At 36.7% G+C, this 53123-nt stretch overlaps 3 protein-coding genes across 3 annotated transcripts; 1 reads left to right on the top strand and 2 right to left on the bottom strand.

Annotated features, from left to right (window-relative positions):
- Positions 1–25226: 25226 nt before the first annotated feature.
- grk7b (G protein-coupled receptor kinase 7b) lies at positions 25227–31726 on the bottom strand (the record flags this gene model as incomplete). The annotated part of the gene is made up of 4 exons (XM_079373818.1): positions 25227–25676; positions 26752–27023; positions 29862–30299; positions 31127–31726. The coding sequence occupies 4 exons, from the start codon at positions 31724–31726 to the stop codon at positions 25346–25348; spliced, it is 1641 nt and encodes a 546-aa protein (XP_079229944.1). The 3' UTR covers positions 25227–25345.
- A 1445-nt stretch (positions 31727–33171) lies between these two features.
- Positions 33172–38477, bottom strand: rnf7 (ring finger protein 7). The gene is made up of 3 exons (XM_079373817.1): positions 38288–38477; positions 36084–36131; positions 33172–35558 (listed from the first exon to the last, which is right to left on the bottom strand). Exons 1-3 carry the CDS (start codon positions 38460–38462, stop codon positions 35440–35442), a joined length of 342 nt encoding a protein of 113 aa, XP_079229943.1. The 5' UTR covers positions 38463–38477; the 3' UTR covers positions 33172–35439.
- Positions 38478–40522: 2045 nt separating this feature from the next.
- Positions 40523–52526, top strand: LOC306842518 (short transient receptor potential channel 6-like; the record flags this gene model as incomplete). The annotated part of the gene is made up of 12 exons (XM_079373442.1): positions 40523–40617; positions 42457–43213; positions 44712–44897; positions 45094–45258; positions 45448–45664; positions 46520–46747; positions 47799–48063; positions 48710–48905; positions 50691–50894; positions 51147–51203; positions 51400–51475; positions 51789–52526. The coding sequence occupies 12 exons, from the start codon at positions 40523–40525 to the stop codon at positions 51923–51925; spliced, it is 2583 nt and encodes an 860-aa protein (XP_079229568.1). The 3' UTR covers positions 51926–52526.
- Between the last annotated feature and the right edge of the window lie 597 nt (positions 52527–53123).

The following is a 53123-nucleotide window of genomic DNA, read 5'->3' as shown; positions in this document are numbered from 1 at the left end:
GTTTACATAATTCATTGATTCTGTTGATCTCCTGCAATGAAATTTTAAAATAAAATATTTGTAGAATTATTTTTGTATATATTTTACTACTAACAGTAATAATATAACTGTATACTATATATAATGTATTAGGTGTATTGTGACATTTTGTATTTTTTTAATTCAATCAAGATAAATGGTTGTAAAAATAAAAAGGAAAATAAAAATGATTGCCATTTTAATACCTTGTAGGCCAAGAAACTGTATTATCAAATATGTAGTTTTATTGTAATTTAAACAGGGGGTTTTGCAGTGATTTCATAGAAGAACCTTTTTTCCACTCTTAAAAATAAAGGTTCCAAAAGTGGGTTTTTGCAGTGATGCCATGGAAGAACAATTTTTGGTTCCCAAAGAAACTTTCAGTGAACAGTTCTTAAAATAGCCATTTTTTTCTTACCTTGACCAGCTCTTCTGGAATTTGCCTCTGCCTCTGATGTCTCTATAGTGAAAACATGAGATATAATTTATTTTGGGTAATTCTAATGGGAAGTCTTTCTTCTCAGTAATGTATTATTTGTTCCGGAGCAAATAGTTTTGGCTGAAGGCAGAATCTAAAATTACATTTAATGCTGTATATCAGAGCGCTGCCATTGTACTTTTGACTGAATTGCCTAGCAACTTGATGATGGCTGTTGTTGTAGTTTATTGAATTTTATTATTCAATAAATAATATTTTATATAGCAGTATTTAGTATGAGAAAGGGTATGTGTGTTTGTGATGATTTTAGTTACAATATTCCGCCATTAGATGGCAACAAGAGACTGATTTTATGAGTGAGTCAGCAGTAAATCCTTTATATTGGAAGAGACTGAAACAGGGTTGTAAACAAGGAAGCTATTTTTACTTTCAACAACACTGACACAGTCAACAAATGCACTGAGTAGTGCTGTCATCAGAAACAGATGAAAGGATAGCACCACAAAGAAATCGCTTTCCTCAGTGCACGTTCAAACTAATGATTTATTGTGAATATGAGACTGATCTGAAGAATGAATGCTGTATCAGATGCAGGTAATCACACTCACTCAGTCAATGTAATAATAGTCCACTCCATCTATATATCTATCTATCTATCTATCTATCTATATATTTTTTCGATTTACATGTCTTTTTAATTTGTCAAAAGACAATTGTGTGACAATAGAAAGACACTAACTGCTATGTGACAGAAAAAAATAAAATTTGACAATACAACAAGCCCATAAAAGTAAAGAAAAATATGTATTAATTAATTCTAAGACATCACTTTATTATTATTTTATTGCCATCGTATATGCATCATTTGTTAGCAAAGAAAATGAGTTTGTTCCTGAGAGGAAACACTGTGTGATAGAGGGTTATAGTACTGGAAGATAAGAGAGGTCCTGTCCATCATCTGTCCATCAATGAACAACTTCAGACAGGTTCTAAGATTTAGAGAGAGCAAAGAAAATCAATGTACAAACATATCCACAAAACAATGCTTTGCTCATTGATAGCATTCAGCGTTATACATGAAGTTCTGATGAGCATCTTTTACCCATAAAGCCCTTCACTTTGAAAGAGAATGTGATCAGTCAGCAGACAGCAGCAGAGGGAGAGCAGACTTCAGGCCAGACATGTTTGACAAGCACCGCCAGGACAGAGGATGATACAGTTTATCTGCAGAGATTAGATTACGGAGACGCGAGAGAAAACAGGACAGAGGAGTGAAAAGATAGAGTAAAATTAAAGGAGGTAATGGAGGCATATCATATCAGTTAAACCAGGGGTCTCCAAACTCAGTTCTGAAGAGCCAGTGCTCTGCAGAATATAGCTCTAACTTGCCTCAACACACCTGCCTGGAAGTTTCTAGCATGCCTGGTAAGACCTTCATTATCTGGATCAGGTGTGTTTAATTAGGGTTGGAGCTAAAGTCTGCAGGACACCACCGGCCCTCCTGGACTGAGTTTGGAGACTCCAGTGTTAAATTATATATGTATATATAAATATGACAGCTTAAAGCGCTTTACAAATCAAAACACAACAGAAACAGAAAAACACAAGAAACAATATAGCTACATATCAAACATTACAAACAAACATGGTTTTGGAATGCATAGTCCAGAGTGAGAAATATACACTTATCTGACCAAGCAGCAGGAACAGTATTATATGTATTCTATGAAAATTAATATAGTTTAAATTTAAGTTAAATGCAGTTAGTTAACAAACAGTACCTTTTTTGACCTGATGAGCATTTCCATAATTCCATTATTCCATCTATAATTTTTGAAATATAGTTAAAGTATACTGACAAATGTACTGAAAAGCATTTATGGTAAACTAAAATATACTTGAATGCAATTTCTCTCTTAGTTCCTAATAAATATTATGTAGTAAACACACAAGATAGACTTTATTATATTTTATAATTAAAAAAAATTATAATTTATTTTATATAATTTAAATGTTTCAGTAAATTTATCTGATTATGCTTGAACTCAAAACCTAATGATTCTTTAAATAAACAATCAGTTTGTGGTAACACTTAGTTACACATTACATGTACTTATAATAATGATAATAATAATATTAATAATAATGGTAAATCATGCAAAACTGCAAGCAACTTGCCCTAAAACTAACCCTAACCCTAATATTAACCCTAAAATTTGAAGCGGTGTCAACTAATTATTATTTAGTAACTAGTTCCACAGAAATGTTATGTTCAGTGAATTTCTGACTTCAAAGTGTTGCCTGAATTGTTATTTTTTAGTTGTCTCAACCTTTACTGAAGTTTTATAGTGCACGTGTTTTTATTATTTTAGTCAACATAAGCATTGCTAATTGCTAACTGGATTTGAAAATAACCATTCAATGTTTTTCAAATATATTTGTGTAGACTTAATATAATATGTCCTCTTAACTAAGACTAAACAATAAAATGATCTCAACTTAAATATTTTTGCCCTTCCAACATTTTGTTAATTTGATTTTTTATAGTGAGTAGATGCAGTTAATTAATATTACTCAGTAGTATTTTAACACTGTAACAACATCACTATTTTTGTTTTGTTTTTTTGACTATGTGTAATAAACAAAATATTTCAAGACGTAATGCAAACCACTATGATGTGGTTAATATGGCAATGTTTTGTAAGGACAATTAATGTTCTAATAATAAGAAAGTTCATATATATTATATTGGTCGCCAGAATTTCATGGCGATACTGTGCTAATAAATACTTAAGCCTAAGAATGAACAACCCGATCTCATGAAAGTGCATATAAATAGTACACCAAATAAAAAACAAAACTCGTGGTATTGATACGCAAAATCTGACTTTGGCATGTATATGCTACGCAATGGGTAGGATTAGGGTTGTGGGGTAGATGCGTATCATATGTATGCGAAAACTGCGTATCATATGCACGCGCCAACAAATTTAGTATCATATGCACGCTAAACACGTGCGTATAATATGCACGCCAAAGTAAATTTTTGCGTATCAATACCATGAGTTTTGGTTTTTATTTGGCATACTATTTATACGCATTTTCATGAGACCAGGCTCAAAGAACGTCTAATTTCCAGATTTTTCCATATAGGAAGAATGAGATTAAGTTGTTTCTAATTTAGGTAGAATAATACAGCTACCAAGCTTTGAGTCTGGACAGAGCAATAACATGTCAATTCTACGTCCAAAGACGAAATGTGACACAACCCACCTCCCCGAGGGGCGAGGATGCAGCGATCGGCCCTGTCAACAGACCAATCAGGGATCAGATGGTAGCTTTACATCACAAATCATGCCAATGAAACGCCATGTCAGAAATAATTGCGTTCAACAAAAATAAACAGAATAAATAAAGGATGAAGGAAAGGTTGGCTCACAGCGCTAATTGACATCTTGTGTGCTTTATCGTGAGTGCGGACACCTCAGACCCGGTCCATAATACCTCAGTTCATTACATGAGGTGTGAGAACACAAAGCAGGCATTCACTGCAGGCCAACAGACACAGACTCGCAGGAGTTCGGAGGGGGGATATGAAACACAGGAGCCGTCGACTGTTTCTCTTGTAATTGTCCCAAAGGCTGCTGCAAGTTTTCACCCCATCATAGACCCCTTCTCTGTCCCTCTGCACAACCATCCAGCCTGTCCTGCCAAACCATTGGAAAAAGAAACCCATGCATCAAAAGACTAGCCGCTGTGGGCAGGGGTGCAGGGCATTCAGTGCTACACCAAATGCAGCCTTTTGTGCATTGTTATAGAAGACAATGAAGGGGATATTTATCTAAATAATAATCTGAGTGGGGAAAACCCCTACTTAACAATAAGAAATCCCTCGCACTGAAAGCGTATACTTTGTTTTGACAAGCGTAGCCATTGCTGGTGCCACAAGAGAATAAACGCACTGCTAAATGGATAATATAATTGAAATATATAAAAATAAACTATTTCTAATAATAAACCAAAACATACATTTTTACAAACCATACTAAATGAATTGAAAATGAAAACATTGTAGGGTACATTTATTTTTAGAGAGCAAAGAATTTGCTAGAAGTTTAGTTTGTGTAGTTATTCTTTAAAAAATACCCTTGTGAAAAAGAAATACATAAATATCATTTGAAAGAATATAGGCTACATAAGTGCGAACTAAATGTAATGTTTTTGGACACTTAACAGACACTTAAATGATATTCACAGTAACTTGAAAAAATAAATAAATAAATAAATAAATAAAAGTTTAATTTATATAGTGCTTTTCCAGAGCTCAAAGCACTTACAAATCAAAACATGGACACAACAGAAACAGAAAAATACAAGAAACAATGCAGTATAGACATCAAACATCAAAGACAATCACTGAAATCAAATGCATAGTCCGGAGTGAGAAATATGCCATATCTGACCAAAAGTCTACGCAGCAGGAATGGTATTATATGTATTCTATGAAAAGGTATTATAGTTTAAATTTATATTAAATCCAGTTAGTTAACAGTACTTTTTTTGACCCAGTTAAGTTTATGTGCATTTGTTCCATAATTACGTCTATAGTCTTTGAAATACAGTTAATGTGTACTGACAAGCATTTATGGTAAACTAAAATATTCAATTTCCATTGAAACTTGTATTTAAATATAATTGTAATTGCACATAATTGATGTAATGATGAACTTAGAATGTGTAACATTTAAATATATAAATATTTAGTGTAATATCAGTTAAAACTACAGTTAACAGTTAAACTACAGTTAAAATTTTGAAACTTTTAGAAATAAGTGGTTTAGTATGTTATTCCACACATCAACATTTTGTTAAGTGTACTTAAGTGTGTTTAGAAACATGAAAGTGTACTCCCTAAAATGGGCTTTTATTTTATTAATATAAATGTAATATGGACCACAAAACCAGTCATAAGGGTCAATAGAGATTTATACATCATCTGAAAGCTGAATAAATAAGCTTTCCATTAATATATGGTTTGTTAGGATTGGACAATATTCGGCCGAGATACAACTATACAATTAAGAAAAATTAATAATTTTGATCCACAATGTATTTTTGGCTATTGCTATAAATATACCCCAGCGACTGGAGACTGATTTTGTGCTCCAGGGTCACATATAATATTTGTACATTTCATTTAGTATCATATTATCTGTACGTATAGTATATATCACCATTAGAAATGTGTAATTATTATTACAAATATTTAAATGCACTTTACAAAAAAAGCATTCAGATCAAAAAAGTCTGCTAAAGTGTTTTTTTTCTTTCACAAGAGTAGGTTGGCAGCTCACTATAGGTTTTTTTAACCTATCTATTATGCTTTGACATAAACCATGGACTAACCAGGTCATCTTATAAGGAGGATTATCAGTAAAATAAATAAAACACACACAATAACATAGTCCTGAGTCACATACTACTGTATATACAGTATAAAGGCTATGACACATAAAGCGCTCACGTTTCCATTGCCTCTGGACTAGCATTCCATCAAATAAGAGAATGAAATATGGAAAGAGAGAATACCCACATCCCCCTCATCCTAAACCTCAAATCCATTAAATGAAACATGTTTCAAAAGTCTCTTTTATTCAGCTCAGAGCTCAGGCTTGACTTCCACCGTGAATATCTGCTGTGCTATGTAGTGAAATCTGTAAGTAATTATGTAGAAGAACAGGTCATTTGTAAGCTTCTCACGAGTGGAGGAGTTCAAGCATTCAAAACTAGACCGATTCAGACCTGCTCTCCTCATTCATAATCACACTCAACTGAACGCAAACAGAGCGAGGGATACAAGGCCCTCATCCTCTGCTCAGGAAATAGATTGAAGAGATAAAAGGACTGATAAGGTGTGTCTGCGAGCGAGAGTTTGTTTTGCCGGAACCAACGCAGACTTCCTAGAGCAAGGAAGAAGAGTTAAAAAGGAGACAATAAGAAAATGCTGTGGCTTAAAATGAGAAAGAAAGAGAGAGTGAGATAAAGAACGGAGACGATGGTTTGGAGAAGGGACGGAAGTGCAGAAACTGACAGAAACTGAATAACATATCATCCTGTTACCCTCAGATGTTTTTAGAGCTGTGATCCAAAGTTCAATAGCAAGGTCAACATCACCACCTCCATCAGCTTTAAAAGAACCAGTGTTATATAATAACAAATATTCAATAGATTGTGGCTCTATTTGCACGTTTCTCAGTTCGTTTGTTTGGTTGAACTTGCCTCGAATCTCTGAGCTTGAATTCGGCTTGGGTCTCTTCCTAATTCCTGGCCTCCCTTATCAAAGAGTAGTATACTTCAAGTTTATTTTATTAAATATACTTAAGTAAAGTTCAAGTATATTTTAAGTATACTTTATGTAGTAAGTATACAAATATCAGTGTACTAGTAGTATAAGTGTACTAGCCTATTTCAATACTCCTTGGGACTAAATTGGCCCACTTTCTAGTATATAAATGTATAAGTATAACAGTAGTAAACTTTGAGTACACAACTAGTTTAGATCAAAGTTTTTAACTTGTACTGCAACTATACTAAAAGTGAACTTATAGGTATACTGTTAGTTTACTAATTAAATACTTGTAGTGGCATTTTTAGCACACTTTGAAGTATAGTCTCAGTAAACTACTAGTTTAGTAGTTTTATACGGCAAGTATACTCATAAGTTTTCTTTAAGTGAACTTTACATCATACTTTAAGTATACTACTATGTCCCTATTTAGGTATTAGGTATTATTTGTATATATTTTGTTATATGAATATCTCAACATACAAAACATCAAAAGAAAGAACAGGCTTGTTAAAACCTTTTTATTCTAGCTTCATGCATTCTTTTTTTAAACACTTGAATGTGGGTAAGTTTCGTAAATCAAATAAATAAATAAACAACATTTTGAACAAAAAGCTGAAAAAAGACTATGAATTGGATTCACAATGATAATCAAAACATAGATGGAGTCCATCAACACCCCAAAGCTTGACAGTCATTAGTATTGCATCCCTTGTCAGTGTCGGGCGCTTGCTTGGTCATTTGTTGTGATTAACAGGAAAGTGTGTTCAGCTGAATTAGATTAGTATTTTGTTAGATGGGTATAAAAAGCGTAGGTTACTGTGGCAGCCTTCGCGTGAAGGCCTCCTTGTGTGAAGACCGAAGAGTGTAAAGACCGTGCGACTCTCTACCGTGCAACTCTCTACCGTGCGACTCTACCGTGCGACTCTCTACCGCGCGACTCTACCGTGCGACTCTCTACCGCGCGACTCTACTGTGCGACTCTCTACCGTGCGACTCTACCGTGCGACTCTAACGGCCAGGGACACCGGCTAAAGGATATAAGTATTGCTTTTTATTTTTCCTCTTTCCTACTACTTGTTTCACATCTGTTTCAGTTTTTTATAACCATTTCTTACTATGTGTAAGTAAGTTGTTGTCGTTTTTTAGCATGCGTGTTTGGCTCAGTGTTATTTGTAGGATTACTGATAAACTAATGTAGTTTGATTTGTATTATGTCTGTATATATATATTTTTTTATTAAGTTTTAGTTTTATTTAATTTGACATTTTAGTACTTCAACATACTCCATGGAAATGAAATAATATATAAATGGGTGTTTGGCTTAGTGTTAAGTTAAAATTATACTCATACCTTATTATATTATATCGTTATACTCATACCTTTTGTTGTTTTAATATTTTGAATTGTTTTTAGCTTTATTTTTTGTTTTCATTTAAATATTTAGCTTTGAAATGTTGTATGCATTTGTCATTTTTATTTAATATCTTTATTTTCTTAATGTGTGTATATATAGTATTTATAGGCCCGGTTTCACAGACAGGTCTTAAACTAAGCCAGGATTAGGCCCTAGTTCAATTAGGACATTTAAGTAATTTTTATAAACGTACTTAGAAAAAAACATTACTGGTGTGCATCTTGAGGCAAAACAAAGGCACTGATATATTTTAAGATCAGTCAGAGCAAGTTTCTTTCAGTTGAAACAGCTCAGACTTAGATTTTAGTCTAGGACTAGGCTTAAGCATTGTCTGTGAAACCGGGGGCTGGTGTTTTAACTTATAGTTTTAGTTACTTTTTCTTATTTGTAAGTCGCTTTGGATAAAAGCGTCTGCTAAATGACTTAAAGTAAAGTCATTGGATTGGATTGGATTCAATTTATTGTCATTGCACATGTAGGTACAAGGCAACGAAATGCAATAGAGAAGAAGAAATACAGCATAACATGAGGAAAGAGAGGAGAAAAAAAAGTGTCCTCGCACTGCGTTCTTGGAAGAGAACGCAGCGCGAGAACAGACAAAAAACCTCAGCATAAAGCACAGTCAACACAGGAACATAACTTGCATAGTAATCCTAGTTCAGACGAAACAGCCATCCGGCCAGCCGCCATTACAGCGCAAACCCACGGACCCGTTAACGCCTGACAGGATGAAGCGACGAAGGCGTGGGATGGGGTTAGGGAGGTGTATGAGTGTGTGTATGTGTAAGTTCGTGTGAGTTCGTATGCCTTGAAATCCGTTTCGCCAGCACTCCAAACCAGTCGACTCAGTTCGCAGGTTGTGATGCGACATAGCAATTGCCATGGAAACGTCCTTGGACAGAGCACAAGCGCCCGACAATAACAAGGTGTTTTTGGGAGGAGGGAATGGAAGAAAGAGCGTCTCCCTGCAGTATTCACCGGAGAGTTGATACCAGAGCGGCCTTGCCAAGCCGTTCTGTTGTGGGAAGCCGGAAAGAGATAAGATTGTTTTGTCTTAGTGCGAACAGCTGTCTTCCAGTTTCACAGCTAATTCTCATTGTCCATTCTGATCTCCATGTCCGTCGATTTTTCTATCCAAAGCCGAGAGCTTAGCCGTGATTGAATCCATATTGCGGTTAATCGCCTCAGTCTCCGAGGCGACCGCTCTGCCTACAGCCTCAATCATGACGGGCAGCCGTGAGAGGTTTTGGACAGCCAGTCCCGTCTCTTTAATTTTCTGATAATTTAGGGCAACGCCTAATCCAAATAGCAGAAACCCAGTTATCATTGTTCCGAATAAGAAGATGTCTTCAATGTCCTCCACGGAGAGAGCCGCCAGACACACGATCCGCCATCTCTCCCATGCGTCCATCGTGTAGCCAGCAGCAAACGTCCCAGCGGGACATTCCGGTTCTCCAGATCCCGCTTTCCTAGTCGAGAAGATGGTGTCAATTGCATTTAGAGACCAGTTGATCAGATCCATAATTTCGGTTTTGCAAATAGTGCAGCGAGAGTCTCTTAAGAGGACAGGACAATACAAGAGAGCAAGCAGGGAAGTTCAGGAGGGAGGGAGGGAAGAAAAATGCGACCGCCTTCGAACAGAGCCAAACATCTCTTCATTGGTTGACATTTTATTCTATAATGTTATACAGTTTTGATGCCGTTTTAACCATAGATATACTAGATGCCTCATTAGCGACTGTTTCTATGGGCCGCTATACGTAAGGCGTCCACCATATTGCAGCGGTGAACTTGACGTCATTCACCATAGTAATCACTGAATATTCGAAAGATGCCACAATCCTGCACAGAACGGCTCAACGGCTCTCTGGAAACCAACAGTATGGTGAATGATGTCAAAAATACTGTCCCAAGATGGCGGCCGCATCTACGTGCCTGGAGCGGTTGAATAGGGCGTCTATATATGTCTATGGTTTTAACACGTGGAAGCATCTGTTGTTTTGGTTTCTTCTTCACTTGTGTTTTTTGGAAATTCTGTGCAGAAGATGTGTACCAGCGTCCTCTACCATATAACAATGAAAACACAGATTCTCAGAGCACAAGTATAGCTCAAATATATTAAAAAGTATAAGTCAAGTATACTTAAATGTCATTTTAAGTATATTTCTGAGAAGTACATAAAGCCCATTTCTGAGAAGTACATAAAAGGTAGATTAAAAGTATACTTTCCTATTTTTTAGTTTAAAAGTATACTAATAGCACACATGAATAAAAAAGAGAATTAAATGAAAATGTATTGTAGTTTAAGCGTATATCAGCTTTAGAGTTGACCCACTCAAGTAGGACTTTTCCTTAAAGTAAAACGTTAATGTAAAACATTTAATCTGACATTAATGTTTTTTAACATTTAACATGTTTTTATAAAGTATACTTAAGCAGCTGTTTATTTCATTAATATTATATTATCTGCAAGTTCACCTTTTTAAAAGTAAACTTTTAAAAGTAAACAACAAAATTCAATACAATTAGCTCACTACTTTTTCACCTTCTTTCTCTCCCCCCATACTTTCCATGTTAATAAAAACAGCAAAAAGTTTAAATTAATTAATAATGTAAGGTAGTACACGTATATTAAACATTGTTTAGTTGCATTTGAACAGTGAGCAGTGGTAAATACCTGGTTGGAAATGGTGTGCTGATAAGCCTAGAACTTTCAAAAGGTAGGACAAACATCTTAGCATGATAGCATCGTCTCTGAGGGGCGACTTCAACATTCAAACATGTCTGTCTGTACGCATTTCTGCTTTTCTCTCAGAGGTCTTATCATACTTTGACTTTACTGAACGATGCCAATCAGACCTCAGGAAACAAGATATTTAATGTGTGAAGGAAGTAGTATAACCCATACATTACGACTATAGGAAACTGCATTCACAGATTGCGAAAATAAGATGCCCTTATTTTGCCAGTTTAGTGTAAGTCTACAACATGTAAACATAAATAACTCAGTTTCATTACTTTTGGCTGACTATATCGCTATTTTTTTAGAACCTTGAATAGAAACTGAATTACACGGGTGAGTCACATTTCCATATCAAACATGGAAATTTCCTTTAAGGCCAGAAAACTATGTGATAGCAGACATTCACGATAGTCCATGTTTTTAGTGGTAACCATATATCACAAGGCCTTGACTTGTGGAAGTGGTTTGGTGTTCAGTGACAAGCTGATGACCGCAAAATTACGGATTCCTGAACCCAACGTCTAATTACCAAAGCACCATACACAGGCTTATTTTGGCTTGTCGTAGTCATAAATTAATCCGTGTTTATATCAGCATGTGCTGCACGTATATCAACGCTGCGCACTCAGTCAGACTGTGTGTGTCTTGTAGCAATGGAATAGCAGCATGAAGAAGAACAAAAATAAGGCATGCAGGTGCTCAGCACTGATTTCATTAGCCTAACAACCAACTAACTCATAGAATGTTGAAAAGCAGTCGTTCTACAAGTTTTATTTCTTTGGCTGACAGCTATACTTTATGTACTATAAATCTCCACTATTTCAAACTGGTTTTCTGTGTAAATGCTCAAATGGGATAAATTTGCTGTGTGGCTGCTGAGTGCTGAGTTATCAATCTGTTTCTTGCTCCAGAGTTTTACGGCTCTGTCACTCCCCCTGGGTCTTTGGGCCTGTTGCCTGAAGCATGTGATGTACAGCCCCAGTCTCATCCACTTCCTAAACCCTGGGATTCCTTGGCTATGTTTCGGATAGCATAATTCAGTGCTACTCCTATAACGTCTACAGTAAATATGCAACTTTTATGTTTGCATAAAGCTACTACATTGTTTACTCCATTCATTATCAGGGTTAGAATTAAAGATTGCAGTAGTTATTGCACAATAATGTCTTTTGAGTTAGGCTTTTTATTATCTTTCACTTAAAAAAAAAAATACAAAGACACAAAGACATAAATTCATGCTATAATATCATCACCTTTTTAGTGCAACTTTCAAATTTTGGTCCAATTTAGAACAATTTCACCACTTGTCATGCACTTTCAATACTAAACGTTTTTAATTTTTAAAAACCCAGCTTGCATTTAATATGAATTTAAACTAATAAATTTTTATTTAAGTACACTTAACGTGCAGTTAAAAGCCCAAAGACATTGCATTCAGTTTACACCTAAGTAAATTATTTTAAAGTAGGGATATCTTTCCTTAGTTGTTGCTAATTTCCAAAAGAGGAAAAGATAAAAAAAGATAAGTTAAATAGAAAAAGAGATTGAGACAGAAAGAAGCCATGCACAAATTGTCATCAGCATCACAACAGCCTGTTACTCAAGATAGTTAAAACAAAATATCAGTTCCTATACTAATGTCAAGTCCAAGTGCAATGTTTTTCATGTCATATAAAGATACAGATCTTGAAATAGATTTCAACTTTGATTTGATCTCCTTTTATGTGCTTCAAACTCCCCTGTGAGTCACAACCCAGTTGCAAATACACAGCACTTAATGGTTTGACCTTATCCTTACAAAAATGGCAACTCTTTTAGCTGTATAGTTTTATCAAATGAAGTGAAGGTGAAACAGGTAAAGCTTGTTTCGGGTTAAAAGCAGAAGTACTGTTAAAGCTCATTTCACCTGGACTTGTAGTGTTTTGGCAGGCCCACATGTCTCTGTGCTGGGGGCTGATGTCAGAAGATTAAAGGGGAAATTATTCAGTAGGTCTGTGGTTTGAAATGCATCTTTGACTCTGAGTTTTTGGTATCTCAAACGAAACACTGCCGTGAGCTGGCCTGAAATAGCATGTCCTGCATGTGAATGTCTTATTCCCTCTGTTGCACTAAAGTGAAATAAGGACACTCAAAAATCAATCTAAGATTGAACCATATTAGATCACTTAAACCTGATCACTGCAGAGAAAGATAAACTTGTTAATGTTTCAGAATTTCCTTGTTATACTCTGACATTGCCTTGATTAATATTTAAAGGAAGGTACTGTAGGCACAAATTCTGGTTTTGAAAGGAAACCTTTCATTAAGATGCTTTTGTATTTTAGTAGTATCTAGTGCCTGGTTTTAAATTTGACATATTTTGATTTACATATTTACTTTTTATATTTTGAAGAGCATATTGGCAATCAGTTTATTTGGACACTGGAAGACAAATGATTAACAATTTAAGACACCATCTGTATTTGTCTTCCTGAACTAAAAGTGAGTGTACAATATGTGACAAAGGCGGCTCTTTGCCAAAGTCATCTCTGGGGCCCTCAAGATCCCATCATGATTACTTAGAGCATGCTGAGACATGTGTTATTTAGGGGTGAAAGGTGACATATCATGAAAATCTGACTTTTCCAGGTTTTAAGTGCTATAATCAGGTCCCTGGTGCATCTACCAACTAAGGAAACTTGAAAAAGATTAACCCAGTAACTTCGGTAAGCCTTTTTCTGCACGTGTCTGAAAAAACGAGCGCGTCTGATTTCGCTCCCCTAGTGACGTTGCAAAGGGATCTCATTATAATATTACCGCCCCTTATTCTGTAAGTTTCCACCCACTGCGCCGTCATTTCACAAGCGACAGCGGTGTACCAGTTCTAATGCCATGGCGAAAGTTTGAGCAAAGCATGCTAACTGTTTTGCCTTTGGCTGCGCAGACGAGCACAGAACACTATTCAGAGTCCCAGCCTCAGAGGAGACAAGAGAGCAGTGGATTTATTGATTTATTTAATGTAACCTATATTGCTGCTGCCACACCGATCTAAAATAAACATGCGATTTCTTTCGCAGCTGTTTGCCTTCACAGATATTACGGACTGTTTTTGTAACTCGTTTGTTTTTAATGTAAACTTGTGTGTGAATGAGAACTTAGTTTAGTACTCACATGCTGGATGTGTACTCTGAAAACTGTTTATCAGAAGTTTAAACTGTTTAAAACGCATGATTTCAGCGTGATAAACATGATAACCAGAACCAAAACAGATGTTTTTTAGCAGCTGTAATGGTGCAGCTCTATTCTGGAAAAGTGGGTTTATTTGCATTTAAAGAGACAGGCTCCCACTCAAAATAAGCATTTTCAATATGGTATAATAAATGATCTGTGGGGTATTTTGAGCTGAAACTTGACCACAAAAGAAACATAATGCATTACTTTCCATAAAAAGTAACCAAGTAATGCAATTAGTTAATTTTTTAGGAAGTAACACATGTAATGCATAAGTAACCTTTCCAACACAGTACTAAAATAAGTGAAAGAATGAATTAATGATTAAACATTTAAATCTAAAAATTCTGTCAGAGTAAGGGGTAGGGTGAAAATATAATTTAATTAAAAAACAATTGAAGTCAATGGAAAGTCCCCACCATGATTTGGTCTGGAAAAATGGAAACGTGGACACAGAGGAATTGTGTTCAGCACAATAAGGATCATCACTGACCATGAGGAGATAAATACACTACTGTCAGACAGACCCAGACCAACATCCGTGTACAGTGTGTGTGTGAGCTCTTGTGAGAGCAAAAATGCTCTGGAATGCATTGGCATTTTTTCATGCTCTTTCATTTCAGTGTCCCTCGTTTCATTTGATTCTGTTATTTTGTTTCAGTTTAGGTAAACAGTAGCACAAATGTCCTTATCTTCAAAAACATTCTGTAACATGTGAACAGCTAAGTTACAATGGGTCTCATTTTATGTGAATGCTAAGGGTCAAGTAGGGGCCAACAAAGCAGACAGAAAGCGAGTGCAATGAAAGTGTGAAGCCAGTGATGACCACATGTCAGAGAAACCTAAAAATATGACTAACATATTAACTTACAGCAGCTCTAAACATAGGTCTCATCACCGAGGCATTTTCAATAGGCACATGGGAGTCGGCAATACCGACTCAATACCAGACAAGCAAACCATATGATGATCTCACATACAGAGAAAAACTCTACATATACAAATATACCAAATATAAGCTATGAATCTATGTGGATTCAGTGTTCCCGAATATACTGATTTCTAAGCAGGCTAAAGCATCTAACTTGCTTTGAACCACACTATAGGCAGTACTGTATAAAGATGTAAAAAAAAGACGCATGACTTGTTGAGAATGTGTGCTATTACTTTTCTAAGCAATCAGACAAATAGCAAAACAGTCAAGCATTTTAACAAAATCCCATATACTTGCAATGAAGGACCCAAGACTTATATCAACCTAGACCAAAATATGCTAATATCAGCAGAAGGATGGGCTCCTTTGACTTGCAAGAACCAGAAGCAGCTCACTTGCCTGGCATGGAAAAGCACCAAAGCACCACTTCATCGCTTCATTTTTTCTTCAGAAAAATCATGTTATTTTTTGCATTTCTGTTGGGCACCACTAATGGTTCACACTTGACCTTTAACCTCAGATTGCTCCAGGGTGCACTATATGCAAAGCACTACGAAGAAACAGCAAGAAAACTTTCAATGTGTAATTTTGAGGTAGAAAAACTGAAACAATAAACACTCCAATAATCTCCAAAATTTTGGTAACACTTTAGTTTAGGAACCAATTCTCACTATTAACTAGCTGCTTATTAGCATGCATATTTATAGCATATTGGTTGCTTAGTACTTATGTAGCATGTATTAATGCCTTATTCTGCATGACCATATTTTATATCCCATACCTAAACTTACGAACTACCTTACTAATTATTAATAAGCAGCAAATTAGGAATTCACTGAGGCAAAAGTCTTAGCTAATATTTAATCAATGGTGGAATTAGTCCTCAAACTGGAGTGTGAGCATTTTTTGAAAAATAATTTTTTTACAGTGAAGGAATTTTCTATTGATTTTTCACAGGAGTTTTACCATTTTTTTCCAATTAAGCATTACATTGTGTTGTGTTTTTGTGTTAAAGGAAATATCCATAAACCAAACTAATAATGTCCTGTCAGAAAATAACTTGTCCATTTTTCTTCTGATTTATTTCTTACAGTGCATGCAAGTTTGGATTAAACTGTCAGGTAAATTACAAATACTGTTAATAATATATAGTGCTTACTTGACTTGTTGGTTGAATGTGGGAGAGGGGAGGAAAACGATATGTGAGACCGTCTGAGGAGATGTATTACAGTGTGTTAAATCTAATAATGACACAATAAATGGACAATAAATTTAAGTCAGACAGAGAGACAGATGACAGTAGTGATACTAATGGTTTTGGGACGTTTCCAGATCACCACTGTGCCAGCTCACCGAATGACATCACTGAGAGGGAATGCTTTAGATCTGAAGAACAATCTCACTTGGATTCATGATGAATTTTCTATACTTCTGTATTAACAGAGTATCTCTTTCTTTACTTTTCCTATTACTATTGTCAAATCCAGTTTAATTACCGTGTCCATTTTTCTCTTTCCATCTTTCTCTCTTTTCACTCCCTCGCTTCCTAGGTCTCATGCAAAGATGTCTGGGCCAAACCTCTGGACCACATAAGCGGGAAATTGCAGTTTGCTTTAAGTAAATTTGCACATGTAATGATATCTCTATGTTAGGTCTATACAGCGTGCAGCAGAGTGTAATTATTGTTTGAGGTTTGCAGAATATATTCCCATTAGAGTGATCACTTAAAACCTCGGGGCCCAGGACAACATTTTTATGAGGTAAGTTATACCATAGAGCACATCAGCGAACAGCTCTTATTCATTCAGTAGTCCATACAAATGAGGAATAACCCTTATGAAAAAGCAGCACTTTAAGTACACTTAAGTGGCCTGTTTATTTAATGAATATTATATTATCTGCAAGTACATTTTTTTTAAAATATGATGTTAAGTGCATGTTCATTACAATTAGTGCATTTCTTTTTCATGAGAAAACAAAGCGATTTATCTTATTCCAAGGCATCTGTTAAAATGTTCAGTCGAAGGACTTTTTGCAGAGGTTTGCAGACATGCTCATAAAATGTATTTCATTTGTATATTAGCTGAGAACCTGGCAATAGGCAATTGTATATACAAAAATGTTGTATAGCAAAAACAGGCATGAGAAGACAAAAAAATAGACAACAGGCAGAAATAGAAAGACAATATTATCCAGGTTTAAAATTACAGTTCCAAGATTTCACTGCTGGTTATAGATTAAACCAAAGTTTACTCAACCATCCTGGACTATTTTTAACTGTTTATGTGGTGAGACTGTTTATATCAATGAAAGCATCTATCTTCTAAATGTATCTGTCCTTATAAAACTCATCAAATGATGCTTAATCCTCAACCGTCTTAAAGTAAACAGGAATAAATAAAAGTCTTGTTGACTTTGGTTTCCTTCAGTTGTAAGATGACAATGGCGGTCAGTGGTTGTGGTGGCCAGAGGGTCTATGGATAGAGCTGAATTCAATAAGCTACATTTATTTCTTTATTACAATACCGGTGCATGACAAATGTGCGCATTAGGAGAGAAGGGGAGAACGAGAGAGAAACATGCCAGTGTTTGAGGTTTGTGTTTCCTTTGGCCTCCTTTATGGAATTCACTTATTTGTGGAAATGTTAAGAATTCAAGTAATGGGCTCTACTAAACACAGTCGAAGACAGAAAAATAAATGCAAAGCTCAGCAGTATGAGGAACCATGACAACCAGACATGTGATTCTCTTCTCCTCTCTTCTCTTCAAATACAATATAACTGAAATATCTTTTCATCAGCCTTGTTTGTCATTGACGTGTAAAGTCATAATCAGTGGTTCACTATTTCCCCAAATGCCCCCCTCATCTCTTGGCCCGCTCACTTGAACACACACAAGTGAAGAAAGTCTAGTTATCAGCTGAAGATTGGTGAGCAGGACATTTTACACTCTTCCTCCCTGTGAAGCAGAGCCAGATCACGTCTCAAACATGACTTCCAAATTGCCTTCACTGTCACTTTGATCTCACACACCAACTGCCCGCACAAGCGCTAGAAGTGTGCATGTGTTTATGGTTTTTGCACGTTTGAAAGTGTGTGCTGAGACAGTAAATACTTTGTGTCTATACAAATAGTGTGTTTGAGAGGGTGTGGGTTTTTCCGAAGAGGATGGCGGCTTTCTTTGAGTGACTTGATCAACAATTTCCATTAAGGACTAAGAGACCGTCTTTGTAAGAGTATCTGAGTTTCACACTGACAGACCAGCCTGGGAAAAACATGTTCAGAGGTCTTCCATGGAGTTCCAGCTGTCACTGCGGTAGCCACAGATGTCTCCCTGGATATATGTAGTCTATAGCAGCAATCATGGAGCATCTTGGATTTCCCTCTACACATTAGTGTGGATCTCAGCACTCTTGTCTTCTAGAACACTTCATAGGGCACGACATTCTGACCTCATTAACGCTAATCAGAAACTAATCTCTCAGTGCATGCCAGCATTAAAAAGTTAACCAATGTGTATATGAGCTCTCATTACTGGTGCACTGTAAATGAAAAATAAACTGCTTTAATGTAGCACCAGTCAAACATTTGGAAATACCTCACATGATAAAAGCTTAAGTGGCTGAAATAAATTTTGTTGACAAAATTGTCCTTATTTCTTAACATTAACGGTTAATTTTACTAATGAAAATGTATTAGTGCATGCATAAATTAACATTACGTATAACCTACAATAAATGTTTAAAAGTTTTCTTCATATTATTTTGAAGTTAATGTATCAGGTATCATGAACTAACAATGAACAATGATTTACTAATCTAGCTTAATATTAACTTATAAATACATTTATTGTTGATTAATATTTCTTTAATACATGTTAATTTAACTTTTCTTTTTTGGACCAAGATTAGAGTGAGAAGAGCTACAATCCACAGAATAAACATATAATAAAATATAATATAATTAGTGCTGTCAAACGATTAATAGCATCCAAAATAAACGTTTTTGTTTACATAATATATGAGTGTGGACTGTGTTATTTATTATGTATATATAAATACAAACACAAGCATGTATACATTTAAGAAAAATGTTTATATATTAACTATAATAATATAAATATATAAATGTATATAAAGTACATATTTTCTAAATTTATACTGTGTGTATTTATATATAAATAATAAACACTACACATACATATTTAAACAAAAACTTTATTTTAGATGCGATTAATCACGATTAATCGTTTGACAGCACTAAATATAATATAATATATACATTTTGATTTGTTTAAAATTAGTTTTGATCTTAATACTGTTGTTTTAAAATGTGTAAAATAACAATTATTAATTTTGTAAGGGGTGTTTGCCTATATAAACTCACCTAATGCTAGGGAGTTTTGTGTGTTTTCCAGTGCTTTGCCATGCGGTTGCTAGGGTGCTTTGTGTGGTTGCTAGAATGTTTGCTTACTGGTCCAAGTCAAAGGAGTCCACCCACAAGTATATTATTATTAATATTCTGGCCTCTTGATATATCTTTGCCCCCTTTTGGCTTCTAGAGGAGTTTTAAGACGAGTCACATGTGGATGTTTAATACTTGGTTTAGGGTCTTGGAAAACACCTCAAATAATAGTAACACTGTTGCTTACCTTAGTCCTACATTAAATCATTCTAAAATGTAAGTGTCTAAACCTGTGTTCCTGCTTATGCATATGTACAAGCACACTGAAAATGACATTAAGCCCTCTGAAATGTTATAGGGCCGACCGCAGTCTGTTAAAGTGTGAAGCAGGAGGCCGAAGTGGAGGGTTTCATGAGAGTATCGTGTTAGCAGCCATATGTCAGCTTGTTAAATGAGATTAGAGAGCATTGGCTGTGCCGCTGAGGTGACATCTGAACCTAATAATTTCAATGTAAAAGAAGATACCATAAGAGGAGGCCTACAGATGGCGGTTTGGATAAAACAGCTTAATTTCCACCACTAAACACTTAAGAACTGCAAATTAGTCCAACACAAGCAAAAATCTCCAAGTATGCCTATTGTATTCAAAAGCAAGATCGCTTGCTATAAATGCCCAGTATTAGACCTGACAAGAACATTTGTAAGAGGTGCTGACACCACAATAAAGTCCTCCGGACAAATGTCAATAAGCTCTGAAGAGAGTGTCCACAATTATATAAAGCATTCTCATGTATTTGCCAGTTTTATAACAATAAAGCAGGAATTGTGTGCGCTCAGAACAAACAAAAGAAAGGTTCTCAGGTGCGTAGAACAAAAAGAAGAAAGTCTTTTGTCTAATAGGTAGCTGAATTTGTCCGCACACTGCAACAAAACAGACCAAAAAAGGTCTACCAAAAATCCAACTACTTATTTTTCATATGCAAAAGTGCAAAGTGTATTAAAAACAGACCAGAGAGCAAACATTTCAGCCCATGCTTTCGTCAATGCTCATGAGGCAAAAAAGCAACACCACACTTATATTGACACAATTGCAAATTGTTGACAGCTGATCTTAATCAATGAGGGATAATTGTCATGCCAGCAATTTCCCTTCACAAAAAACAAGATGCATTTAATCCATTTAACTCAAAAATCCAAAAAGCCTCTCTTTGTAACATTTTTCCATCACGGTTACCACCTCTCCTATGCAAAAGAACCCTCTCAATGCCCAGGAATTTGAAATCAGAAAAAGACTGTTTTACAGACTCAAAATGATGAAAAACCGGAGAAGTATGATCCTGTCTCCTGATAGCGCTCATATGTTCAACAATTCTAGTGCGCAATGCACATTTAGTTTTTCCAACATACAGTAAAGGGCAAGAACACAAAATAATATATGTCACATGTTGTTTTGCATGTGATCAATTGTTTAATTTTATAAGTTTTACCCGTTTGTGGAAATTGTTGGCATGACAATTATCCCTCATTGATTAAGATCAGCTGTCAACCATTTGCAATTGTGCAATAGTGTGGTGTTGCTTTTTTGCCTCATAAGCACTGAAGAAAGCATAGGCTGGAATGTCTGCTCTCTGGTCTGTTTTTAATACACTTTGCACTTTTGCATATGAAAAATAAATAATTAGATTTTTTTGGTAGACCTTTTTTGGTCTGTTTTTTGCAGTGTGTGGACAAATTCAGCTATTGGACCAGTTTTATAACAAGACATTCAAATTCTAGATGGCATATTGGTATGCAAAAAAATAGTTAAACAGATGGTTAAAAGAAGCAATTTGGAGTTCAAGCTTTTGTTCAAGTGCTTATATTAGTTATTTAATTAAAAAATGTGTGTTATTTGAGCTGTGAAGCTCAACTGTCCTCCAGCTGCTGTCTTGTCTGCAATGTAGAAATAGGATAAGCATCTGCCCATGACCGTCTCTTCGCGTGATAGAAGAAAAAAAAAAAACGAGGGGAGGATTGGATGGTAATAGCACCATATATTACATGCCAAATTAACTGTAATTTTAATTGAGGGATGAGATTAAATTATTTGGCAATCAACAGCATGTCACAGATGTGGTCCACAAAGCTTTACTTCTGTTGAACTCACAATAGGGTGACCAGTCATGCCTGTTTTTCAGGGAAAGTCCCAATTATATGGGAATATGGGGAAAGGAGTTGTCTCCAGAAATGTACCAGTTCAAAACAGTGCACAAATACACTGCAAATAGGCCCAACCAACATAACGTGGTTACCAGAGCAATTGTCTAGTCAGTATTTTCACCAACAGAGGGACCTGCGAGTTGCGTGCTGGACAACAATAGAACACTATTATTATTATTATTATCAGTTATCAAAGACACTATTATCAGTTTCAAGGTAGTCACATTCTACATGATAAATGTAAGTAATATTGTTTGTATGTTTAAGAAAATGCGGGATTGTTTTGCACACAGTTTTAAACGTTCCCGAAAGTTACCCCGTCGCAACACAGTAATTCCCACACTTTATTAATAACAGAGATAATTTTATTATTGGGAGATATCAAGGGTCCATGACTCTACCATTAGAAAAACCGTAACGGTTAACTTGGATCACACAGCCTAGACGTCACTGAATTTCTGTCAATCACTGTTTGCGGACACCATAGGAATGAATTCGATAGTTCTTTCTGGGAAGAAAAAAACTTCTAAAATCAGCTAAAGACCAGCTAAACCAGACAACCATCTCTTAGGCTGGCTTTAAAAAAAAAAATCCCAGAAACATGACCTCTGGTCTCCTTTTTTGCCATTAAGTGGCTTTGTTTATACGGGCTACCATTTACACTTGCAACAATAACATTCACAGAAAGCACATACTTAAAATGAGCCTAAAATGCTAAATAATAAGGCCAATTAGGGTTAGTACCAATACATTTCCTAAAGCACAAATGTAAAATAACATACGTTAAAAAGAATTTAAAAACAAAGCCATACAAAACTGTCTGTTTTTCATTTATAGTTAATAACAAGTGATTTTTCCGTGATATTTTGACCACTTAAATAGAAAATATCCCCAGTTTCCATTTCAGAAATCTCCTCACTTTAAGCCAAATCATCCTTTAAAATAGTCTAAACTCGGCCCAGACACATTCAGGCAAAAACATTCCAATAACAGAACAGTCTGTGGGATGATGAAGAGCAAAGCAGCATAAAAATATTCACTTTTAATAACGTCAACCTTTGCACATAATACAAACAGACGGGGCTTGTTTTCCTAATGAAACCACTGGCTATTTTAGTCACTGCTCGCTAGATGTGGACAAAACACTGGAGCATGTGGCGCAGGGTGCAGCGCAGCGGGGCTGAGACCGGCTGAGCCGCACCCAGAGATTTCCACCCGCCCCAGGAGAGCTTGTTTATCACACAGCTGAGGTGTCATCCTGGACCGTGAAGGAGAAGGGCCAATATCTGCAGCCTGTCCAAAACCACAAGCCTCTCTTTCCCATGTCGTGCTTTGACCCCGTCCTTCATCATATTTCATTAATAATCCCCCCATGACAAGAACAGAATTTGAGATAATCTAGTTATGAGCACAGCTAAAATATTTAGGAGCTCACAAAAAAATGGTACTCCTTTGAAAAGTGTCACATTCTTCAGCATGGCTGGGTTTATCAGTGCCCTTATACATAAGTCGTCTTCCCGCTTAAAAAAAGCAGTATCTCATTGTGAGCAGTGACCTCTGCTGGTCATATATAGTAGTCAACAGATTTTGTAACTTGAGGAGAGTTTGGAAGTTGCTTCTTTTTAACAAGTGTGTCAGCCATGCAAGCCAGTGGTAACACATTCTAATGAGTTCTGATGTTGTTTGAATGGCTGGTTTATTATTAGAGGGACGTTATTACAACTAACACAACATTTAACGGGATAGTTCACACAAAACCTCTAGTAGCCATTGACAAATTCTGATGAACACAAAAGAAGGTATTTTGAGGAATGTTGGTAACCAAACAGATGCTGGTAGCCACTGACTTCCATAGTATGGGAGTCAATGACTACCAGCAACTGTTTTTTTCTTTCCACCAGAAGAAAAAAAATCATACAGTTTTGGAACAAGATGAGGATGAGTAAATGATGGCAGGATTTTTATTTTTGACTAACTGTGTTTTTAACTAACACAGTGTCACGCAGTGTGGGAACATTCACAAATACACAATCTTCCAATTCAGGGTAACACAGGCCAGGCAGGAACAAATGTAGCACATAGACGACTAGGAAAAGAATGACATTCAAGACCGGACACCAGACACTAGGAAACACAGGGCTTAAGTAGTAAGGACTAAACGAGGACAAATAATTAAGCACAGGTGGGACTAATGGAACTAAATGGGGACAGGAACAGGAAGGACCAAATATGGGCAAGTAACACAGGAGAAACTGGGTCACATGGGACACAAAGGGAACAAAACACAACAACACAGTTCATGAACGTGACATTACCCCCCCCCCCCCTTACAGGAAGGCGCGTCCCGCGCCGTAACAATTCTGCCGGGAAGTGGGGGTGGGCGCCCTGGAGCACTGAGCTTGGGGCGCCGTGGCGGGACAGGGAGTCCAGGGGGCCATGGCCGAACAGGGAGCTTAGGGTGCCATGGCGGGTCAGCCTCTATGCCCTTGGCCTCAGCCCACGTGCCGGCCCCTATGGCCAGACCCCTTTAGCCCCCAAAAAAATTCCTTGGTAGAAATTAGGGGTGTACCGGCCTGGATGGGTTCTGGGACGGATTCAGAGGCAAGGATGAGGGCTGAGAACAGTCTTTTTCTCCTCATTCTCCTCGTTTGGTTAGGGGTTAATAAGGCGGCCGGCGGGCTTGAGTTTGCAGCGGACGACGGGCTTGACTGGGGGCAATAGTATTTGGCCCCGATTCAGAACAGAGAGTTGAGTGGCGTCGTCAGGTGCCGTCGTCTTGGCCAGCCCTCAGAACTCCCGGGCGTACTCCATGAATGCATGAATGATCTCTGGAACAGGAAGGACCAAATATGGGCGAGAAACTGGGTCACAGGGAACACAAAGGGAACAAAACACAACAACACAGTTTATAAACGTGACACACAGGCATTAAAGACCTTAATATTTATTATTAATGTCTAATAAAAATATTAAATTTTATATTTATTGTTTTCAGCGTATTTAGAATTTCACTTTGGCCATTTCTGCATATAAGGGGGGGGCGGGGCAAATAACAGAGCGTACAGATAAATATCAACATGATATTTTGATATTATTATTATTATATACTGTATATATTACTATTTTGATATTAATATTATTATTTTTATTATCTGTGTCTTGTCTTGTCACTGTCATTCTGTCGCACTGTGGAGATTCTGTCATCAAAACAAATTCCTTGTATGCGCAAACATACCTGGCAATAAAGCTAATTCTGATTCTGATGATTACTTCATAATAAATTATATTATCAATATAACAATTACAGGGAAATGTAACTGAAAAATTTACATTATTTTAAAAAATATTAATGTCTTTTAAAATCTGATAAGACTGAGGAAACAGCTCATGAATGTGCAGATGCGTCAACAGAACAAAATTTTAATTTTCCATATAAATGCTCATTAAAAGCACTTGGTATTAAAAGAAATGAATACTAAAATAATATTATTTATTATTATTATAGCAATAAACTATCAAAGTTAAAAAATGTGATTATACGGGAAAATCTCCTTAAAAAAAAAAAAAGGACAAATACATAAATAAATAATAATAAAAAAAAACTAATGTTTTGTTATGCAAGATGTTCTTGTTCGATCACAGAAGAGTGCAAGATTTGGATTTTTGCTCATCATCATCATCTAGTCCCACTTTCTTCCTGTTTGGGTCGTTAAGCTCATCAAAGAGGCCGCTGTCAATCATCTCCTGTTGCCATGGAATTGGCACGGCTCCTGTGCTGAATCCTTTAAAAAACTTCTTATCATTGGCATCAAATTTAACGCCTTTAACCTCAGAGAAGTCCCGAATGTCGCCCGTGTCTTTAGCGTACACAACGTTGGGTTTGGGCACCCATGGAGGTGCAATAAGCCCCGCCTCTAGTCGAGGGATGTTGATGGATTTGAAGAACTCATGTTTTCGAGGGTCATCTCTGAGGGTAAAAAACAGATATGAATAAATATATGGTTACTGCATGACATTTACTCACAATTAAAGGAATAATTCAGCCATATTACTATCACATCACACCAAAACTGTATGCTGCATACTGTTTAAAAAAAAAAACGTTTGCCGATGTTTCCATTAAATTATGCAAAATTTGTTTCCAAATTTTAGATGTTCTAAGAATTTTTTGTGCTTTCTTCTTTTTTCCTTCTCTTGGAACTTTTGAAGGACAACAGCATTATGATAAATAGACCAAAATCATTACATCCTGGCACTCTTTGCCTTTGTCACACCTTTCAAATCAAATGCACCAGTTTTGCAGTTGGGCATCGATAATATCAAACATCATTGGTTTTTGCAGGTCTTGTGACTAAAGGTCTTGACATCAAACCTAATGGACCTTCAGCACAGTACTGGACTTGAGAGCTAAAGACTATCAGTGAACACTAACTTACATTTTTTATTTAGTATATTAAATATTTATGATTTTATGCTGTTTTTGGCCATTCTTGACAAATTTGACAGAAGCTGCACAAAGAGGTCTTTAAAAAAATTCTCATTATGTGTACCATGGAAAAAATAACAGCACATAGGTTTGGATCAACATAGGGGTGAATAATGACAGAATGTTCACTTTTGGGTGAAACGGTTACTTTAATAGGATTGAAATCAAATTTTAATGGGTTGAAATGGTTTCAGCAACTGACTTTGAGAACAGTATTATATGTTAATATGTAATTTAAACCTATGAGCAATGAAGCTGGTATTGAATCTGTTGGTGTCTTCACCCACAGAATGAAAAACCCAAAGATATTATGTTTTAACATTCATGCTTTGCTCTATCCAAACCCAGTGCTGAGGCTCCAACTGAGTGCTCTCAGTGAGAAACGGTCTGTTTCTTCAATTTGCTGCCACACTGGCTTGATTTTGCTGACAGAGTAAAGCTTCTGTTCCTATGTTGGCATACAGAGGGCAGAGTTGGACTGACCACGTCCTAATAATGACCTGGAGTGGAAACAGTGTGTCCTCTTGCCATGAAACACAAAAACGCTGCCACTTACTTGCAGCCAAGGCGGTCTTCAATGTTCTTTTTCAGAAAAAGACAGATGATGTCCATTGAGGGAACGTCAAAATTTTTGTGTTCAAATTTGCACTCGTCTTCTAGAGTTCTCCTTACTATCTCTTCTTTAGTAACCTTCTCTTTGTGACCTCTAAAAGGCAGACGGCCGGCCACCATCTCATAGATGCTACAGCCCAAGGCCCACCAGTCTACTGACGTACGATATGGTTCCTGCTTCAGGATCTCTGGCGCCATGTACCCTTTGGTGCCAGCCTACGATGGAAAAGACAACAAGAGGGGTTATGAGAAAATCATTCAGCCTTCTTGAAGCCACCTGAAAAAGCATTTCAAATCATATTTAAAGACATCTATCATGGTACAAACTCTTTGAACTTTTCATCATCCTCCCTAAAATCCTATTTTAGAAGAGACAAAAACAATCCTTCGCCATTTCACCAGTATGTGTCTCCAGGGACTCAAGTCAAACCATTTGAGGCACACTGCTCTTTTGAAGAAGGGCATGCTGTTCCAAACTAGATCAATGCCAGCTTTGCGTATTACTGTGATTAGCATTAGCGAGGGCTTATTTAAGGTCTTGGGGTACCCCTGGATGTCTGAAATATTAGTCAAAAATGAAAAAGTCATTTTTTTCTTAATAGAGCTCAATTTTTTCTCATTTTACCACTTGGAAAAATTAGTTAAAGGGACAGTTCACCCCAAAATGAAAATTAATCCATGACTGACTCACCCTCAAGCCTTTCTAGGTGTATATGACTGTCTTCTTTTTCAGACAAATACAATCTGAGTTATTTAAAAAAAAAAAAATGTTCTGGCTCTTCCAAGCTTTATAATGGCAGTAAATGGGGTTTAAGATTTCAAGGCCAAAAACCTGCATCCATCCATCATAAAAAGTGCTCCACATGGCTCTGGGGGGTTAATAAAGGCCTTCTGAAGTGAAGTGTGTTTGTGTAAGAAAAATATCCTTATTAGAAACTTTATAAATTGTAATATCTAGCTTCTGCTAACTGTTCACAAGAGAATGGCATTACAGCGGATGATGTAGGTAGCGTAAGCTCCGGTAAGAATATACTAGTCTTGTGACAACCAAGTTTTGTTTAAAGCAAAGAAAAAACAGGTTTCTCTTGGTTTATATCGAAATCCTCTGACATGAATGGTGTTTTGTTTTGCTCTCTCCTTTGAGCTTCTGCGTTCAATACTAGCGAGTTCATCCCCGTATTCGCCTACATTCTATGTTATCTGCTGGAACACCACTCTCTAGTGAACACTCGTACGACAGTAAGAGAAAGCTAGAGATTATGGTTTATAAAGTTTTAAATATGGGTATTTTTCTTACTTAACATCAGTTCACTTCCAAAGACTTTTATTAACCCCCAGGAGCCGTGTGGAGCACTTTTTATGATGTATGGACGCAGTTTTTTGGCCTTCAAAATCTTAAACCCCATTCACTGCCATTATTAAGCAGGGAAGAGCCAGGACATTTTTAAATATAACTCTGATTGTATTTGTCTGAAAGAAATAAGTCATATACACCTAGGATGGCTTGAGGGCGAGTAAATCTTGGGGTAATGTTAATTTTTGGGTGAATTATCCCTTTAATTGTTGGAAGTCATTCTAAGGTATTATCCATGACATGACAGTGCAGATACAGTTCAAATGATACTGAACATAGTCATTATAATTTGGTAGATTTAAATAGTATCTAATACAATTAATTGTTAAAATAAAACACAGTTTGTGCATGTTTTATAGAGAGTTGCTCCAGCGAGTTGTATCTGTGGCAATGCATTTTGCAGTACCACTATGATATCTGGCAACTGAAAGCCGGAAGCTATAACACACTCTCATACCATTATTTTTTACTATTGAATTGCAATTTTTCGCAATTGTATTGCAGTCTATCATGCATGTGTTCAGGAGGGCCTTTACACCTGGTCTTTTCGTGACCAGATAACGTGATGTGGAGTATGTGATTTCGGACACAGTCTTCACATTTTCAAACTGTTCCTAATTAAAAACCTGATTCAACTCATCAGCTCATTAGTAGAGACTTAACAGATGGATCAAATAAAGGAAACCTTCAAAATGTTTACTGCTGCTATAACTGAGGCCAGATGTTAGTAGCTGTGCAGGTAAACCTCACTTCCTTGACCTCAAGATCTCTTCAGTCCTTGTTAGAGTGCCCGCCTCGCATGCCAATTGATGCTGGTTCAAATTCTGCTCGGAGCCATGTGAGTAAAACCAGATACACTTGACTACCTCCAGGAACAGGGTTGGGAAACATTGCTTTAGGCCAGGGGTAGCTGACCCAGCTCCTGGAGAGCTACAATCCTGAAGTTCTCAGCTCCAATCCAAACAAACACACCTGAACCAGCTAGTCATTGTCTCAAGGGTTACTTGAAAATGACCGGCAGTTGTGTTAAAGCAGGGTTGGAACTGATGTCTATGGCTGCATCTTCTACTTCTCTACTATACAGTAGGTGAAAAACAGTACGTGACAAAAGAAGAATTTTCTGAATTTTGCCCACAGAGTAGGCAAAATGTACCCGGATGACCTACTACCTCCGGCATATGATGGACACTTTACTATCCCATGTGGCCATGAGGCCTTATGAATGGCAGTGACGTGACAACTGAAGCTGGTAGGTCATGTAACAATGACAACATAGTGAATGTAGTACATTCAGATACATACACATATTCATACTATATAGAATGCACTCTTTTTGAGGTTGAGAAATAATTATCTAATCATAAAAGTATGATTTTGGGTGCAGCCCCAGTAAAGAAGGCTATCTAGGAACAGGGTTAGCTATACCTGATTTAAGATTATCAGTAAGTGTCAAAAACTTGCAGGGTATTAGTAAGTAGCATTTAATTGTAAGGCTTTGCCCACACAATTATTATTGAGGGTAAGAGTGGAACTTTTTGGGACTCGGGTGTTCAGCAGCTGCCTTGTCTAGTGTCCACATACTGGATATCTATTGGGTTCAGATCTCAAAGTTTTTAATCTACCAGCCCAGATTGTTACCTACTAGTCTACACCATAATCACCAACATCATAAAAAGCTTGTCTTATGTTACTGTTCTTACCTTTTGAGTGATGGTTTTCCCGTTTGGAAGCTCCACAGCTAGACCCAAGTCTGACAACCTGCACTGGCCTTGACTGTCCAGTAGGACGTTCTCTGGCTTCATGTCCCGGTACACAATATCCATGGCATGTAGGTGCAGGATACCAGTGATGATTTGAGCTGTGTAGTGAATTATGCGCTCCATCTCAAAGCCAATCTCCCCAGTGTGGTAGATGTGGTACTTCAGATCCCCTCCATTCATCAGAGTCATGACCAGACACAGGTGGGTCGTCGTGTCAAATGCGTAGGCCAGGTTCACCAGAAACAGGCTGTTCACCTTCTCCAAGATTGTTTTCTCCAGCAGAGCCATCTTTTCACCTCCTTTTTTCTTCAGACGTTTCTTGTCTAGCTTCTTGCAGGCATACATCTGGCCCGTGTGTTTGACCTGAACAGCACACACCTAGAGAGAAATTTAAATAACATTCAGAAGAGGAACTCTTTATGCTGTTTTGAAATGGAAAGATGGGCTAGATTTGGGGAGAATTCTACATTTTGTAGAATTCCATTGATTATGTGCACTAAATATTATGTCCAAGGTGGTGCCCAGATGGTGCATTAGAGGGGATTTTATTCCATTTGGCATTTGTATTCCACTGCTCATCAAAGGATTTCCAACTCAGTTGAAACATTGCATATTGTGTTTAGTTTTGTCTTAAAGGTGAAGTGTAGAATTTCTGCCTATATAGCATCTGAAAAATAGTGACCCTATCTTCCTTGAAAAACAGATAGTCTTGCCCCAAACTCACACCACAGGTTGAGCTAGAACCTGCCATGTTGTTCCACTGAAACTAACAGAGCAATGTTTGATAGTGCCACTGTTGGTAAAATCAACTTGTGAATGGCTTACTCATTACACTGGGATAAGAGGATTTTGCAATATGCATAACAGGACAACAAAACGACACTATGTATTTTCTAAATGCACATTCTTGGTCATATTCTGTACAACACATCAGTACATGTTAGTCCACAGAAAAAGTGAAAAAGAACGTAGTTTGCCTTACCAAAAGGATTACAGAAAGCAAGTAACAAAACCAAAATGAACCTATTGAAGACATGAATGTAAGTAACTATAGTTAAACTGACCAATAATTCAGAGACCACTCCAATTATACAATGCTCCGCAGCTAAGACAACCGACAACAACTAAAACAACTTCTATTCTTTTTTCAAATAAGGTTCCTCTGTACATTTGTTTGTGACTGGGTAGGAGGTGCAACTACTCACCTCTCCAAATCCTCCTTTCCCCAAAGTTCTGAACTCATAGAAATATTTATCAGAGATTGGCTGCTTCTCGAATTGCTTCCACTGCACAAATCTATCAAAGAAAGGGCTGGTCTGATACTCAATGAAAGGTTTTCCTCTTAGAAACTCCTGTGTGGCGTCTTTAACCTGTCCCATCATCACCTCCTCAAAGTCCTTCTCAGAGACAACTTTACACTTTTCTGCCATGTCCTCGGTCAGAAAAGCCATGAAACTCTTGGAGTCAGCTTTGCAGAATTTGTTAATGATATTCTGCCTGGCTTTGTCTTTAGCACCGGCCTCTGCCAAATTCCAGTCATTCAGCTCATCCAGAAACTCTGCAGCGGCTAGGTATTCTTGACTGGAGGCTAAAAGGAACCGTCGGAAGCATGTTTTCCCAATGGGCTGCTTCTCACAGATGTCCTCAAAGTCCTTGGGAATATTTACACGCACCTCTGTACAATTCTCAAGTTGGGGAAGAATTAGGCTACGCCTTCGTTTCCTCATCTCTTTGTCGTCTAGACTCTGTGCTTTCAGGTAGGCTGTGTTGGCCACCAGGTTGTCCAGTCCACCCATGTCGCACATGGCTGTGGCGAGGTGAAGGATCAACTATGTGACACTGCAGGTAGCAATGAGTAAGATATAAGGAGATACAGGCAATGCAGAGTCGAGCTCTGATATGCTGACGAGTCAAAATGAATGAGGCTTCAGAGCCTCAAGTCGGAGTCTTCCCTGTTTCACTCACGTAATTGCTCAGTAAGAATTAAAAACCTCAAAAAGGATTTTCTCTTAAGTAAGTGTCTTTGTATGCTAATTCGTGGATACTGCTGAAGGAAAGGAACTTATGCCGTACCTTACTTAAGAGGCTTTGGCCTATGATTAGCCACAATGTTGAGGGATAAACAATGCAATTAACATGCTCAGTCCTCGACTATCAACTTCAGTTCAAGGAAATAAACCGAACTAGATTCGACTAGGTTTATGAAGAAAATGTGAGTGGTGCTTGCTTGTGAAAACTGTGCCTCTTTAATGCTCAAGGGTGTTGCTATTCAGTGTTTTAGCATATAGGCTTCTTACTAGCCCAAGTAAAAAGGGACATTCTGGTCTCTAGATATAGCTCAAACCTTCCCTCAGTGTTAGTGCCAGTTCACCATGTCAAATCACTTGGAGAAATAATAGCACTAATTTAAAGTTGACTTCTTTTAGCGGTCTTTTCAAATTCCAAATCCCAAGTTTGAGCCATAGTAGCTAGGCTTGCCTTAACGACTAATTACAATTAAATACTTGATGTTATAAGCTGATAGGTCATGGTTGTTTTCATTTCTTTGAGAGTCTGAAGACTTTAGGAGCTTGCGGGAGTAGGTTTAAAGCTCATTATACAAGCACATGGAATGAGAATAAAGTGAGAATAAGCCTTCATTAGGTGTAAACATTATAGCAAAATCTGTCCTCTTGGCTGCATTCAACCCAGCTTTGCGCAACAGACAGCCATGTTTCAGAGGAGGCTGTCAGGCAGACATTGCATTCCTATAATGATACAGCATTAGCATTTATTAAGATGGCAAGATTTGAGACATTGTTTCTCTATTTTTTTATTCTTATAAAATACTTAGAAAATTTAGTAATATCAATTCAAATGCTGGAAAAACGTTTTGTAGAGCAACATGTGCATGCACATAAAGTCTTTACAACACTAATATTTTTATTTAATTTTCTAAATGTGTGAGATCAGATAATAGTCAACAAGTGTCCAAAAAACATAAACTCCTTCAATACATCCCAGGAGGCACCTCATTGATTTGCCAACCAGTATGTGAAAATGGTCATGTGCAGCAATAAAGATTCTATTCTTTTCTGTTTTAGAAAGCAAATATTCTTAACTTGCAGATAAACACCAAGAAATGCATTATTGGTCGCCCTATAGATTCGATACAGGATATATTAAAATTATATTGGGAAAGCCTTGATTATATCCATCAGGAACTGAGTGGGTGAGAATGCTGCCAGATGTGAATATGAGCACCCTAAAACAATGTTTAAGAAGCTTTATTCTTGGTTAACACTGGACAGCCTTAAGTATTTTCACAAGTTATTACATTACACATTGTTTGTAGAATAGCAGGACATTTGCTTCACTGTTTAATGCCTTTTCAACTACAAAAACAATTTAGTTCCTCATATTTAGCCTTGATTACACTCTTTAGCAAAACCTTAACCCCAGAATGCACCGGGGAAGCCATCAATACAAACATTTTAGTTTACATTGCCATTGGCTAAAAAAGCCTGCGTCAAATTCCAACTAAATCTTTGTCTTGGAAATAGTTCTTATGGGTTCCGGACTAATCACAAGCACTTAAATCCTGAGCTGATTGTTTCACTGGAATTAGAAAAGGATGGAGCAATACACAGCGTACTGGCGGAGCACTTAGGGAATGCTTTTTCACAGACATCTGTTGCAAAGACTTTAGAAAAGTCATGGAAATTTCTATATATTAAGTTTTTTTTTTTTCTCCCCAGTTTATTTCTTCGAATAGATTCTGCACTTTGTAAGTACTTATGTAAAATGTGCCCATACGCCAGCTTAATAATTACTCCCATTTAATGATGACAGAAGCTTAATTTGAGTAAACTAATCCTTCATTTCTGTGCTTTGAGGGCTTTTTAGAGACATTTGTACACTAAAAAGAATTAAAAACCTAAAAAATCTATCTGTCTGTCTGTAGTTTTTAAGGCTTTATTTTTTTATGCAATCTACCTGAATAAATCATGTAAAATCTCCGACATTAATTAATCTATGACACAATGAATTTAATATAATTAGTGAAATGTGCTCATTTAAGTTGATTCCTGTTTGTATTTGACTTGGAGTTATTTTATACATTTAAAAGACTGTATACAGCCAAACAGCTCAAATAGGAAAATACTTGAGAAATACTGGAAAATATTGCACTAGCAAAGCTACTGCTCATTGAACAAGGCTTAATGCGTATCCATAACCATAAGCGCTACTCTCCTGCACAATGGTAACTTCAACGTAACAGAAACCCTTTCAAATGTCAAACATAACTGAACATTAGACATTAATAGATGTTTTCCTTCATGCATAAACATAAAATAGCATTAATTTCAAAATGTACGCCCCATATCCAGCCATATGCAAAGCATGCTGGGAACTAACAGTTATCTCTAAAATAAAACTGCAAAATTGAGCTAATTCTCTTAAGTAGGTAGCCTTCTTTCCTTAATTTTTCAATCAGTTCCTCAATTTTAGCCTCAAAACTGCTTAAGTTCCCTTTAAAAAAATGAGAAAACGCATATCTTGGTTTTATTAGTATACTAAAAAGTCCTCAATATGTTCTATACATTTAGAACCAACAGCTACAACATGCCACAGTTGTAATCTAAATCTATAGTGAAAAATCTATTCCCTTAACAGATTATCTAATATAAATTCTACACAATAAATAAGCCTTCAATAAAACATGATAAATTCTAGTAAAGGTGGTCATGAGTAGTTTAAAAAGAATTTAATGTTTGTGCTGGTTCAAGACTGTTTCCTCTTTTCGTCAGTCTTTGTTTATTTGCCTTTTTTAGATACTGTTCGACTTTCTCTATAGCATTTTAAAGTGGCTGTTTCTCTAATTTGACCATCAGCTTTGAGACAGGAATAGCTTGCGCAAAATCTTATCAGACTTTGAGCGCGCTGCGGATATTGTGCTGCGGATAACTGCTCCGTTTGGTTCCTACGTGAAGTCAGCGCTTATAAAAGCGTAATTATATTAAAATAATAGCCTGATTCAAGGTTTCCATTAACCATGGTATAAATATTGGGGGGTTGTACTTGCTAGTTTTGCTTATCGGGGGGGCGGTATATGCCCCCTATCCCCCCCAAAAACTACACCAATGCCTGAAATTATTTCAAAATAATCAATCATTCAGTTATCAGAGACAAACACCTATAAAACATTGGGATTTGATTTTATTCCTAACACACATAAAACACATTCACAGCACAACTTCAGTTATAGTCACACATGATGCCACAAACACCCAAGTGAATCTGTCGTATCCTGCAGCTCTTCTGGCTGGTTCTTCTTAATGCTGTATGAGGTGACAGAATGGTAAAGCTAACCAGTGTCACCTGGATTTCTGCCAACATCCTTGGTTTCACTTTGACAGTCACACACAGGTTTTCCTACACATTCAATGGCTGGAGATGCTCTGATAATCAGTCTGATCTCCCTAAGCAGAGTAGTGCCAAAGCGGACGGAGGAAATGTGAGTCCAAAGCTTGACTCCTCACTTGCCAATCCTCTGTACCACCCAGTCCTGTTGGCATAGCGGGCATCTATTGTTCTGCTTCACCCAGAGGGACATGCAGCAGTTGTGGAAGGAGTGGTTGCACTCTCCCCATACCACTGAGAGAAAGACAGAATAAGAGACAGCAATGTTTCAGACCCAGAAAAACAAAACTGAGACATTCCACAAATTATCTTTTGTGTTCCGCAGAAGAAAAACAGACAGTCATACTGGTTTTGAAACAACATGAGGGCAAATTTTCATTTCTGGGTGAACTACCCCTTTAAGTGTGACACTATTCCTTGATTTAACCTACCAGTGTGGAGGCAGGGTTTATTTTGTGACGCAAATGAATACCTATGGATCGTGCACTTGGTCAAGGTACTTAACCCCAGGTTGGTTTAGTTGGATTGCCCCTAATAGGTGTACTGTAAATTGCTTTGGATAAAAGAAACTGATAAGTGACTCTAGTATATAATTTATTATACTGTATATTAAAAATGGGAGAAATAAGAGATAAAATGTGAAAAATATTAGTGCAAACTGTAACGGGAATGAACAGTGCAGCCATCTGCTTCTAGGGGATTAATGTAATTGATTAATTAGGGGATAAATGTAATTGATTAATTAGGCAGTTGACTTACCGACACAGTCCTCTTGTTTGTTTTCAGCCTGACATCTCAAGCATGCATCTGAAATACATATTCAATATTCATTTAAAACAAAGACAGTTCTTATTTCTGTTCATTTAGGGCCAAAATTAGTTGAACAGACAGATTAGTAGACAGACTTGCTAAAGTCATATGCAGTTACAGTCCATCTGTGTGTATAATTGTTTTTTGATTATGTTGGAATGCATGTGATGAACCAGTAAAGTATGGCTGTCTCACAGCCTAGTCGACTGCCTACCTAAACATAATTTTAGTATTTATTGTTTAAATTATCATAAAGACAAGTGCATCTCCTATCTCTTTGAATGGGGAAACATCAAATTCTCCAAAACTGTTCACCAGGCTTATTTGAAATCACCAATAAAATCTGACAACAACTGTCTCATAAGTGTAGTTTCTTATGCTCAAAGTGTTAAAAAAAGCATAGTTTTCAGGCTAGACCAGTCAATGAACATAAGCAGTCCTAAGCTGCATCTCCGAACGTTGACCGTTTCAATCGCAACCGGAGCTTCCAACAGCAGCTGCAGTGGCATGATGACTAGCGATTGGCTGTTTTATTCAGTAGGCCGGACTACTCAATTCCACCATACTGCGCATTGCACTTTCGTTCCCATTAATAAGTAATAGGAGTGCACTGTCTCTGAACATCTAAAGCAGGGTTGTCCAAACTAGGTCCTGGAGGGCTGTTGTCCTGCAGAGTTTAGCTCCAACTTGCCTCAACACACCTGTATAGAAGCTTCTAGTATGCCTGGTAAGACCTTGATTAGCTGTTTCAGGTGTGTTTAATTAGGGTTGGAGCTAAACTCTGCAGGACACTGGCCCTCCAGGACCGAGTTTGGACATCCCTGATCCAAAGTAATTGATCTGAACATTCATTGCAGCACTTCTGAACACTGATTATATTCAGTATTTTTGGGCGTCATAGGGGGTTTTCACACTTGAAATAGGCCTAGTTAACTCCCAATGGAATACTGACCAAGATGACAATTTTGCTTCATGTCTCACACTGCTCACAATTTACCTAGGGTTGACAGTCGATCTTGAGGATTCATAAGATGACATGTACCTGTACATTTCACAGTTGTTTGCTCCCATTGACTTCCATAGTATTTTTCCTCTACTATGGAAGTCAATGGGGGCCAACAACTGTTTGATTACCAGCATTCTTTAAAATATCTTCTTTTGTGTTCAACATAAGACAGAACATACAGGTTTGAAATGACATGAGGGCGAGTAAATGATGAGAGAATGGTATACAGTTGTTTCAGCATCTGGGTGGAAAAAATGATGGAAAAGATGCATAAATCTGGAACCTTCATGTAAACATGTGGCATGCCGCATTTGTCCAATCAATGAAAATGACACTGTAAAAATGCAACCAAGAACGTTAACCTAGAGTTCACAATGTATAGTGTGAAACGTCCACTTATGAACACCCAGGGTTAATTGTTAACCCCGGTTTAAGTATGAGCAGTGTGAAACTTGAACCAAGATAACCCAGGGTTAACTATTTCAGGTGTGACACGTCCTTATGAAATGTTCCTTTACCCAGATTTAAAAGTGGGGTTTAGAATGACCACATCTGGTGTTACTGGCAGTGTGAAAACACTAAGTTACACGATTGATTGGGCACTTTTGGCCATCAGATGCGTTTGAACGTTTTACTTGATTTTTTTAAAGCATTATAGATACCTTCAAACAGTCATTGTGTTACGTTTACTCGAACGTTTAAAGCGGCATTTGTGTGCATGTCTTCCGAGTGTTCCATTTAGAATTTTTGAGCATCATACGCGAAAACAAACGTTCTTGTAGATAGGTTAACGTTACTCCATTATTCCATTCAAAAAAATAAATATGCGAGTTTATGGTTCATTCAATGCATTATTTCGAGCGTTATTTTGGCTACGGAATGTTTGATTCTCCAGTCACGGCATTTTGGCCATTATAGACACATTTCAACGTTTGAGTCAGCATTTTCGTGACCACTTATGATTTCAACAAACACCGTCTATGCAGGCAGCACTATGTCATTTACTTTTATCTGTGTTATTTTGCTAGACAAGACTCCGACAGTGTTATCTGCCTACTCGTGGTCTGTTGAGGTAAACCTGCTAAGAATCACAGAAAGGTAACTTACACAAATGCTAACTTAGCCGGTTAGCTAGAGAAACACTCACCCATTACTTGAACCCGACAAATAGCGCAAGTGTCACACTCCACATCCCAGCTCCACATGGCTACCGCATTCCACTTCTTGAGGGAGAACATCTTATCTCCCCCTGATTTAGATCCAGAAGAACCGCTGTGAGTGTGCACTAAACCCGGCTCATCACCGTCGTCCATCTCCGCCATGGCGAAGAGGCGCAGAAACAAAATGGCTGAGCTAGGCTTGTCTGCAGACACTCAGATCGGTCTCTCACTGGAGTTGACCGTAAACAGGCCTCTGCCTGGATGTGTTAAATACACTCAGCAAGGAACATTTTCACACTGTTCCCTATTTCTCCAAAGTACCATAAAACAACCATATTCATTCTATCTGTCTTTTGAAACGCATTACATTTTTTAATTTAATTTATGCATTTATCAGATATGTATTTTAATGTTTTTGTTTTCACTTTCTGCTTCTGTGATGTACATAACTTCTATTTTTCACCTCTCCGTGTTTTATAGGTTTTATTTACCAAAAATAAATAAATAAATAAATACAAAAAAGTAGAAATTATAATTAAAACTAGAATTTATTCACTTGGTTTTACATGCAATCATTATTATTTTGTAAATAAAAATACTGAACGTGGCATGCTATAGTGCTGCTCAGAGGCTTCATGCCCATTCAAGGAGAGGGAGCACGTGCCCCCTCAGATTTTTGAGCCAAGTGGATTTTGAATAATAATAATATTTTCTATATTTAATACAATCACACCGCGTGTTTAAATCATTCTGTAAGATTCATTTCACAGTGTAAACAGCTTCAGTGATTTTAATGGGAGTTTTTGAGAGTGCTTGAACTCAGTGAAAATGTTCTTTGATAATGTAAATGATCTTTTTGCTCTCTTTCTGTACAATGAAAGTGTTATGATTAGTAGCCTAACTTAATGTTTTTATTCACATTAACTTTCAATGTTAAATTCACATTAAATATAAAGTCAGTCGTATTAAAAATATGCATGGCACCCATATCTGTTAATTAAATAAAAAGATGGGTTTGTATGCATAGTTAATAGATTACATTAGGTTACTTTGACCATCGCCCACTATAGATCAACTAACATAATCTATAAAGGTGAGAATCAAGATATTCCATTATATAGTTAATGCATTTGGGAATGTTTCAAATACAAAGGAAAAAATAGGCTAAATAAAAGTGCTGTTGTGGCTGATTTGTCTCACATTACGACCTCACCCTAACTCGTGCCCTTCAAAAATAATGAGTGCATGACGACCCTGGTGCTGCTGCTAATTTTGACCTGGTTGTGATTGATTGTGGCAACTGTTAAATTGTGCTAAATGTGCTAGTGATGGTCACCGTCACCCCCAATTCAATTCTTTTTTTTTTTTTTTTTTTTATTATATTAAACAAAATGTTGATATGGGATTTCGAAAGTTTTCAAACTCTATCATAAAAATCTGTAAATTTGGAGTTAAGCGTGCAAATATTTCTGAAATTTGGCTACTAAAATAAAAAGGTCATTTGTGACCTATGTCACAAATTTTATTCAAATTTAAAAAGCATCCCAACATTTCCGGAATTCGGGTTGCTATGTTTTCCCTCATATTTACATGCATCCATATAGATCACATAGGCCATGCTGACCCATACCATCATGGAATTCATTATCCATCGTTGCACTTTTAAGCTCACACTTTGTAAAACACACTGAGCCTTTGTAAAGTAAATTCATCATCATTGTATTATTATTAGTAGCCTTTCACAATTGCATGTCAACATGCCAGCGCCCATGAGGGGGCGACCCGCTCCACATAGAATAATCATAATAATAATAATAATAAAGAATTTTGACCGTCTCTCCCTCATGTGAGTGATATTTATTTGATATTTCAAAAAGTACAGTTCATTACTTTGTCGCTTAAAATATTTATCTCAGCTCAGATACAATGTTTCAAATCGTACAATAATGTGCATTAAAAATCACCTCATCAAAATAGAAAAGGCACAGTGTGAACGATTTCTACAGTATAGCCATGACGTCATCATACATTCGATTTGGGGAAAACATTCAATAAGCTTCCTGAAGTAGGCGCGTGTAGTCCTATGGACCAGACCGAATCCAGAGTTCGCATTTGAATTAAAAACAAGACCGAGGAGAATTTCACTAAACTTTGCATGGGCACATCTATTCCAGGGGAGAGCAGCTGTCTCGTGCGGATCAGTTGCAGACAACAGCAAACCCATGTCCACTGAAAACACTTCTGTTAAACACACTTCTGTCCATCAACGGATGAACACCGACTTTGAAAAGTATCCTTTACCACGGTATTGCAAGAGGTGAGTGCTCTTTTTATTTTTTTTACATTTTTGATTCATTCGAAGAAATGTTACAACATTTTAGCATTGATATTATTAGCAAAGTTAAGGAAATTTTTACCAATTCATTTTTCTTCATTTTCATTGTTTATGTGTTTATGTATTACTTTACTGTAGAATAAGCTACTTTGTCATTTGCACAACAGCATAACGAAACTTAGTGTTTCTTCTCAGTGGCACATTCACAAAAACACAAACAAACAAATATAGACAGAAAAAAAACCCCACATAAATAACAAAGAAGTATAGCCTATTTGTTTGTTGATAGGATAGGATTTACACATAGTGTAAAATAAATGACTCAAACTATGGCATGTTGCAGGTTCCTGAAGTAACCTTTTATTCTTAAAGTCTTTACTGAAAAAAAATATATAAAGAACTGACATAAAAATAATTCTGTTTTTTTTTTTCTACATATGTCAATTTCAGGACAAACATTATATGCTGAGCCCAATTCAAGGTGAATTGGGGCAATAACTACCAAACTTTCAAGATTTACTTTAATATTAAGGCAGACTGGGGCTAGTTGTCACAGAAGTTGTCACGAGGGTTGAATCTTAGTAACTGTAATATTTTGTGTTAAAAGGTCAGTTACACATTTTCTCTCTCTCTCTCTCTCTCTCTCTCTCTCTCTCTCTCTCTCTCTCTCTCTCTCTCTCTCATCTGTGGTCTTTATGTGTTCTTAAGAACCAGATAGTCTTTCAGCATGTTTTTGTAAATCTATGACACATTTGACCCCAAATATTTGACATTTACAACATTTAGCCCCTCACATGCTGTCTGCTCTAGTCTTACTTGGATTATTATCACTCAACATACAGAATGTTGTCAAAGTTGTAAGAAGATCTCAGAGTTCTTGAATTCTAAAGGGAAAGGGTTTATATAGATTGAAATGTAAGGAGGAGAGGACCTAACGCTGATAACAGTAGTTGTGCCCTTTGGCTACTGGGATGAGAATTTTCTTGATTAACTAAGACAGCATTAGTGTGGGAGGAGGGCTCATTGATCTCTGATTCAGCACAGTCATTGCTACTGAAACAAACAAATAATTTCAACAACATTAAGCAATTTAAATTCAGGCACATCTTCATCCTTTATTCTTTTTCTGACATATACATATAATTTTTGCCCTGTTTTAAACAACCTTCAAAACTCATTGTCTTTTGGTAAAACTTGTTTCATGTTCAGAAAGTTTTTCAAAATTAATATGCATCTTAGATGCAGTTGGAGTGTATTTTTCTCAGAAAGATGATATGCAACTAAACATTTCGTAAGTAAAAAAAGTTTAGTAGCATGATAATGGACAAGCTGCAGGCTACTCAGAATTCAAAGTAGTTAAACTACAGTCAAACTACTAACAAAAGTAGCTAACTATGTTGAAGCTATGTAAGGGGAAATATATTTGAAATATAAAACAATATTTTTTTACCATATTGTATAATTTATAATGTAAATTATACAATATGGTAAAAAATATAATATCACTGTTCTGCAAATGTTCACAAGCATAATCCAGTCATTTCAATAGTAATCCATGGGCTCAGGAATTTCAAGTGAGGTCAACAAGACTTCCTCAAGCATATTTCACAAGAGGTTCAAGTTGGTTGCGTGAATTCACCGCGTTGACCAAGAGAAAGCTGCTTGGCTTGAAAGTGACTTCTGTGTGAGCTGTGCTTCATACTTTTTTGACAAAAGACAATGGACCCTTTTCCCTAACAAAATTTCACTGGAATGTCGCTAATGAGACCGCATCTGTTTTAAACAAGTTTTGTGATTTGATTTTCTCTCTTGTTGGAATAGGTGGAGCAACGATGACCTTCAAAGGCATGCACTGGCTAAGAGCCGCCGCATGGCTATGCGGAAACCGGCCTACATGTTTAACGCCCGTTACAATAGTCTATCTCCAACTGAAGAGCGTTTCCTAGAGGCGGCAGAGTATGGAAATATCCCTGTCATCCGTAGGATGCTAGAAGATCTCCCAGACCTTAATGTCAACTGTGTGGACTACATGGGCCAGAATGCATTGCAGCTTGCGGTTGCCAATGAGCACCTAGAAGTGACGGAACTCTTGCTGAGGAAAGAAAACCTGGCCCGGATTGGTGACGCTCTGCTTTTAGCCATAAGTAAAGGCTACATTCGTATTGTGGAGGCCATTTTGGGCCACCAAGCCTTTGCGGACACATCTAAACTCACTAGCAGCCCCCTCAAGGCAGAGACGCAAGAAGACTTCTTCGCCTATGACGAGGATGGCACTCGGTTTTCCCATGATATTACACCCATTATACTAGCTTCTCATTGCCATGAATATGAGATTGTGCACATTCTGCTAAGGAGGGGCGCCCGCATTGCACGCCCACATGACTACTTTTGCAAATGCAACAGCTGCCTCTATCACCAGAGGCACGACTCTTTTAGCCATTCGCGTTCAAGAATCAATGCCTACAAAGGGTTGGCAAGCCCTGCCTACCTATCCCTATCCAGCGAGGACCCGGTACTGACGGCTCTCGAGCTCAGCAATGAACTTGCTGTATTAGCCAACATAGAAAAAGAGTTCAAGGTAAGCATGATAGTATATAAGAGAAGAAAATGAAGATTCTGTTAGTAAAAAATGGAACATGGAAGAATTTTTCATCCCAACTTAATGTTTCAATATGATATATGTCATTGTCAACACAGCAATGGGGTTTGACCAAGCATTTCATTGGGTAATATCAATTGATATAGAGTAATAACAATATTAGGCAGGAAATACATTTGGAAAAAGACAAGCAGCTAGACTAATGAGTTTAAGAGTTATGCTTTTTATTTAACTTTTAACCTTTTATGCAGAATGCATATGGATGTGGGTGTACAGTCATGCTTGGTAGTTGGTGAGTCTGCAGCCTTTGCCATAGAGTGGGTGGCTCAGCTCTTCTTGCTTAAATTATTATTGATGAGTTGAAGGTTTTGTTCGCTGATTGAGTTTTTAACAGATGGTAAGACTGCTCTCTAGAAATGAAAAGAAAACATTTCTGCTGTGATGTGGATGACCACATGCCAGTTACATTCATTTTGCAAGCATTGAGGATGATCATATGGAAAACTCAGTAATGCTAAGAGATGTGTTTGTGACACTTTACAATATCTTTCATTAAGCCACTGAAGATAAATTAAAGACAATGTGTGTGGTGCTTGCCCATGGCAATATCAATTTGGAGGTTACTGTGGCATTAGAAGGTGATTTCTAGGGTGATTTAGATGCTTGCCAGGGCATTAGTGGATGTTCTGGGTGTTAATAGGTGGTTGCCAGAGTGTTCTGGCAGATTGCTTACTGTCTCAAGTCAGAATCTCTGTGATAGTCTGTTCTCTAAATAGGGCCCAGGTTGCTCCTTCAATGCTAGTCTCAGCCTTAAACATCCACCTATGCGTCCATAGGTGCCAACCAACAGCAAGGAAATTGACAAATTTTTGGGTCAACTGTCCCTTTAATATTGTCAGTGAAAGCAAATATAAAGTGTTACCATTGTCTTATTTCTGAGAATTTCTTGAAAGATCTTTTTTTTTTTTAGATTTTATGTTAAGTGTTAAAGGGTTAGTTCATCCAAAAATGAAAATTCTGTCATTAATTACTCACCCTCATGTTGTTCCAAACCCGTAAGTAATTTTACGAAGCTACAAGAGTACTTTTTGTATGCTAAGAAAACAAAAATAACGACTTTATTCAACAGTTTGTCTCCTCTACGTCAGCATAGCGCCATTTTGGAGAATATCTGCTGGACGGAAACTGCGTACGTAAAAATTACAGTTGAACCCCTGATGTCACATGTATTATTTTATCGATTACCTTTATCGTGTAAGGACCATTGCTGTCTATGAAGGGTCTGAGCGCTCTCAGATTTCATTAAAAACATCTTAATTTGTGTTCCGAAGATGAACAGAAGTCTTACGGGTTTGGAACAACATGAGGGTGAGTAATTAATGACAGAATTTCAATTTTTGGGTGAACTATCCCTTTTAAGGCGATTTTCATCGTACTTGTATGTATTCAACAGATCTACACTAATTTCCTTTCACAGAACGATTATAAGAAGCTGTCTATGCAATGCAAGGATTTTGTAGTTGGACTTCTGGATCTGTGTCGGAATACAGAGGAGGTGGAAGCCATTTTAAACGGAGACACAGAGGCAGCTGGCCACTATGACACGGGCGGCAGACCTAATCTAGTTCGATTAAAACTGGCCATCAAATACGAGCTGAAAAAGGTAGGTTCCTTTCATAAAAAAACATTAATATTTCACACAATGATTTCAATAAGTGATATAATTATTATGCATAATGATTCAACTATTGTAGCCTTAAGTGCTAAAATACAGCGGCTTAATCACTGTACATGACTGCACAGTAATACAAACGAATCTGTTTACTGTATCTCTGCCTGCTCTGATGCTTCCCACACAGTTTGTAGCCCATCCAAACTGCCAACAGCAGCTTTTGTCCATATGGTATGAGAATCTGTCAGGGCTCAGGCAGCAAACCACAGCTGTCAAGTTGCTGGTGGTTCTGGGGGTGGTGGTTGGACTTCCCATCCTGGCCTTACTGTACTGGATAGCACCCTCAAGCAAGGTCAGACTGTAATAACCTGAACCTTTAGTCACTGTGAATTCATCCACAGCATTGTATTTCTTTTCTGCTTATGTGATATTATAAGTAAGAAAATAAGACGATGAACACAATGCTGTTTCTGATTTCTTACTAAAATTGCATTACTTCAGAACATTCTTTATTTGTTTTGTGCAATATTTTTGATTATAGTTGGGGAAGATCATACGTGGTCCTTTCTTAAAATTTGTGGCACACGCAGCTTCTTTCACAATCTTTCTTGGCCTTCTCATTATGAATGCTGCTGACCGTTTCGAAGGGACATCTCTCTTACCAAATATGACCATCCACGACCACCCCTCCCAATTGTTCCGCATGAAGACCACCCCTTTTACCTGGATGGAAATGCTGATCATTTCCTGGGTCGTAGGTCAGACATCATCTCTCACCGTGTTACACAACAACATATCAAATGTTTATTTGGATCAGATCATTTACTCGTTTGCATGAAGTTGCAAACTTTGTCTGATTGATATTTTATACTTTGTTTAGAAAGTCAAAGGCCTTTTAGTGTAATTTGAAAAATTGTCCCCCTTCAGGTTGTGGTACACATGTCTCTTTGCACTGAAATCTTTCAAGATTTTATGAAGTAAACATAAGAATAACTTTTATATTGTTAGTGGTATTTTAAGAAGAACACTTACTGGACTGAAGCAACTTTACTTGATTATCTATAGATATAAAAAAATAAAAAAAACATTAAAATGTGAGTAGCAAATAAGATAGATCAGACTTGAGGAATGTTTATTTGCATTACATGATTCCCCACCACAATAAAAACTACAGAGTTTTGATCATAAAACTAAGCACATTTTACTTTTTGGCTACATCAATATTAGCAAATGCACCAAAGTATTGAGCATGAGCTCCATATTATCCTATATTATACTATAGAGCCATACATGTCTGATCAAATGTGAAAGCCTGCTATGAACAATACGAAACTAAAGATTCAAAAATACTTTTCCATTTGCCCTTTTCCGCCAGTGATGTACTAAAATGAATCCCAAATGACTGATGCAAGAACACAATGATTCATAGGTCACAACTCTTTGAACTGTCTAACATCTGTCACATCTGCACTATCAAAATCTATTACAAATATTTGTGGAAATGATCTGTAAAGCACTAATGTTAATTTAAAAAAAGAAATACATTTTAAGACATTAAATGACTTTGAGTGCATGAACTCTAATTATCTGTCTCTTTCTTCTTCCAATTAAAGGAATGATTTGGGCTGAATGTAAAGAGATATGGTCTCAGGGTCCTCGGGAATATCTGCTGGAGCCTTGGAATTTGCTGGACTTTGGAATGCTGGCCATTTTCGTGACTTCATTTATTGCTAGGTTTATGGCATTTTGGCATGCAAATGTTGCACAGAGTTACGTCGACAAGCACTACACAGATCTATCAAACATTACCTTGCCCCTTGAGATAGAATACTATCGTCTTGGTGAGTAATGCTGTCAAAAAAAAGATGTTTAAGGTTTCTACATCACTACTTCAACAATGCAAAAATGAATTTTGCAAAACTTTATTTTTGTACATTCTTTTAAATTATATTTGAGGAAGATCATACATGGTACTTGTGGCACATTCAGCTTCTTTTACTTCCTTTTTTGACCTTCTTATAAAAAAACCAAAACAAAAAAAAAGGATAAAAGAAATTATTATGATTTCTATTACATTATTTAAGAAATTAACTTACTTTTGCAAAACAATGTATGATGCTTTGGATAAAAGAATTTACCGATGTGAATGTAACACATTTATATTTATTTGTTCTTTTATTTATTTACACATTTATTTTTGTATATCCCACTGATATAGTCTCCTCCGATTTGACAATGATGTGGTAGTGAGTTCAATCACAGAATGTACAGTTGACCTAAAAACTGTACACAAAACATATTAGATTCTTCATTATTTGCATAGATTAACTGATTAAAATACATAATACCATACAGTAATGTGTTGTTCAGAGATAAATGTCATAGTAAAGACAAACATGGCACTGTCGGTATTAAAGCAATAATTTTAGGAAAATAAAGCCGTGAAAACCAAATGTGAAAACATGAAAAATAAACTACAGAAAAATAGTAATGTTGGGAAAAAACATAGAAGAAACACGTATGAAATAACTAAATTATATAACAAAATAATCTTTTTAGAAACGATATATTCAGTTTTGAACCTTTTTGATTACTAGAAGAAATGAACTTTAACAGGTTGAGTCCCTTTTAGAAAATGTCAACTTCAATATTTCTGTCAATTAAATCCTTTTTCCCAGGACCCCTGCAGACTCTGTTGTTCCATGAAACATGCATTTGGTTTATAGGTTAATGAAGTGCAAAACCAACACTGACGAGTAGAAATCTATATATGACAGCTCACACAATGACTGTTTTTTTTTTTGGTGAATACCTTCAGATTGACCTTTTGAATTGACCTATAGAAAAGACAACATGCTCAACCTTAACAAGTTTCCTTTGTACATATTTCAGCTCGCGTCCACTGGGTTCCTTCAGACCCTCAGCTGATCTCTGAGGGCCTTTATGCCATCGCAGTCGTTCTGAGCTTCTCTCGGATTGCGTACATCCTACCGGCGAATGAGAGCTTTGGGCCTTTGCAGATCTCTCTGGGCAGGACTGTGAAAGACATATTTAAATTCATGGTGATCTTTATAATGGTGTTTGTGGCCTTCATGATTGGAATGTTTAACCTCTACTCGTACTACCGTGGAGCGAAACAGAACGGCGCCTTCACAACGTAAGCAATGGTTGATTCACATCAATTCCTTTGATGATTGTTTGTCTTGTCCTTTGTAACTGCATCACATCCGTGTCTTTATTAGTTATATAATTACAAAAATGCCCAGAGCCTTTGGCAGCAATGCATAAGGACATACTGGAAGTAGGCGTTTGGCAAATTTGATTATCATGACTACCACACCATGATCATGTCCATGTGAGTGAGAGTGAATAACAGTCCAGGACTCTTTATACTCTGTAAAAAGGCTCAGGGTAATATGAGAAATAGAGAAGTAATTCATTAAATACTGAAATTCATTAACATTTTGTAATAAGGTCCCATTAGTAAGCATTAGTTAATGTATTAATTAACATAAACTAATACATTTGTTACAGTATTTCTTAATCTTTGTTAATGTTAAGATATATATTTGAATATAATGAACTAAGACATATTTTTCATTATTCGTGTTAGTTAACAAATGGCACCTTTTTGTGAAGTGTTACCAAATTAAGTAATTTGACGTATGCAAATAATAAAACATACTTTCATATATGTGTATGTATATGTGATAAATTAGGAATTCAAATATGTTACATGGCAACATAATTATCTTTAAAACATAACCCACACTAAAGGAAGTTGTCTGTTTCCTCTTCTCCAGTGTCGAGGAAAGCTTTAAAACTTTATTCTGGGCTATTTTTGGGCTTTCTGAGGTCAAGTCTGTCGTCATCAACAATGGGCACAAATTCATTGAGAATATTGGCTATGTACTTTACGGAGTCTACAACGTTACCATGGTTATCGTCTTACTCAACATGCTCATCGCCATGATCAACAACTCATTTCAGGAAATTGAGGTAATCATATTCTGAAATGAGATCTGTGGATAGTAGGATGGTACAGGCCTGGGGCAAATGTCCAGACACCATCATTTCCCATTCATACTCCCTTTTAAATGAGATACAGATCCCTTGTAGTACTGTTGCGTTTGTTAAATTGCAATGGGAAGTCCTCTCTGGTTACAGTAGAGATTGATTATTGTTGGTTTTTATAAATTACAGCCTTTTTGTGTCAAAGCAACTTGGCCTTCACAATATATTACAGTAGCATCCAACAGTGAAATATCAATTGCTCATGCATTGAATGAAAAATACAACAAATATAGTTGCTGCTGCAAAGCAAGAATATCATTATCAGTCCATAAAAGATTAATTGCACCAGAGAGGTCTGATGGTGGTAACAGGAAACAGAGAAATTCTTTTTGATGCTTTTTATTGTCATCTGGGGATCTCATTATTTGACCATTACTAAAATGTCAACACTGCACTGCTAATGTTTTAGCATCAGATGCAACAAATTGAATTTGTCATTTAATTCTTACATACAATATGTATGATCCAGTGAAGAACCTTTAACATTAATGGAACCTTTCCATTTCAGAAAAGGTTCTTTATCGTGGAAAGAGGTTCTTTTCCGATTATTAAAAAAGATCTTCACTCCAAGATAAAAAATTTCCTTTTAAGAACCGTTCCATGAAAGGGTCTTTGGGGAGCCCAAAAAGCTTCTTTAATGGCATTGCTGTAAATCTCCACTTTTACGTTCATTTGATGTTAAGAGTGATAGGGAACACTGAGGCTCAGTAAAGGGAAGTAAAGGGAAGACACTGCAGGCAAAAACATGCACTTGTCAATTTTGAGATTTTGGGCTTTTTGATTTTTCATAGTCTAAAGAAAACATCCTAAAGACACTTTATCCATTTGCATCAATAGATTTCAATTACAATACATATTCTTTTTAAAAGCCGTTTTTTTTTTTTTCTCCTACACTGAGCCATAAATATCCACTTCAGTAGCACTTACACACACCAAACTTTACATTTTATATTCCTGTCTATATCCGGAAGGTTTTGACAGAGGGATTTGTTCATATATAATTTGCTTGATTATATACAACATTTTATTCCTCCCCAAAATTGTGAAAATATATTGTTTTCTGTCTGTTCTAAGTATTTTCTGAATTATGGAGTGACAAAATGAGATCCCTCTGTAAAACCTTTTGACTCTAATGTGTCAAAAAATAAATAATTAAACAAGAATTTTGAAACTGACTTCATCCAGTGTTTAGATTTTTATGAATTGTATGCAAATTAGCGCATATTTCATTAAATAATACCTCATTTGCTTATTTAAACCTAACATTTTAGAAAACTGTTTGCAAATTATCAATGTAGGTGATAACTATTAGTTATTTTTTTACCCTGTTCACCTGCAGTGTCTCGCCTTAAAAATACAGTTACAAACATGTGCTTTCTCCAGCAGGGCTTTATATATTGGTTTCAAACACCTAGTTAAATTAAGCTAATTTTTGTCCTTCAAAACAAAAACCCCAAAACTACAGAATTATCATTTTAAATCTAAATTTTACACTTCTTTAAGTAAAATGGCTTGCTTAAATATTGTTTCTGTGCTACCTTTATCTTTGTAAATGTCAATTTGATGATGGATATTTTGGTTATTTAAAGCAACTGTATTCATACTTGTGTTAGTGCAAAATAACATTTGATGCCACTCTAAATGTACCTATGTGGAAATTATTTGAATGAATTATCACTTGCCAGTACTTTGTTTATATCTTTGTGACAGGACGATGCAGATGTGGAGTGGAAGTTTGCCAGGGCTAAGCTGTGGTTTTCGTACTTTGAGGAAGGAGGGACGCTACCTGTGCCATTTAACCTCATTCCCAGCCCAAAATCAGTCATAAGCCTGGGTATGAAACTCAAACAGCTCCTGCTAATGCCTCTTCATAGACACAAAGAGAACCTGAAGGAGGACACAGAGCTCAATGAGGTGAGGCAGAGGAGAGACATTCTTAAATTACTAAAAATGCATCTGATGTGTGAGCGAAAGATTTCTCATCCATTTTATTTATATAATGATGTGGAGTTCTGCCAATTTTTTCATATGAATATTATATACTTTTATTGGTATTTGGTTCCCTCTTATGGTCAGATTGTGCAACATCATGAGGAGCTTTTCATTTATTGAAAGAACAAAATAGTTTGGGTTTGATATTCACACAGAATTTTTCTTTTCTTTTAGTCAGGTAAGCAAAAAGAGTCCAGTGAGAAGAATTCCCCTCGTACAAGTCGTTACCAGGTAAAAGGCAACTCTGACAAGTCACCAATAGAACGCAGAGAATAAAGAGATCACAGAACAATAGAGACAAGTATTTAGATTTCCAACATAGTTTACAAACAGTAATACAGTTTTATTATATAAAAGGCCAACTGACCAATCATAAGAAGCTATTTTGGAATAATAATGTTTTTCATGCAATTTTTTCTCTCCACAGAGGATCATGAAATGGCTAATCAAACGATATGTGATCAAAGCACAGACTGACAAAGAGGGAGATGAAGTAAATGAAGGTACAATGTTGTTCCAGATCAGACTTTGTGCTGTTAATTAAATTTAGATCATTTTTTTTTTGTGATTTCTGTCCTCCAAACTAAAATCTTTGATCATTTTAATTATACATTTTAAACTTTTTGTAAGATGGTTTGCTTTAGAACTGTTTTATATTTTATTTATTGTTAGGTTCAATTTTTTTTTGAAAGATGGTTTCCAGTGGAATTACTTTTGTTGGTGGACTTGGTTGTGTGTCAACTTATGTAATGATCGAGTTATGTAAGCTTATCACTAATGACAGAAGGTCTTTATCAATCTCTTTGTGTCTTACAGGGGAACTAAAGGAGATAAAGCAGGACATCTCAAGTTTACGCTATGAGCTCCTAGAGGAGAAATCCCGTCAAATGGAGGAGCTAGCAGAACTGGTCAGGAGACTGGGAGAGAGACTAGCCAGTCAACAGAACCTGTAGTTATTACCACTCTTAAAGGATACAAATGTACTAGTCTGAACAGTTATTCAACTGGCCCAAGAACGTTTTTGACTGGGAGAGTGAGTTATGAGGATTCCTCTATTATATCACTCTTTCCTCTTTCCTCTTTCCTCAACATTAGGTCATTTTTGCTTGTTTTATAAGCAATGTTTCCTCCAGAGAGCACTAATTCTGCAAAAAAAGAAGCTGAAATGTTGTAAAAATAACATTTATTTGTTTTTTAATGGAGAGTCGCATTTTTGGTACAGACCGGTTGCCATGCTGTGTCATATTCTAAATATGCGATGTTACAAACACAGTAACGACACAACACAGAGAGGAAGATGTTTTTTTATTGAATTTGATTTGATTTCACTGAACCTGAGCATAGTGGAGACCGCACAGATCACCGGCTGAGACCTAATGTCACTGTAAATGTGTAGTTACTACGTTTTGCATGGTGTTACTGATGTTAATGAATTTGGAAATCTATCATATTTTAACATGTGATGATTGTTGTTTGTGAATCATGGTCCACTATTAACCCTAATTATTAATTATTCATTGTGTGAAGTCTGACAATTAAAAGGTGTCAATGTTTCAACAGAGTCAATGGTTTATTTCTAAAAAAAAAAAAAAAAAAAGTCAAAAGTCAAAATAAATGTTTCTTTAACACAAGTGGAAAGTTGTACTTTTCACCTCATTTAAAGGAACACTGCACTTTTTTTGGAAATAGGCTCATTTTACAACTCCCCTAGAGTTAAACAGTTGAGTTTTACCGTTTTTGAATCCATTCAGCCGATCTCCGGGTCTGGCGGTAGCACTTTTAGCTTAGCTTAGCTTAGCATCCCTGCTGAAAAAAACAGCTAACACCAGGCTAAGCTGGCCAGGCTGGTTTTAGCTGGTCTCCCAGCCTGGTCATAGCTGGTTTATCAGGCTGGTTTTAGAGGGGTTTTGACCACATTTTTAGCTGGTCAGGCTAGTTTCAGCTGGTCAGGTTGGCTGGTCTTAGATGCTCAGGCAGGTCTTGGCTGGTTTTAGCTGGCCAGGCTGGCTGGTCTTGGCTGGTTTTAACTGGTCAGGCTGGTTTTAGCTGTTTTTTTCAGCAGGGATAGATCATTGAATCTGATTAGACCATTAGCATCTCGCTCAAAAATGACCAAAGAGTTTCGATAATTTTCCTATTTAAAGCTTGACG

The sequence above is a fragment of the Barbus barbus genome (genome assembly GCF_936440315.1).
Source record: "Barbus barbus genome assembly, chromosome: 23".
Lineage (NCBI taxonomy): Eukaryota > Metazoa > Chordata > Actinopteri > Cypriniformes > Cyprinidae > Barbus > Barbus barbus.
The sequence above is the reverse complement of the archived record's forward strand: the minus strand, read 5'-3'. Positions and strand labels throughout refer to the sequence as shown.

Excerpts from the sequence above, each read along its gene's own strand:
- rnf7 (XM_079373817.1), bottom strand. The coding sequence starts at position 38,462 with ATGGCGGAGATGGACGACGGTGATGAGCCGGGTTTAGTGCACACTCAC. Across the intron at positions 36,132-38,287 it reads TTGTCGGGTTCAAGTAATGG|ATGCATGCTTGAGATGTCAG; the intron begins GTGAGTGTTTCT and ends TATGTATTTCAG. Across the intron at positions 35,559-36,083 it reads CAAACAAGAGGACTGTGTCG|TGGTATGGGGAGAGTGCAAC; the intron begins GTAAGTCAACTG and ends TCTTTCTCTCAG.